Below are 72089 nucleotides of genomic sequence, written 5' to 3'. Positions count from 1 at the left end.
TTTTTGTTTGTTTTTGACAGATGCCAAATTTAAAATTTAAATAATGTTTCAAGAATGAAAATGACAGCTTGCAGTAATTCTGCAGGTGTCCAAGCAGATGTACTTCCAAAAATAAGTAGACAAAATATGTACAGATTGCAGGAAATATGAAAAAATTGACATCAAATTTTCATGAGTAGACTGTATATGTTTGGGCATTTTAGCTACTTTAAAACTATTAGTTATTAAGAAACTTTCATACACTTACAGAACAATGAATGTACGTGAAACGTAAACCATTTTAAGCCAAAAAGGCCAGTCTCATCTTTAAACATGGAGTGGGGGGGGCGGGGGGGGGGAAGTTGAAGTGTCTTAAACTAGCATAGTCTTAAGGAATTTTCTTGAGGACTTTTTTCAACCAGGCAAGTAATAAAGAGGGGTATGTAGGAAATAGTCCAAAACGTGGATTCTACCCTCAAACTATTATTTAGCACAGTGATTTCACTGACTTTGCTAGGTGTATTCATGATTTATACTAGAGGTAGTGAAAACAGAAAGGGAAATGGAGCATGTGTATTTGTTTCCAGTCAGCTGTATGCATTTCACTGAGTGCAGAGGTAAAGATGGGAGTGAAAGCTGGTTTTTGAAGTTTTTCTTGCTTGAAATGGGGATTCTGCATGTCTTCACTCTCCCCCAAGAAAATGTGTTCCAGGAGTAACCTTAGATATTAAACATTCTGCCCCTCTTTTTGTCTAATGCTTCACTTCAGAGTCAGCACAACAAAAGCTGAATGCCACAGATGCTGGAAAACTGGCAAGTGACTTAGTAAAGGCAGAAAACAAAAATGCTAAAAATAGCACAAAATAAGACAGGTATCTTCCTAAATTCTCTTTCTTACCTCAGTGGTTAAATGGTTGTTGAATAAAACAAACAAGCAATCCTAAATATAAGGATTGGAAATTAGGACTCTCGTTCATCACTGGAATATAACCACTTGTTTTAATCTGTTTGAATTTAAAATCTTGTTCTTTCCATTATGTGTCTATGGCCCAAATAATCTCAGTTTATTTTCCCAGTACAGTGATGCAGCTTTAACAAAAGATGTTGCTGATGTCTCGTTATCAAGCAGTCTATGGCATAATGTATGTCACTTGGGAAATAGAAGATGTGATCCTGAATATGCTAAAGCAGAAGAAGGAATTGAACCTGGATTTCCAATTTGCTGGGAAAGATCTTTAATCACCAAGCTATCATATCAAGTAGTAGGCAGACCCTCTTCCTACAGTAGTTATCTAAAAAGAAAGTTGTGCTCCCACCCTTTCTCTCCTTATGGAGCGTATAAAGAATTTTAACAACTAATCAAGGAACACAAGAGTATATAAAAAAACCAGCCCACACCATGGATTCCTCTCCTCTCCTCTCCTCTCCTCTCCTCTCCTCTCCTCTCCTCTCCTCTCCTCTCCTCTCCTCTCCTCTCCTCACCTCTCCCCTCCTCTCCTCTCCTCTCCTCTCCTCTCCTCTCCTCTGCTCTCCTCTCCTCTCTCCTCTCCTCTCCTCCCCTCCTCCCCTCTCCTCTCCTCTCCTCTCCTCACCTCTCCTCCTCCTCTCCTCTCCTCTCCTCTCCTCTCCTCTCCTCCCTCTCCTCTCCTCTCCTCTCCTCTCCTCTCCTCTCCTCTCCTCTCCTCTCCTCTCCTCTCCTCTCCTCTCCTCTCCTCTCCTCTCCTCTCCTCTCCTCTCCTCTCCTCTCCTCTCCCACACCACCAGTTGTTTAAAAGCAAAACCATTCTGGAGAGAGTTCTGCTATATTTGAAGTGAATAAAGACATGCCCGTGCAGTAGGGTATAGGGGATAAGATTTGTTCTTCAGATTTTTCCCTTAGGACTGAATCCCACTCAGCCGAACTAAATGAGAAGTTTGCTGTTGTCCATGGAGGTCACTGGAGCACACGCAGTACAGTAACAGGGTAGGAGGAGGAAAGACGTGATGATCGCAGCATTGCTGGAGGATACTGCTGGCCATTCAAGTGAGAGAAGGAAGGGAGAGCACTGTTTATTCTCCTTTATCTTTCTTTTCCTTCCTTACTTGGATTAGTAGTAGTAAACATTTGTTAGTCATTTTGGCCATCCTCCAGCCCATTTCCTACAGCAGTTCCCTCAGATTTTTTTTCAAGTCTCTGTTATCTTAAGCTATGGGACATCTGACATACTGCTTGGCGAAGGATTCCACAGTTTAATCAGCACCAGCTTCAGCACTGTGTTTTGGTGTTGGGTTTGGGAGGGTTTTTTTGGCATTTTACTTATTTGAGTCTCAAAACCAGAAACAACTTCTCTTCCTGCATTTGGTACTAATAGGATGTGAATTCCTTGTTAATCTTCCAGGCATCTTTTTAATAAGTTTCTTCACAAATGCACCTCTAATTTGTTTGCCTTCAACCTGATAACAAAACTGTGTGTAAAACTGCCGCTATGGCAGTATTTATATCCTTACTTCTTCCTACCTCTCAGTGGAGCAAACTGCCATCCAGCTTGTTCTGTGGAGGAAGTTTCCTGTTTCCTCATTGTTTAAATATACAAAATTAAATAGTATAGAAAACTTTAAATGTAAAACTTCACATTCTCTTCCATCACAGTGTATTTGTTTGTGTAAGAGTCTTGGCTTGAGTATTTTAGTTTTCACTTTCTGGTCTTTTTATCTCTTTCCATATGCATTACGATTCCTTTTTCTCCAGTCTATTCGTTTTCAAGGAAACCCTTTAATGTGACATGTTTATATGTGTTTCCATTGTATCTTCTATTTTATTTAAACATTTTAGATCAAATGCTTTAATTAACTTAAAAAAGAATGATAATGTAACTATACTAATGCAGACTGCACATTGCAAAAACAATATTTGTGCTTCCTTTTTCATTGTGTCCTGTGATGGGATGGATCCTTTTTTACCACCATAAAAAAAGCTATGGGAAAGATTTCAAACAGTGGAAAAGCCAAACAAAGATTTGGGGGCATTTGGGCATGTCCTTCCTCCCTCTCCAGTTCCTAGAGATATGTCTGTGATGCTTTTGAAACTCTAAAGATGTGAAACAAATCTTATGGCAGATGCTATCATTCCTAGTTGAGCTGAGTCATTTTCAGCCCACTGACTTAAACGGTTTTTGGATTAGGCCCTAAAGAAAAGGATGTCATCTCTGAGATGTGAAATGGTTCTTCACAACATCCAAGGATAAGTATTGCAAACAGAATTGATTTCATACAGAATCTTTCTTTTCTCATTACAATGGATTTAGCTAAACTGTCAGAAAATGTCAGATCTTCTATTTGTGCCTCACAGGACTTTTTTTTTGCAGTATGTTATTCCTTTTTTTACAATTTCTCCTTGCTGCAACACCTAGCGTTTCACTAAAATTTTAGGTACTTTCACTAATATCTTTGACCTCTGCAAACACCAGCTACCTTCTCATTATTTCCAAATAATACACTACTTACAGGAAACTCATTTCTGTGTTCTGAAATAGACTTGCAAGTGCATGTTAAAGGGACAGTTTTACTGTAATGCTCAACAATTCTAACAGATGAAGTATTCCATCAATTTGATCTGGTATCCAGGTAAACAAAGTTTACAGATGCCAACTGTTCCTCGCTCATGTTAAAAGGAATGTGGTGCCACAAGAGGACTCTGAGCACTGCTGTTATTCCTTCAGCTGCAGACTTCTCTGCAAATAAAGGTAGGAACCTTTGTCACTGCTCCCTCTACGCTAGGCAGCTATTTATTCTTTCTTCCTTCTATCCTACACCTCTCTTGCCACAGTATACAGCATGTCCTTGTTGCAGAAGCCTAAATAATGAAATGTTTTTTTGAAACCTGTACTAAAATAGTGCTGATGGCGCAGTATCAACTTTGAAGTGGGTAAGCATGGCTTGAAAAAGCAAGAGACTTCAGTCAGTGGTGTGCATATATAATAGTGTTTTCTATGCAGAAGCAGCTGACAGCAGGATAATCCAGGAGGATAATGCAGGTGCAAAAATAGGAGAAAGAATCAGTCCAGACAGAATCTCTCTCTACTTCTCAATCTTATGAGAAATTATTTAGGTTTTCTGGGGCTTTGAAGACAAAAATGTTGCCTTGTTTGCTAAGGAGAGATGAGATTTTCCTGATGGCGATTAAAAGTTGGAGTGAAAGAATATGAAATGAATGGATACATGCAGAATGAATCAATAAGTTTTTCAGTTCTCTGTCAATGACTGGGAAAGAAGGAGTGAAACTACACTGTGAAATAATAATGCTTTAATTCAAATAGTAATTTGTGTTTTTCTTGAAATTACAAATTCTACCAGAAAATTGTGAAACTTACTTTTTACATTCACAGAAAAAGTAATCATTTGGTAAAATGGATGGGTTCCTTATAAAGCACCTCATCCACTGACTTTTTGATGTTTTTATTTTCTGTAGTAAGTTGGTGTTAAAAAATAGTACATAACAAAGAAATACTGGCAATTCTGTCTCCTGTTGGGTTCTGCTATTGTGGTGCAAGTTTTATTCTTTCACTTTTCCTACTTTTTCAGTTTGCTTAGTATAAGATCTGACTAGCTACCCCCAAGAGTTTTGCCACTGATTTCAGTGGGACAGGATTTAGTTCTTATTTCTGTTACTCATGAGTTCATGGGTCTCTGTCTTCTGCCTAATTTCCCTTATTTTGGTGGCAGGCCCACTGTGATCTAGAATCATTAAGCCTTTTTTCTTCCTGCTACATTTTGTAGATGATTGCTTGTATCTTGTTGGTGCTAAAGCTGAGGATTTACTGACATTGTCATTTTTACCCTTCCATTACTACTGTTCAGTATTTCATCCATGGGAAACTGGCTTGAACTGAAACATTCAATGTGTCAGCTGCTTCTTAATTAAAATAGGTTTTCAAAGCCATCAGGTAACATAAAATACCAGGTAAAGATATTTTAGTATATTGATATATGAAGATTGTTGGTTCAGCATTGAAAGAAAGAATGACAAGATTTCTCATCCTTATGGGACAGCTTCCAGATGGGAAACATTGCCCATAAGAAAAGAAACATAGCTATGCTAAGGAAATACTCATTAGTTGCATATCAGTCTGGCATTTAACTAGCTTGAGGCACCACTGTATGCAATGTAGAAAGGCTCTCTTCCCAGCACTGTGTTCAGTACAATTCTCAAGTTTTTAGAACTGTTAATCTTGTGCTTTGTGACAGTTGAAACTTGTAACCTGGAGAGAAACAAGCTCTGAGTCTGGCTTTTGAGTAGAAGCTCTTAGGATGAGGTATTGCCTCACCAGGATCTTGCCCCCAGCAACTCTTTTTTCTCATTTTCCTACCAAAAATTATTAAAATATTTTTTTGTGATGTACAACTGAGTAAATCTTTGTGAGACCCTAAAACACAGACACCATACAAAGGTACAGGAGTATAAAAGAGGAGAATTAGGGTGAACAGTGCAGTGTACATGGACTGTCAGTCTGATGGAGCTCAAAGATCTCATGAAACTATCGTGTTTGCTTGAACCGGCAATAGGCTTTACTCACCCTTAATGCCTTTGAATCAGAGGTAAACTCTGGAATGTGAAATATTTGTCAGTCAACTACATAACAAAACTTGATCACATTTTTCACTTTCTTTTTTATATTATTCATAACTCTTTACAAATTCTCTGACAAAAACCTGAATTAACTTAAATGTGAATGTTTTTGTTTATTATCTTCTGATTGTGTCTTCACGCCAAACTCCACCACTGCCTCGTGGCAAATGCTTCCTTCAGGGTGTTTAGAGATGCGTTCTCTTCTCAGGGTCTCTCGGAGGCAAGATTCACTCTTAACAAGGGTGAGCTCAGGCCTTGTGTGAGGGAAAGAGTATATTGAATTGAAACCCAGATAACTGTAGATTAGGCAAGTACAATAGTATATTTTCTTTGCATATCTAGGAAAAAAAAAAAGGGAAACAGATATATCAAAAGCCCAGACCCCAATATCTTTATCTTGTACAGATGTCATTATTCTTTTCCTGGTAAAGAAGCCATTGGAAGACTGCCATTTTAATTAGCTTTAGTATACAGAAAAAAAAAAAAAGGAAAAATAAAAGAACTGCAATCTGCCATTGAGACAGAGACATGCCAATATCATTAAAGAATGCTACGATAGTCAGCTTATACAAATTATGCAATGACAGAAATACATATAGAGATGTAAGGTACTTTGAATAAATAAAAATAAAGGCTATTAGTCTGGGTATAGAGGCCAAAAAAACCACGGGCAGTCAGAATTTTCACTTTTGTATTATTATATAGCTAGAAAAAATACTAAAGTCATAATCAATACAGGTAATCCCATGGAGAAGTGCAGCTGATGTAACTACAAAAATCAGATCTTCTTTACAAACTGTGGTGGGTTGATCTTGGCTGGCTGCCAGATGCCCACCCAGCCGCTCTCTCACTCCCTCTCCTCAATAGGACAGGGGAAAGCTCATGGGTCATGCTGGTGTGACGAGGGCTGCAGAGAAATACCTGCTCTACCACGGTCTCTCTATGGGCTGTCGGGGAGTCTCTGCTGCGGTGCCTGGAGCTCCTCCTCCTCCTCCTCCTCCTCTGACCTGGGTGCTCGCAGGGCTGTTTCTCACACTTTTTTCCTCACTCTCCTGTGCAGAGTTTTGCTCATTCTCAAATATATTTTCACAGAGGTGCCACCAGCTTTGCTGATGGGCTCAGCTGTGTGCTGTGGCAGGTGCATTGCAGAGCCAGCTGGAACCAGCTGGGACCGGCTGGGACCAGCCACGTCTGGCATGGGGCAGCCCTGACTTCTCCTCACAGAAACTCCTGCAGCCCCCACTGTCGACACCTGGACACAGAGATGCGATACACAAACCCTGACAAAAAAATAGCTTAATGAAAGCTTGAGAAAGCTCAAAGGTAATTCTAAAATTTATTTACGTATGTCTTAAAACTTCCAACTTTACTTTCATAAGTAGTTTGCTTCTTTTTTACAAATGAGTTAAGAGTGTCTCCTAAATTTCCCAGATGTCTGAAGGAGTTCAAGATAGCCTATTACTCTCATACTACATGGGGTCTGGCCTCCCCCAGAACTGTATAGGTTATGCTTTAAAATGTGCATTATATTGGTGTTAAAACACTTAGATCTCAAAAGCTATTTTGAAGGTATTGATTTTTTTCATTTCTATATATTGATTTCTAGAAATTGAGACTGCTTTAAATGGAAGGGAGTTTTCGACTCAGTTGTGGATCTTTACATGTAATCTCTGAATCTTAAAAATACCACTGCTCTCATTATTTTTAGGGGCTAAATGCAAAGAGATTTAGACATCTCAGTTTTGCTTAAATTCATCGTGTCAGTGCCACTTCCACCCTAAAGGTGCGGCTCACCATGGTGCGTAAGTTTCTGCTGGTAGCCATAACTCCCTGAGTCCTGACGGTGCTAGGTGGCTTATCCCTCGCTCCCAGGTGTTGCTGAGAGAGGATGCATTCCCTTGCCTGTTCTGCCCCTGGGGCTTGATTAATTAAAAGCGCATCGAACACAAAGTTCCTGGAGGACTGACTTGCTTACTTCCTCTCCTGTATCCTTGGAAAGATGTAGTAGCCTCGTCAGTGACATGCAGGACTTCAGGACACCCAGGTTCAAAACCCTGCTTTGCCTGAGCTGGACAAGTACTTTTATTAGTAACAACTTACCTGCAAGTCCTTTATATTTAGCTGTTGAGGATGCTCATTGTGAAGCTGCAGTCCTGAATTCAAGTACCTCCTTCAAGTGTGGCATGAAAGGGATTTTATTGTAGGTCTCCCAGGAAATGGTCTACCCATTACATTTCAGAGTATAAAGAGACAGTAGGTTTTTTTTCCTTTTGTTCCCTCCCCTCCTCCATATTTGTGAGAAGAAAAAACCCACATCTTAGCTGCAACCTGTATGTCACTCACGTATTCATTACTGCAAATGGTGAGTTGAGTCATCACTTCCTCATATGGAGTTAATGGTTTAATTCCTTGAGAAGGACCATACTCACTTTTCCATATCTGCTATCATCTCATTTAAGTGTCTTTGTGGGGTTTGTCACGCTCTTTCTAGCTTCTCTTGGATATTTTCTGGATGCTGAGTCCATTTTTAATGCTCAGTTGTCAAGTTACCAACAATATTTAGAGTTATGATGCCTAAATAATTTTTATGAATTGAATCCTTCCTGCATGCTTTTTGAGAAAAATAGCGCACAATTATTAGCTAGAGTGAAAGAATGATCACTAAAACCTCATCAGGTAGATGCTGAATATGAAATGAGTACATCCTGAATCCATTTTTCTGGGCCAAGGGTTGTGAATGTAAATCGAAAATTCTCTATATCATCTGACTCAGAATCTACTAGGTCAATAAAAACTGCAAATGCAGAGTAGCTCTAAATTTTCAAATATAGACAGAATTTCAGGTGATGTGCATTAAGTTTCTTAAGTTTATGTATCCGGTTCATACTACATTCTAACACACACTGTTATTAGTTGATATTGTGCATGAAAACAAATGTAAGACTATTACTGTTTTGTCATGAGTGTATATTCCAAGAGTTTTATATTTGAGAATTTGGTAAGTAAGCAAGCTGTCAGTTTTCACAAACAGTAGGTTCACACTGGTCTTTCAATATAGATCTATTTCAGATTAAAGAAAAATAGTGTTGGTTGCTTTGGAAAACATTCTTGTTCGGAATATTTATTGAATGTATGGGCCTTCCCAATTATGAGAGGATGTATAATATCTAACAATCAGGCTCAGAAACTAGCATTATGTATGGATTGCTGATTGTGCCTGGAATCCCATTATAGAGGGACAATTCAGACGTAATATTTTTAGAAAATATGTAAGTTTCATATCAGAGTAAGTTGCTATAAAATTGCAAATATGAAATTACCAGTTTTCCTGGAATTCCGTGAGATCCACACATAGACGTGGACTTCAGCTGTTAACATCAGCCATACCGAGCATGCAATCTTTCCTTAAGATCAATGCAGACAGTGCTGATCTCCAGACTCAAACCCCTCTATGGTTTTAAGTGACTGCTGCCATGATGCTGACAAAATGGAAACTCGAGTTAGCATCCTTCTATTGATATTCATTCTAAATCTCATATACAAAGAATGAAGGGGAAAACCAGAGATAAGCCAATCTTGAAAAAAATCTGTGATGTAAGTAGGCAGTTTCTCTGCTGGGCTGTCTGAAAGTAAGAAACTGAAATACTCAACCACCCAACTTATAGTTGAGTAAACCAGACCTTATTTTTGATGGTGCTAAAGTCTCCAGATAAATGTAGTATCACCTTTTTTCATTACCAAAAGGAAGACCTTGGCCAGTGAAATTAGTTATTTAATATATGCATATTTAGTGCCTAACTAGCAAAGAAAACTCCAGAATTAGCTTCTCAAAAACTTTTCTACACACTGAAAGATTAGAGATGGGGTAATGGTAGCAATTAGAAAGTTCAACTTTTGTACCTAAGTGTCACCTGGAACCACAGGTTAAATATTATCTTTAAGTCTGCAATTTCAACATAAAGAAATAGTTTCTCATGAAGAAGTAGAACAGCTATGATTCTATGGCACTTTGATCACTTCTTTGATAGCTTAGTGAACTGCTTTCCTGTAAGCAGATATTCAGTGTCCTTGCTTGGCATTATAAATAACATCAGTCTAGCATGTAGATGGTGGTATGGCGTATTAAAGGCTAATGATTAAGCATTTATTAAAGGATGAATCATATTCATTATGGTCTCTTTCTGTAGAACAACCCTGTCTGCTACAAACCCAAATAATCTCTATGATGAATAAACAGAAAATGTCTTACTGAAGTAATACCCTATTTGGTTATTTCCATAGGAGTTCATTTGCTTTATTGTTCTATGTTCTCCTCCCAGTCAGATCTCGTCTTGCAGTATTCTTGTTCCTGCAGTAACATCTCTTTAAGTGATGCTTCCACAGCCAAGACTTCCCTCGCTCTCCTCTTCTCAAAAGCTGTGTATAATCCTCTTCCATAATATTACTTTCTTAGTTGACTTCTATTCCTGAGCTATCATCTACCTATCAAATGTCACTTTCCTTAGCTTATTTTTGATACACCAAATGTCACAATTTATGAGAGATAACAGTGTAAAAGCATTCAAGTTATCTTGGTCTCTATATTCATTCCTGCTTTCAATTTCTAACTAAAACTTTTATTAGATAAGTTCAGTTTAAAAGTTATGACAGTACAGAAACGTTTACTGATAATACGCTGTTAGGAACCACAGAACACACCTGTAACAGTCCTCTTTGCAGAGGACTCCACAGAGCAGAACAGTTTTGAACTATAATCCTTGGAAACTTACTAAATGGCATGAAGAAATTTTTAATTTTTGTATTTGGCTTTTGTCTTGCAAAACCAAAACTATTGGTACTAGCTGAAAAATTCAGTTAGAAACGTATGTAAATCCAGTCCCCAAATGCTGCTTTCTCTCCCACTCCTTTTCTACTGTCAGTTTTGAAACAAATAAATTATTTATTAATTTGATTGATTGATTGACTGAGGCTTTGGCATGGTTGAAATATTTTATCTATCATAAATTCTTGCTTCCAAATAATAAATTCTTTGATGTGGAGCTTTTAATAGAAACTATAATAGAGCATTATAGATTGAAGGACTGCCTATTATTTCAAATGTTACCCTGTGACTAAAACTCTGTCTTTTATTTTTGACCACAGGGGATGACACAATAAACATTCTTATTGAGTCATAGATTTGAGGTTCCAAAATGAACAGTGAGGAGAAAGTGCATAAATCCTCAGCTAGCCTCTGTGCTTAATAGAAATGGGTCAGGAAACAAACCATTAGTAAAGCAGATGCCCTATGCAGCCAGGGCAATATGTACTGTCATTTAGAATAAGCCTCTTCCGCTGTAGATAAAATATCTGAAGGACCATCAGTAGATAACACCCATTACTCTCTCAGAGGTATTGTTTGCATTTAAGAAGTCTATCACAGCCTTTAGATTTCTTCTAGTATAGCAGACAATATACAGTTATAAAAATGGTGGTTGGAAGGAAAGTTCTTCCAAAGGGAGAAGATTGCTTGTTAAAGATTATTAGTTGGCCAGGGCAGAAAAAGAACTTCAGATTTTAATGTGTTCAGAGTATGAAATGGATTTAGTTGCTGAAAATAAATATCTAAGAGAAAAAAATGGAATAGAATGTTTTAAACTGGGAAAAAAATATTATTTAGCTTTTAATCAGAATTGTTTGGTTATAGAGTGGCTAAAAAATTAAAATTGGCTGTAGTTTCATGGGAAAAAAGTTCCCATATACACTGAAATATGCACGTCCTACAGTAGGAGGCAGAGAGAGACAAGAAGTGCCAAAAAATTTTCTGGTTTTGGCACTTCAAAAGGTATTGAAATTAAACGTGTATGTAGACTGTGGGCAGTGTGAAATAATTCACAAATTTCAGATGTCTCTTAGTTGTGTCTTAATTAAGCACCATTGTGTTCTTTTAAGCATTAATAAATGAAAAATAAGTATCACACATTATTTCCCATTGGTGGGTATCACAAACATGAGATGGGCCTGCATAGTGAAAGGAAGTGTATAACCTGCAGAGACCTACTGCTGAGAGCAATGACTGTAGGAGAAAGAGACCTCCTGTAGAGGTCAGAGAAAGGGTTGCAATAAATTCAGAGATACATTTTCATTTTTCCCAAATTCAACAGTGTTAAGATCTAGGATTCTACTTTGGGACCGACCCTAAGATAAAAGAGCTGTCAGTTTTGTAACACAAGACACACACACACACAAAGGCAAGAATCTGCTGCTTCATCGTTAACATTTAAAATACTTCATTTCCCAAGCTTCCTCTCTCCCATCCCTTCCATATCTCCTGTCCTTTGGAGCCCTGACTAAATGCATGTATTCACACCACCATCACAACAGCATCTGACTGCCTTGATGTCTTCCCTCCAGCCAAGACAGTGAACAAGTGTTTTCTTCATTTCACTGATGCGGTGCTTGGCAGGAGATGCTGCAGTTACAAGGTCTGCAGTTTGTAATAGGAATGAATGAGGAGATGAAATCAGTTGAGCAATCATCTGTCACACATCTAGTAGACTATCAGGTACTCTGTTTATTTTCCTGCCTATGAGAATGATAGGCAACTATACTTCATTTTACTAATATGACTAATTTTTTAAAGTACAGGGTACTTGAGGTGAGAGGAACACTCTCTCATGACAACACTAAAATTGGCAGCTGACAGTGGGCCTTGTTGTTGCTGTAAGATTTGCAGTTCTGCTCTGATGGGGACGGATTCTCTCTCTCCTCCCTCTGAAATGAATGCTGTAGCAATTTCATAGTTTTATACCTGTGCCAGTGTGCAGTTAGTGTTTCCATTTGCTTTGCTCTTCATTCTGTTCTTAATAATATTTTTCTGTTTCCTTTTCTTTCATTTTTATTACAGGCAGACCCGGTATCATTGTCTGTAGTTAAGATTGCCTAATAGTTTCTGTTATAGGATTTGGTTTTCAATTGCATGTACATTTGCTAACATTTAAGAGTTCAGGCACAAATGTTTCACAGAGGTCTCTGTCTCAGAGTGCTGGAGACTGAAAGCTGCAGCTGACACAATCTCAGCAGCAGTGTTAGGGGAAGAGGTTTTTTCAAGTGCTCCTAAGATTCAACGGGGAAGGTATGGTATCACCATACTTTGGAGAAAACATGCAAAAATATTACTACCTTTGTGTCAAGGAGCACTTTCTTCATCCCCACAATTAGTAGTCATTGAAACTAGGTTCTGAAAAAAATTTCAGTTCATACATGTTATGTAGAGAATTTTGAGGGATTTAGCTGTTAATTCACTAGAGATTTCCTCTAGATTGTGGGTGCTTGTCATCTTAAAGATCATCCATACAGACTGCACCTCAAATGTGCCATTCCCCCTGTTGAGAATGGACACAACCCAGGAATGAGGAGGATGAAGGCCATGCAAGTAACTCTGATAGTGGGTTTTTTTTTCTAATTTTAAGGGAGTTTTAAGGGAGTTCTAATTTTAAGTTTAATTTTTCAAGTTTCTTCACCTTTTAAAATGTTTTTGTATTTTGATACATAAAAGGAATAAGATAAACCAAGCTCTGAAGTTGAGTACTGAATTTGCGGACAGCGTTTTTCATTGCAAAATGTCTACAGAAAATCTTCTGTTCATGCACACATGCCCCCGTTCCCTGGCAAGCAAAATACGCATTCAGATTTTGCTCATAGCAGTATCTTTGATTCATCTTGGACTGAAAGAAACTGATTTCTTAAGGCTTTCAAAACTGGGCCAGGTGGGTTCTGGGATCTCGATTCATGTGGTGCTGTAGGTCCTGGCTCAGGTGTTGGGACTGTGCACTTTGTGTGTATGGCATAGATACCAATTGAGAAGGAGGACTTCAGCTGAAGACTCTTTGCTAATCAGACAGATGGGATCAAAATACTTGCTTTAAATGTCCTTTATAGAGATAATTTTGTGGAGCATTGTATTTGTTTGCTCCCAGTCATTGAACTTACTTTCCTCAGAGGAAGATGTGTGTGCTGAGAAAGACAAGATTTTGTTTTCCTTGGGTAGTTCCATTTCTCATTTTAAATGGTTTCACATGGGGAAATAAGCTGTTTCCTCAGTAGTGGCTGATCTTGGTTTTGCATATTCATTTTGCATCTTGAAGATGATGACCACATTTGTTTTCCTGTATTCTCTGGAACAGACAAGTAATTTATTTTTGTTATGAAAGATTTTACCTTTCTGCCTGCTCTGCTGAAGCAGGCTGAGGATGCCCCAAATCCTTTATCTAATTCTGAGGCAAAACTTCCTGTGACTTAAATAGCAAATGCACAGGGCACACGTTTACTTTTACATGATATATCACTCCAACGACTTTACTGAAGATTTGCATCAGATCCCTGCTCTGCCGTGTCTCCTACTGCAATTTTTATTACAGTACTGTAAAATATTTAGCTATGCATTGGGGTCTAATCGGAACCTACTCATGTCAGTGCAAAGAATCTCATTGACTTCAGTGGGCTTGGGAATCAGGCCGTGAAGAATAGGTGGTGTTTTTATGTTGCAGGAGTGTGCCACAGACTAAACACATTTTTCACTCTAGTGGGTCTTGAGAAAAATATTAAATATGGGTTGTGCTCTAGGAGGGACCGTGTTTGGACCTATAATAGGGCAGTCATTAACCACCTTCTTCATTTAAAAGATATCACTCTAACCTGTCTACCTTTTTCTTATGTCTAATTATAGCAAAAATAATTTACTGTGTATAGCCTTGTGCAAAAGCATGTCTTTGAAACATGCCTTTGGAATACTTAAAAGTATTTTAACTGCTAAAGTTGCCATATAGATTCCCTTTTTCGTGTTTTTATTGCACATATCATAAAAGATCTACTGTTGCTCATGTTTATGTAGAAGTGTGGCCACTAACCTTGGCCCACTTTCCTAGATTTGTTCATCTCATGAGACACTTTGCATGCTGTAAACTGAAAAAAGATACACAATTAAAACTTGTTAAAGATAATTAAACTGAAGTGGAGGGAAAAAAACCCTGCCTCACTGCTTTGTTCATAATAATAGTCTCTGAACTATAATTAAATTCTTCCTTCCAATAATTGTATACATACAAAGGAATTTTCCAGATAGCAAAACAATACAATGATTAAAAATGATTAAGAAGCTGATTCCAAAAGCAAAGATGAGCCAGGGAGGGTTGGAAAGATTTTAGGTGCCTCTAAATATACTGTACCAGCTGGGTACCAGATGGTGTTTGGCTACTTGCACCCACTAACTGAAAATATCAGAGGAGCAACTACACTACTGCCAGAATCAGTTCCCCTCCCTTAAATAAAAGTGGCACTCTTGGGAGTGACTTGGCAGTGCAGAAAAATTTCCTGACAGTGAGATCTATTAGATTGTGGAATAGTCTCCCAAAGGCAGAAGTAGATGCCAAATTGCTTGGCATGTTAGAGAGGCTGGACAAAAGCTAGAAAATATACCATAGAGATGTCCTACTCTGGTGAGGTGGTGACTTAGTCTGTTCTAAACATGGAATTAGGGGAATTAGATAAGAATGTCACTGCTTTCTTGAGAGTAACTTTAGAATATTTAACTGTAGCTTTCAAGTTATGCTTGTTTGTATGGGGCATCAAGGAAAGATTAGAGAATCAGTGTTGGCTGAAGATAATTTTTGTCTGTCTTGTCTCTAATCAAAAAATCAATCAGTCATTTCATGGATATAGTTTGCCTCATGATCTTGGTAGTTGTATGGTTTTTTAGAAGTTAGTTTGTACTAGGGTAATGTACATACTTTCCTTCCAAAATGTTGTCAAGGCATCTTGCAGAAACAATAAGCATCACCAATATGTTATACTAGACGTGCAGACATCATCAGCTTTTGTGGATAATGAAAAAACTCTTTTAATTTGTTCCTCTTATCTGTGATCAAAAGATAATTAGAAAGAAAGGAAAGATAATTAAAAAGAAATTAACTTAACTTCAAACTCCCATTTCTGTTGGCTGTTTGAGAGTCAAGCCAGAAATAGGAAGCACATCGCTGTATGTAGCAGTTTGCTAGCAAGAAATCATCTCCAAATTGTTAGAAGTGTGATTACATTAATTGTGTCCAAAATGAAAGGTTAAAGAAATCAGTAGAAGCACTGTATTATGGAATACAGAAAAGGGAATGATCTGATTAACTAATGAAGGTTCCAGCCTGTACGGATGTTGCTGGAACTTGTTTGCTATTTCAGACTAGCTGAATCATTATGTCCAAGGAAAGAGTAGCAGAAAAAAAGAAAATATTTTTCTTTTCTGTTTTGTTATTATTTATTTATTCATTTAAATGAATAAAAAGCCTTGGGGACCTAAAGCCTCCAGTGTAATTTGAAAGTAGCATTTTCGATCTGAGCTCCAGCTGCGGACTCTTTTGTCTTTGAACTAAATGCAGCTGGGGCTGAAAGCGCCCTTGGCAGAGAAAAAACAGTTGTTTTCAGAGGCTAGGCTTTGATTCCGCATATTTCCTCACTGCCACTACAGACTAATTTTTGCCTGTAAGTAGAATTTAAGTCTAGTGTTTAAAACCATAGATCTGCCTGTGCTGAGTGGCATCCTCGTAGGCTGCATAGAAAGGGTATAGCCTTCTCCACAGACTCTCCTACCTTTTGGAAACTTTGAAGTATCCCCACAGGAGCTCTTCTTAGTACAAGAAAATCTGGAGTTTTAAAAATTCAGTCAGCTTACAGTCCAGTGTTAGTTTGTAATGATGGACAGAAGTAAGTAGAAGTACAGTGGAGTCCTTTCCAACTGTGTTGCTACTCCTTCTCACTCAGAGCTTGCTCCTCAGTTTCATTTAGTTCAGAGGCAGCAGCTAAAGTCTATGTTTTGATATTCATTTCTTTCAGAAATCTAATTTTGTGGAAAGATTGCTTAAAACCCAGTAGCACACTGCTGCTTTGTTGTTGTTGGGTATTTGCCAATCAACACTTACTAGAAAAGCACTGCTCAGGACAGTTTGCACATGTTGTAAGGGTCTGCTGTGCTTCAGATGTTGCTATGCTCAGATTTAAGCTCTATGACCATGAGAGAGTGAATGGTGATGATCAAAAAAACCTGTTGATCCGGCATCCAAGTCTCATCGACTTTTCCCAAAGCCAGATTGTGGAGAGGCATCAGAAACTAATAATAGATCACTGAGTTTATTTTGAACTGGCAACTTAAAAAAAAAAAATTCCCATCCACAGTAGCAGCAAATGTTAACTAGATTCTGCTACTAGCATCCCACTGCTTTTACCTCACTGAAAATACTAAATGAAGTTTTGGTAAGAGATTGTGAAACCACAGCAATATAATAACATGAACTTTCAACCAGACTCATGTCCTGGTCCCTCATTAACCTTATGGAGCAATGCAGAGAACAAAAATGAAATGCAAACCCTGGCCAGCTGAGATTCTTTTTTTTGTCTGAGGAAGGTGCCAGTGTAATAAGGAACTGACACAAAGCTCACAGCCTACAAAATCCCTCCTCTTCAATCTCTGTTTGCAGGATGAGGTGTGGGGAAAAGCAGAGTGATAAAAATACAGCTCTTATTCTACAAGTCCTGGATTTGGAAAAGCCCTGAGGGTCCCAGTAAAACAAAGAACAGAATTTAGGGCATCCTTGAAGATATTCTGAACAAAGACAACAGCCCAAAATGCTTTTGCATTCCCATGATTGGCAAGTTCAGAAAATGGCACCCAAAATAATTTTCTAATTCACCATTTATCTATATTAGTATATATTTTCTATAAAATGCACATGAATACCTAAGTATGTACAGACAGACCGTGTAGTGTGAACCCAGAGGTGGATACCTCTAAATAATTTATGTGCAAACAATATGTGTACATTTAGACACACACGCATTTGAAAATGTGCCTGCCTTTGTTTACTTGTTCTTCAAAGTGGGACTGTCCTCTCATGTTACACAGGTCAGTAGGAAAAAAGATGTTTTGCTGTAACTCTGCTGACTTCTGTAAAGACTGAACTTGGCATTTGACTTTGGTCAAGTAACATCAGCGAAGAATGTGTCCTTTGCTATTCCACTTTGCAGACTTCTGAAAGATTTGTTATTTCAAAAGAGTATACTGAGTCCATGTGTCCCAGTTTGCTTCCTGAAGAACTGTAGTTAAACAGAACTTTTCTGAGTTTATTTTTTTATTTCTACTTGTCTTTCTACTTGAGATAATTAATTAGCTTTTTTACATGTAATATTGATCAGCATCTTAGAAATCAAGTAACAATGGAATATTTGCCATAAGACTGAAATAATCCTACTGTATGTTTCTAAAAAATGGATTTCAACTTTCTCTTTAACCTAACCTAGTGATCTGTAAACCGCTAAATGTCTAATAATTTCAATTCAGCAGCAATTCAATTAATTTCATTAATTCCCCCCCTCCCGCCCCCAGCAAGCACATGCAACATGCATGAATTAGTGGAGAAGATCTTGGGAGCTCATGAAAGAGAGCTGACCCATCTCAGTGAACAGCTTTTCTCTTTTGTGCTTGTGTGTACTGCACATCCTTTCGGAACACAGTCCCAAATCGTAATGATGTCCCAAATCACAGGATTAATGTGTCTATGAACAGACCTCTTATGCCTCTAGAATGAAGTACTCCTTGCTAATTTCTCTTCAAGACACCAGCTTAATTGCATTTTAAACAAATGGGCTGCTTTGCTGGCCAACTTTTAAATGAGATAACAGCAATGTTCACTCTCCAGCAGTGATGAGTGCCTTGCAGTAGATTCAAAACTCTGTTCAATAACAGGTTTAATCTCACACCAGCAGATTTACTGCAGAATAAACTGCCACTGAGCTCATAATTAGTAAAACAAAAAAACCCAACCTACTAAATATTATTTTCCAAAGCAGCAGGCTATGTTTTAGTGGAAATTTTTAGTCCTTTTCTTTGTGTGTTTTATTGATTTTATGTATGATATTGGGAATTCATGCTATGATTTAAGATAATGGTCTTTATCGATCACTTAAGCAGTTGTTTAGCTACATAGTAACAAAATGATGCTCCCATTCACGGAATATGTGATACTGACAGCGGGGAGACCACAGTGCTTCCCTTCTTAATGTTTATTTCTTTTTTCCAAAAGCATATTCACTGCTGGAAAACAGCAACTGCAAACATTTGTGCTTTAGAAACAATCTTCCCATAATTTTCTTTGTTGCAGCTATTAGTAGCCAATTGTGATTCGGTGATACCCAGTTCAACAAACAGATGTTCCAAAGTATATTCTCTGTAGCATGAAAACAAATATTAATGAGGTAATTGGAACTATTGAGGAAAAGAAAAAGGTGAGTATGTAGTTTCTAATGTTTGAAGTCATGCCCTTCAGTGTTTTCTTGTATTTAGTGACAAAGTGAAGTTTCAGTATCTAACTGTGTTTAAACACCAGAGGGCAAATTTTCCAAAAGGCTTCATCCTAGGTTCAGGTTTGTGTGTGCACACTAAATTTGTACTCAAGAAGGAGAAAGTTGGAGAGTTTAATTGAAAAATTTGGTCACTGATAATTTAAAAAACCCCTCCCAACTGCTCTACAGCAGTTGGGAGGAGAGGGAATGAAGTCTAGCCTACAGTATGCTTTCTTCTTTTCAACCACTTGTATATATGTTGACTGATTCTGTCTATGAAAAAGGTTTTTTTTTAATGAATCTCTGTATAATTAGTCCAACATCTAATCTACAGGCTAACAATTCCTGTTTCACATACATGTTGCACATGTACTATTGTATCAGATACAAGTAATTATCTGTTTAATTAAAGATTCTTAAAAAAATTACAGAAGGCACAGCACATCCTGTAAAACCTCCTTTTCACAGATCATTTTTCCCTGGTTAAGATATTACATACCAGCATATTAAAAGGCTAAATTTAGTACATTGCTTTAACACTAGAAATAATCTATTTCAATAGGATTGTGATATTGCAATCATTGTGATGCAATATGCAGTATTGCACAGCAATTGTATTAAGGAATAGAACCTGTTTGGCTGTGCTATAATAAGTATATAATGATTTCTTTGGCTGTTTCCACATTTTGAAGCAGGTGTGCTCCAGAGGAGTCAGTGCTGTCCTGGTGCTCTGATTGTCGATACCAGGGAGTCCAGGTTTCCTTCCAAAGGAAATGAGAGTGCACAAGGGTGTGAGGCACAAGGACATCTCATTACACATCCAGTTCGCTGTGCATCCGACGACCAGCACTCAAGTAACTTCACAGAATTGGTTTGTCCCAGTTTAGACACAGGCAGTGAAATTCATCTCACCCCATAGCCACCCAATGTATCATTTCTTTGCTTGCTTTTCAGATTTTATAAAAGTCTATTATGTCTTTTTTAAGTTAGGGTAGGTATTGTGCAAGGCTATGAAAAATCCTGCCACCTTATTCTATCCGAAATACTTTTCCTGTTTCTATAAGTGCAAGTTTTTATAACCAAATAGGAAGGTACCAGAGGTACCATAAACAAATTTGAAGGATTCTAGCAAAATCCTTCACAAAGATCTGATCTTTGTCTCCTTGTTTGTCAAACCCTGTAAAAACAACAATCAATGGCAGCAGAAGGTTGTCACAGCATCAGTGTTTCTTGATATAAAAAAATGTGGTTTTTTTCAAAAGGAATCTGTAGTTATATGAGATAGTGTGAATACCCCTCTTTGTCTGAACTGTCTCTCTGCAGCTGTAGATCTGCTAATGTACTGTAAGTGCATTCATTAATTCATTAATAACATGAGAACATTTGTCTAAAGAAGCATTTGTAGCGCAGAAACAAGAGTAGTGGAGGTGAAGTTAACTTTAGGGAAGGGGGTTACTAAAAAGAGTGGAGAATGTTTAGTGTCCTGCTTCCATTATGAACAGCACTCCAAATTTTCATAGTATACCAATTAGTATCAAGAATGGCTTTTTTTTATTTTAAAATCAAAATATAGCCAATAGATCATAATAGAAGAATGCCAATTAGAATACTTGGATGTAGAACACACCAGCTCAGTAGTTCATGAAAATATCGAAAGTCTACCAAAAATGTACAAGGTAAAATTTAACTTTTAACCTCATGAACAACCTGGGTTTTGGTCTTTTATATATGTACCTTTCAGTATACTGAAATCTTTAATTCAGATATATCTATACTGTTCTTTATTTGGTTCTGGTCTTCTGTGCTCTTCTGATGATAGCTGCTACAGTAGCAGCCTGATTTATACCAGTCTTACTTGTAATTTGGACAAGAGGCAAGGACTCAGGAATTCTGATTTTATTTCTTGGCTCCAGCATAGGCCTCCTTGGTGCCTATAATATTTTTATGCATCTGTAAAATGGAAGTTCCCCTACCTGTGGGTTATGACGATAGACTTTTTACTGATGGAGAGTCACAAAAGTTCTGTAAAAGTTGTGATCATGCTATCTCGATAGCCTTACTGATAATGGTCAATATTTTATTTTTTATAATATTTGTAAGTGCTGATCTTTTATATCAGATCTAGCATAATGGACCTGAATAATATTTGGACTCCTTCATTCTCCAACTGGGAAAATTACCTGTTTTAGAATTGATTGTTCATTGCTCTTGTCAATGGAATGTATTTTTCTGACCAACTTGATACTTTCAAGGTACAGTCCCAAATATAAAACTGCTTTTTAATGTCTGCTTTTTGTGCATTGTCAGCATTATTGCCATGCCTGGATGTTCTGAGCCTGCTGCAAAGAGCTTTAGAATCTGGAAAAAAATTACATAAAAGCTCAAGAGGAAATGAAAGAAATTGATTAGTGCTATTTAATATATTTATAGGACATTCCACAATTTTTAATGTTAAAAAGGCAAAATTATGGATGCTGTAAGAAAAGGCCTTTGAAAGATATAATATGTAAGACAAGACAGGTGGAAGAGTAGTGTTAAGAAACTTGGAGAAAGATAAGGGCAGTTTACCATGAAACAAGATGACTGACTAGAGGAGATTTGGGAAGTATGAGTGGGAAGGTGAATGACCTCTGCCAGTGGTTTTAAACAGAAGGTCTGAACAGAATCTAGAGTCATGGAAAGTGCTGATAAAAGCTAAATTGAACTGTTACATAAAACACCACAATCCATCATAATATGCTGTACAATATAAATATGAACAATACAAAGTGTGAACTTACAATTTGGAGTACATTATATGACAGAGTTACAATCTTTTGTGAGAAATTGCTGCATATGATATGTGTTAGCTTTAAAAGGACTACATATGTCTTCCACTAACATCTTCTGTTCAGACTTTTCTTCATGTATCAGGCCTCTAGCTGTAGCATGTTTGGAGTTCTGAAAAATAAAATTGATTAAGTTCTTCTCATTTGCATCTGAACAGTGATTTAATGTCCCTGCTAGTTATTAACTTGGCTTCAGTTCCATTTTGTCCTTACAGATCAGAAACCTTTACCTTCCCTCTGTACTGTGGGGCTGGGGTATCACAAATATTTTTTCCTTTCACTCCAAGAAAACCTCAAAGAAAACCTCTATCATCACTCACATATTTTCTCTGTACAGGTTACCGAGGGTCCCATTTCATTAGACATGGTGCTGTAAGCCTGTGCAAAAGCACATTTAGTAGAAGCTGACTGTTGAGCAAATTAATTGGTGGAAGAGATTAATATTTATTCTGTTTTCCCAGCACAGCAAAAATGTTAAATATATTGTGTAAAATCCATTAAGTATCAACAAATACTTTAAGCTACAATAAACTTACCCATTTTTAATATTGTCATTTATATATATTATTTTAAAAATTCAATTTTTTTTGTGTGTGTGTATTAAAAAATAAATATTTTTAATTCATCCTTAGAGGAAAAAATCAAACATAACAGTAGGGAAATATTTCTTTCTATGGTAGAAAAAATAGTTTTGCCCAGTAAAAGTTAATTTTGTTGCTAATTTTACAAGATCTCTCTTGTTCTGTCACACCAAAAAAGACAGAGAAAAAGCAATTGCAAAGCTTCACGCTGTCATCTGAAATCTTTTGATAGTTCTTTGATGAAGATATTTGCTAAGGATTACAATGAACGTTCTCCCTGTTCTGTTACATGTTTCTGTGGATTGAAGCCTTCTCAGAGCTGCATTTTACTTTGACCAAGAAATGTATCTTACATATGAAATTTTCAGTAGCTGAATTGGAAATAAGGAAAAAAAGCATCACAGATGGAATGTTAGGAGATAGGACTCAGCAGCAGGAGATATATTAATGGCTGGTGGATAATTAGCAACAACTTCATGTCTCAGTGTCACTTTTGCCATGGGATTGATGCAATGAGCCTGTTAATACTTGTTCACAGTTGGATTTTAGTAGGTATTTTGCTACAGCTGCAGCTGCAACTGCTACAGAGTGCGTGCGTGTGCAATACCATATATGCACTGTGTGTTTGGATTTGGCTGCAACGTTTTGGCTCTGCTTGAGTTTTATGTTGCTCTTATTATTTGTTTTTTGCCATCCTGGAGTTGGTATATTTCCACCTTTCCTGCTCATTCTCAGATTTGCTTGGAACAGCCCTGGCCGCTGGTATGAGAAGTTTCTAATTGTAGGGGAAAAGAGCCAGTTTCCCTGTAAAGAAAGCAGTGATTAGAGTGTCAGTGGATATGAATAAGCCTATTGATTCTTTGCTATTATGTTCCTCTTTCTCCAGTGTTTCTACTATTAGAAAAACATTCAGAAGATAAAGCGTGACTAATAAGACAAAAAAGAGGTTTTGATAAATATAAGGAAAAACTTTTGTAGATACACTAAGAATACTAAAACATTGCAAGGGATGGGTGAATTACTTAAGCTATATGTAATAACATAAAAAATCTTCACACCATAAGGTGTGAATATTGCCTGGTCCATTTACAGAATTGAGCTGAACTCTGGGGTACACTGAAGAAGCCTGTACTTCAATTTCTTGTGTAGCAGAATCTGAACAAGAGTAGTGTGTTTTGCCATTCAGGCACATTCTCTTTTTTGAAAAGAAAGAATAGGTTAAAAATAAAACCTAAAATATTCTTTTAGAGAAGCCAAACTCTTCTTCCCAAAAATAAAGCAGAAAGGAGCAGCAAACTCCCATAAAACTGAAAAAAGAAAGAAAATAAAATCATATCAAATGATGTAATAGATGCCATATTTAAGATGCTTAGGAAAGATATTGCAATAGAAATTTATCTGAGTGGAACTGTGAAGAGTACAGTTTTAGTCTGCAACGTATCAAATACCTTAAATTTGTCTATCCTGAATTCTTCCTGTAATTTTAAAGCCAATGATACATCAATAATTATTTTTATCATTTGTCTTAATTTTACATACACTAGAGAGGCAGACACTAACAGATTTAATTAAAGAATGGGTAAAAAAGCAAGAAAATGCAGTATTCTGAATATCCACTAGGCTCACTGCTGATAGGATCATCATCTGCTTATGTTGAATGTTGGTTATCATCAATTAATCAGGTTAGATTCAATCTGTCTGTTCTTAAAAGCTTTTGGCTTTTTAAGTTCTGCAGAAGGTTAGTATAAATGAAGGACAATCATGTAGCAGGTTCCATTGTACAGTAATATTAATGTTTTAGTGTCTACACGTAAATCCATTTTCACAAGAATTTCTAACTCAAAAAACAAATCTTTTGGGATTATATTTTCAGGGAATGTCAACATTCTAGATTCATTTGCCCCTCTTAATTCCAACCATTTAAAAATATATTAAGCTATTCTTTAAAGCTACCTGGAAGGTTTGGGAGAGTTGTCTTGGATTTCCTATTTTTTCTTACATTTATTAGGTACCAGACTTGTTTTCTATAATGAAAATTTCCTAAAACAAGATGGACTGAGTGTACATTTTAATATATTAATTATCTTTTTGGATAGTAAGGAAAAAACATTTCACATATGTACAAACACCTCTTTAGCCAAAATTTCATAAGGACTTCTAGTATGTAAAGTTATTGAGCCTGCAAGGCTCTGTGGATGAAGAGCTCCCCAGGCATACACTTATGGGGGGCTGGAGCTGTTTGTGTCAATGGTTTGCAAATAATGGGTCTCTGGGAGAATTTAAAATTGCAGTTTTCACTCCAGACTGTGGTGCCTTTTAGGATGAGCCGAGTTGCTGTGAGGTTTGGCACTCTTCAGTGCACCTTAGGCAGCAGTTCTTATACTTCCATTGAGATTGTAACAGCTGGCCATTACAGTCAATCAAGTGACATTTCAGGGATATTTTTTCTTAATATTAAGAAAAAAAAAGGAGAAATAAAAGATATTAAATTGTAACTTGTCCCAGAAAGAGGAAGGAATTTATAGATTTACCTTTGACTATAAAAAGCAGGCACTTGCAAGTAAATCACAAACTGATCAGGCATTTATTTATCTTTGGGACACTGCAGTATTTTCTATTAATCTATAAACACTCTCAATATCTGTGTAGTATTAATTCTATGTAGGTGTTGGTTATGTTGCTCTAGCCTTCTGCACATATGAGTGCAGAGCACTCAACTACAGGATGTGTCTAACCCTGTGGGGCTGATCAGAACTTCACTAGCCAAACCATTAAATATCATGTAGATTTTCCTTGCTTTAAAGCAAGCCTTCAAAGCAAAAATAAGGTATTGGAGAAGTTAGTGAAGAGATGGGGATTCTAAAGAGTAGATGAGACAGCCTTCAAAGGGGGTCAGAAAAAAGCCTTAGAAAAGTCTGGGACACTAATATCATCTAAGTTAAAGTTTTTGAATTCCTGAAATGGAGTAGGAAGCAAGAGAGGTTTGATTCACTCCTGTGTACGATTCAACCAGCAACACAGTTTGTGCATAAGTTATTTCTGCTTCTCCCAGAGTACCATTTAACGAGTTAAATTATTATTTTTGCATACCGTCTGTGTCAGTGCTTTAATGCTCTACATTGACTGGAGTAGCTAATCCTATATGAACATAATCATACGTTCATTATATGAACTTGTGATTATTCTATATGTAATTAAAGTTATTAATGAAGCATTCTTACTTGGTATTGGCAATTTGCTTATCAGCAACAAAGAAAACAAATCATGAATGCAGAGGTTATAATCAGAGCGCTTACTGCAAAGCAAATCCTTCCTGGGGACTACCTAGGTAACTATGTATTTAGCTATTTTGCTACTTAATGTCTTCAGGGACATTTAACAACTAAAGCATCTGTACCTAAAAGATCAGAACAGGGAAAATTAAAGGGAAGCTATACTATGATGCAACAACAGTGGTAGCAGCATACTTACACAGATAGATGGCAATTTTAGTCAGTTGGGTGCATATTCTACAAGATACCAAATTTCTTCTCTCTGTTTGTTCCTGAAGTAATGCAACTGACACTAATTTAAATAAGAGTTAAAGGAGCAGTAGGTTCAGAAAGTAATGCTAACCACTAACTTCCCACCATTAGCAACTGCCACTCTTCAGGGTCAGTGCTCGTTTCAGTGTATAAGAGTGTTGTTTCTCCGATAAACATAAACTGAGGGCCTCCTCTTAGGTTAAAAATGAGTGAAGATGGTCAGTCGAAGCAGAGTGGATCAAAGCACTTTAGGAGGTCTGCAGGGAGGGATCTCTTTCCTCCATCAGACAATTGCAGTTAGTGCTTTGGTAACACTGATATTTTTTTTTCTTCCACTATTAATGAGATGAATTCCATTCACCTCTTCCTTATTCTCTTTACAGGTCATCACAGATGATCTCCAGGGTAAACAATCTCATCAGAAATTAGGTGAGACTGTTATGCTGACTTTGATTGAAAGCAGTGAGAAAAACATTTTGGACATTTCATGACATGTGATTGAAGCAAAGAAACATGGACGGAGGAGTGTTGCATCCTGGATCAAATGAAGTCTGCAAGTTAACTCTCTTTTTTAGAGTTGTACAATTGAATGAAGCTGAGAAAGTTATCATCAGGTGTACTTTTAGTACCAGTTCTGTTGCCTGTGGAGCTTCATGCAGAGCCTTACATCTCTATTCCTCATAAGAAATATCCCACCGTAAGTGATTAAGAAGGTCTTACCAATAGTTCCAAATAAATCTCATCATCATAAATAATAAGTAAAGCACAAAATAACTTTTTTTGGCATATAGTAAATTGAAATATTTTCCCATGGCTTGAGAGTGAGCACTTATAAACTTAATTATCTACCAGTCTGCCTAGTAAATGCATGGATGTTACATATGGTCAGCTTCTATTTTTACACTGTATTGTAATAATTAACATACGTATAGTTGCAGGCTCATGGATATATCTTGCGTAGCATTATCTTTTGCTCCCCTGATTTTAGGAAAACTTCTAAGCAATGGCGAAAGCAAGAAAAAGTATTCTCTACCTTCTGCCTTAACAGAATAATAAGTGTGCAGGCCATCTCCTAAGTAGTATATATTTTTAAATTATTAATTGAAAAAGCACAATAATCTTGTCTACAAACTTTGTTTCAGCTGCCATCTCCAAACTATTGAGTCTTGGATCTAAACAAAGATGTCACCTCTGGACTTCTTTCTGTCTTTTCATAATAAAATCTTTGTTTGTGATTATCATCACCTCTAAATCAATGGAATTGAATGATCCAGCTGTACATGACTAAATGAGAGCCCTTTATCAGACATTTTTCCCCTGCCTGAGGCCGCCTTCTTAGCTTCCGTTTTCTGCCACCTTGCCTTTCATGGAGGCCCCGATCCATCATGATCACCTCAGACCTCTTCCTAGCTAAGTTTCATCTTATTCTTGTAGTTCCTTTTTGAGTAACATCTCTCAGATGACTGTTTGGATGGGTAGGAAAACATTTAAAACTGTTGTCCAGGCTCTTAACATCTTGTATCTCAGTTGCCATAACAGTCTCTTTTCTGGCCTTGACAAGTTCATCATGTCCAAGCAAATGCTGCGCAAAGCCTGTATCTCTATTGTATCACACACGAGTACATTATGGTCTTCTGTTGAGGTGTCAGCTCCTACCTTCCATTATACACTTGTTGCCCATTTGTTAGATTTTCAAACAAGCACTTTTGTGCTTTCTTCTGTGTTGACCAGGTACTTGAAACTTGCCATAAATATTTAAAAGATGATCTAATTAAATTCAAGTCCTTAAAACTCTCTCTTGTTATAATGCCTATGAAAGAAATGTCAGGCTGGGGATGTTTTGTGGATGCTGCATTTCTTACTTTCCTGGTTTCCTTGTGCACCTGTCTCTGCTTACATCTCTCTGTTCTCTCCAGTGTGAAGTTTTGTTTTGCAGTCCTTGGGAAGTGACTGTTGCAGTCCCATGGGAAGTGACTCTTGCTACCTAGCACAGCAGAGTCCCACTCCATGATTTGGGGTCTCACAATGTGGTTAAATAAAGAGCTGTTTTAATAAGTAATACAGTTAGGAACTAAGTTATGAATATTCAGCCAGACTGGTTAAAATTTTTATATGGTTAAGCTTATCAGTCTTGCACAAAATTGGCATATGTGATGGCATTTGACTTTTTGAATGAATCTTCATTATTTTTTTAAGTTGTTCTGCTTGTGTTGGAGATGCAAAGTTGGGCTTAAGAGGTCAGAAACAGGAAGAGCTTAGGTTATGAGATTCACCTGGCATAAAGTTACGTAATTTGTAAGGCCTCATCTGAAACATATCACAGTATTGTGTGAAGTTTTGTAGGTGTTCCCTTTAGCTGTCTCTTCCATGCCAGCCAAAGTGGATCCCTCCCTGAGGTGCCTCACTGTCACTACACCTTGCGTTGTACCCTTCAAGAATGGATTCTGCCCTGCAAGCCAAACCAAAAGGTGAATACTGTAACAATCTTATGCTGCTGCAAAAGCCAGATTTTGGGTTTAGCCTTCAACTTACTATACTTCTCTTCCAGTTCGTTTTTCAGAAGTTGCCTACTGGTTTCATAGAATCATAGAATCACTAAGGTTGGAAAAGACCTCTAGGATCATCTAGTCCAACCATCAAGCCAACACCTCCATGCCTACTAAACCATGTCCTCAAGTGTCACATCTACACATTTTTTAAACTCCTCCAGGGATGGTGACTCCACCACCTCTCTGGGCAGCCTGTTCCAATGCTTGACCACCCTTTCAGTAAAAAAATTTTTCCTAATATCCTACCTAAACCTCTCCTGACACAACTTGAGGCCATTTCCTCTTGTCCTATCGCTAGTTACTTGGGAAAAGAGACCAACACCCACCTCACTACAACCTCCTTTCAGGTAGTTGTAGAGAGCGATAAGGTCTCCCCTCAGACTCTGCTTCTCCAGACGAAACAACCCCAGTTCCTTCAGCCACTCCTCATAAGACTTGTTCTCCAGACCCTTCATGAGCTTCGTTGCACTTCTCTGGACACGCTCCAGCACCTCAATGTCTCTCTTGTAGTGAGGGGCCCAAAACTGAACACGGTATTCGAGGTGCGGCCTCACCAGTGCCGAGTACAGGGGCACGATCACTTCCCTACTCCTGCTGGCTACACTATTCCTGATACAAGCCAGAGTTCTCTTGGCTTTCTTGGCCACCTGGGCACACTGCCAGCTCATGTTCAGCCAGCTGTCAACCAGCACCCCCAGGTCCTTTTCCGCTGGGCAGCTTTCCAGCCACTCTTCCCCAAGCCTGTAGCGTTGCATGGGGTTGTTGTGAGCCAAGTGCAGGACCTGACACTTGGCCTTCTTAAACCTCATACAATTGACCTCAGCCCATCAGTCCAGCCTGTCCAGATCCCTCTGTAGAGCTTTCCTCCCCTCAAGCAGATCAGCACTCCTGGCCAATTTGGTGTCATCTACAAACTTATTGAGGGCACACTCAATCCCCTCACCGAGATCATTGATAAAGATATTAAACAAGACTGGCCCCAAAACTGAGCACTGAGGAACACTGCTTGTGACCGGCCACCAACTGGATTTCATTCCGTTCACCACAACTCTCTGGACTTGGCCATCCAGCCAGTTTTTTACCCAGCGACGAGTATGCCCATCTAAGCCATGAGCCGCCAGCTTCTCTAGGAGAATGCTGTGGGAGACGGTGTCAAAGGCTTTACTAAAGTCCAGGTAGATAACATCTACAGCCTTTCCCTCATCCACTAGGTGGGTCACCTGGTCATAGAAGGAGATCAGGCTGGTTAAGCAGGACCTGCCTTTCATGAACCCACGCTGGCTGGGCTTGATTCCCTGTTTGGCCTGCACATGCTTGTTGAGTGCACTCAAGATGAACCACTCCATAATTTTCCCCGATACTGAGGTCAGGCTGACAGGTTTGATTTGATTTGATTTTTATTTTTTTGTTTCCCCTAATCTGGAGAAAACTGTCTTCAGGAACATAAAACTTCCCAGATAGTTGGCAATAAAGTTGCCATTGTACAACACACAGGGGAGTTTTAAGCAGAAGTTCACACTATTTCTGCATATTCTCTATGCAGGAGTATTTGTTTTTTTCAGTAGTATGAAGACAAGGGTCTGGGGTGAGACCTAGAACTGATAAGGAATGAGTTGAATAGTATTCTGTCAAACCTATGGATGTCTAATGCATGTACATCCTTGAAATTTTTGCTAACAAAAATTGTATTGCACTTAGGTATTAAGCCTTTGTCTCTCCAGCCTGATCTACTGATTACTAGTCTTTTCATTTTGTCAGTAATATGCAAGCTTTCTCTTAACTCTGCTGTAATTTGCAAGGACACAAAGCATGCTTGAAATTACTTACCTGACTGCACTTTGTGTGAAGAACTCCATCCTCTCAGCTGTTTTAGATTAACAATGAATTACAGTTCACTTCAGTGCAATTAGACCTAATGAGGTGCACATGGAGACTATTGGGCCACCGTGTAACCACATTATATGGACTTGCTAGTTACCATTTTAATCAATTGGTTTGACCTTTGAATGCAAACTACCACAAAGCACAAAGAAGTTCATGGTCCAGATACCTATTTACCCGAATGCAGGGAGAGATGATAAAAATTAGCCTCTGATCAGGAAAAGCTGTTTCTCTGGGGAATCTCTAGAAGAGAAATCCTATTTGCAAAAGGATGGCTAAAATGATTGGTCATATCATAAGCACAGTTAAAATATTATCATAAATATTTTACTTTCTCTTCTGGTATGACTTGATTTGAAATTTATGTCTTGCATCATCGGCTACTTAGGAACCAAAGGTTAAATTTCATAAGAAAAATTTCATTTTGTCAGATTACATTGTGGTAATGAAAATCAAGCACAGCCTTATATAACCTTGTTGAAAGTAGGCAGACTTCCTACAAGACAGTTTTGTTTAACTGTATTCAATCACTTTTTTTTGCTGTGTATTGGAGGGAATTTTTTCACTCAGTCTGGGATACTTCAGGTATCTGGGATATCTTCAGGTCCTTATCAAGTGAAACTGCTATTAATGGCAAAGAAAGTACACCAGATTGTAATTTACAGAACTGAACTTTCATTATGAAGTGGCTATTCATGGGGAGAATTAAAGATGGGGTTAAAGCTATGAGAGGTGTGTGTTCTGTTTCCCAGAGAAACCTTCTGAGCATAGCAAAATGACAAGCAGTAGGACTATTTCTACAAGTTTTATATAGATGTAGATCTGTTGCTCCCTACATAATAATTGCTCTTTCTTTAGTTTGTTCCCTGTTTTGATTCTTGTGGTAGGCCCCCCAGAACAAATATTCACTTAATATAGAAGGGAAGAGAAAGGAAGATTTCCAGAGGACTATAAAGAGTAGCTAGAAAGTATAATTCAGACTTTTTTATGGATAAAACACCCATCCGAGGGTTTAGCCTGCCCCATGCTACTCTCCCTCTTGTATTGCTGTTAGACTTTTTTCCTTTCTATGTCTTTGCTGTATCTGTGTGCTAGAAGGCTATATGCTCTTTAGGGCAGAGTATCTTTTTCATTTCCAGGAGTTTCCAGCACATAGCACAGTGGAAGCCTGATTGCTGTGTAGGATTTCAAGCCCATTTCTCATTTTGAGTTCCACTGAGAAATAGTTTTTATATCAGACAGGTAGCCTGTGACACCAAAATTACTGCTTTACCTGCCTACTTGAAACAAGTAACAATGAATGAGGTGTGGGAAAAGGAAGAAGGGGTTCCCAAGCATGGATTTGACTGAAATGCCAGGACAACCTGTCCTGCACAAGGGCACATACATATAGAGGCAAGAAAGCATGACAAGAAGTGGTAGATGCAGTCTTCAGGGGATGGAAAGGAGACATGTCTGTGGAGCTCTATCTCTTATATGTCAAAAGTATTCACAGGCAGGCTGTAAAGGGAAAATCTCTCTAGTTCCCTTTATGCATTAGTTTGGTTTCTATTCTAGCTTCCAGAATAAGTTTTGTGTTTGCCTTAATGAAGAATATTAAAAAGAAAAAAAAAAAAGTAGTTTGGTCTTTCTTAGAAATTGAAAGTGATTTTTAAGTTAATTGAAATATATTAAATACATATATATATATAGGTTGCAGTGGCAGCTTGTCTTGTCTTTATGCCACATAATATGGATTGGCCCAAAATGTTTGGGAAGTGTACCTACCCAGTATTTCTATCATTAAAACTTTGGTAATTATGGCCTTCTGCCTTGGAGAGTAAATATTTCCAAGTAATGGCTGAAATAGTTCTCATTAGTCATTTCCAGGAGATTGAAATGGTTCATTTTTATGAGTCTCCTTGGTATGTTTGAAAATTATTGTCTTACAACTTTCAGAATAGCTTCTGCACCACACCTTGTGAGAGGACATGAGTCAGACGTGCAACCTAACAGGAATCTAGATATGAATTCCTGGTTATGAGTCACACTAAGGAACAATGTCTTGATCCTTGCTTGAAATCGGAAGCATGTAAACTTCCTTCTTCCTATTGTGCTTAGCTTCTAGATGAGAAAAGTCCTTTTGTACTTTTAATTAAAAGAAGCATGATAAGAAATCATGCTTTATTCTAACTGCGTGTAAGGTGACAAGGAAAGATAAGTTTTGTGGTAATTAAATGAAATGACAAGCACTTTATAGAAGGTGCCAAATTAGATAAAAGTGTCTTTATCTCTGTATTTATATATGTATATGTATAATTTTGTTAAACCCTGTTTCTGTTACTAACACATACTCATTTAAATGCATTCAAACCCATCTTGTGTTTCTAATATATGTTAGTGATTTTGCATTTTCAAAATAAATACCTGGATACATGGAAAACATGGAAATTCTGTCAGTTGATCACAGATGTAATTGTCAATGGACTGTATAACCTACTGATAATTGATTAATGCATGAAGCATGTTGGCTTGCTTGTAGACTTTTTATACTGGTACCTTCATGCCATACAATCTGCCCACTACTGTATATGGTTACTATAATATGAACAAATGTTATAGTTTAAACATTTTTCTGTACCTAATGAAGTCTGCCCAATGTTAAAATGAAAATGAGAGTATCCTGAGTTATATTAACTGGGTGATAAATACTGGTAGCCTACGGAATAAGCATCTTCAGGATCTATGCTAGCCACTATGCAATGAGTTGAAATGCTGTTCCTATAAGATATAACTTAGATTACAAATGTTTTCAATTACCTGTTCCATGGATTCTTTAACTGTACTGTGAAGTAACTGGTATGGATGGCCGCACCAAAATTGGTCTCCTCTAATGTAGACTTTTCTATACAGTTGAAGTACATTACTGTTTTGGTATAACTGGTGCTTGACCTTCTTCTGTTATTTTCCTACTGAGAATTAAAATGCAAGTGAATATAGAGTAGCTATTCCTTCTGGGTTGAGATGTAAGCTTGTAAAGGATTTACAAGGAATATCCCAACTGGGTTGAGATGTACGTTTGTAAAGGATTTATGTGTAAACAGGCAACCTGAAATGCACATTGACTTGACTTGTATTTGAACTCCCTTTTTCTTTCCAAAGGTTGGTTGATGTCAAAGGCCATCTGTTTCCTGTAGTGCAGAAACATGTAGACATTGAGAGAACAGAATTTTAATCAGTTCAGTAAACTACAATTTAAATGTTTGTTTCAAGAATCTGAATAGTTTCAACATTGGAATTTTGAGTGCAGTGATTTTCTGCTTGTTTGTATATTTAATGTCTGCGTGTTATGATATATCTCAAAGTAATGAAGCATGGCATAGTCTCACTATGCCTGTACTGGCACCATTTCAGACTTGTTGAGGATACCCAAATCTCAGATACCATTTGAGTGAAGGAGCTGGATCTGGTGTGAACCATGTTTCACTCAGCAGGAGGACTTTCTTAGTAGAAGGTAAGGAGTGTTCAACTGAAGCTCCGTATACTGTTTTGTTTCACAGATGTATATACAGCCTTGGTGTCATAGCTAGCTATCTTAGCCTAGAAGGCTGGACCATCTTGAGAATCCAAGTCATTAACTCTCAGTTTCTCACAGCAGCTGAGTGAGCATTGCCTTAGTCCTTCAGTCTGAAAGGAGCTGTTCCTGTATTTAAATATGATTTGTTAAATTTTGAACTTTCAAGAAACAAACTTTAGAGGAAATATTTGATATCGTATCAAGTACCAACTACAGCTATGAAATAAATAACTTTATGAATATGATGTTAAGTTGGATTAGTTTACTCTTGCTTGATTTAGTTGTGTAGAGTGGACTGGGGCACTAGAAAATAAAAAAAAGTTGATTTGAAACTAAATCAGTGGAGGAGAAATTTAATTATGAAAGTGGATCCATCAATTTGCACTGGTTATATTAAAACAAAGCTAAGGGCCAAATCTAGATTATGAAAGCTATGAAGGAATCCTGGGACACTCTGCTTCATTAAGATAAACAAGAACAGAGCCTCCTTTTTTTATCTCCAGAAAACCTATTGAACTATTAGGTATATCTAATGTGTGTGTCATTCTGACAAGCTATTGCTTTAGTAACTTTTACAACACAGAAGGTCAGAGACACTTTTTAAGTATGATAGTGTTACTCTAAAGATGGAGGATTGTTGTGGGTTTGTTTGGTGTGTTTTTTGTTTTTTTTGTTGGTTTGGGGTAGTTGCCATTACCTGTCTGAGTTTCATTTACATATATAGATGTACATAGAGTATATGATAAACGGTAACCAGACATGATTTTTAAAGGGAAAAGTTTTAACAAAGTTATAAAGTAATATAAAGTAATTGCTAGGTCATCTTTCTGTCTCAAAAGATTAAATCTCAAAGGTGAAAGAGTTTCTATTATTACAAAAATCTGTTACACAATACTTTTATTACTCATATTGTGGTTCTATTTAGAATATGCAGCAGCCTCATACTCTGTTACGTCAAAAAATCTAACCCTGAATGAATAACTCTACATTTATATGTGAATCGAATATAAATTTAGGTGCCATACAGAGAAAAAAATTAATTCAACTCTAGTCTGTATTGAAGAAGATTTAAGTATCCACAAAGGAAGTATCAGTTCTCAAGAAATTTCTATGGTTAAAGAAACAGTGCATTTAGGCTTCTCATATCTTGGCTGCTTTCACTGTTTTGATTAACATTAAATAAGAATATTTTAGTATTGCTGAAGTGCAAAGTAGTGGTATAAATTTGCTGATGATTATATATCCTTTATTGGCAGATATGATTTACTTTTTCATATTCCTTACCTAATTCTTGAGGCCAAGCTAAAATTTTCAAAATAACGTATTGTCCTCTTAGACACTCAGTTAAAGTAATTTTACTTCATTTGTATAAAATGTAACCTGTCACTATGCTTCACCATAAATATTAAAACTTCTTATTCATACACGACATAAAACTGTATAATTAAATAATATGTATAATGGATGGAAAATTTGCCAGAATTGCTATTGTTCTGGTGCTATTATTTGTTATGCTTGGTTTGTTTGTTTGGTTTTCTATGTGGAAATAATAATAACAGAATAATACTTCAGGAATATTTGCAAAACAACAGCATTTTGGCTTCAAACCCAATTAGAACAAAAAGCACAATAACACATTATAATATAAATCTGACATGTAGTTTTCCTTCAGGAGATATTCAGTTTTTAGTTTTAAACAAGTCCCTTAGAAGCTTTAGGGTTCTTAGGATGCCTAGAGTCAATTTTGAACAATTTTGCAACTTACTACAGGGAATCTTAATTCAAATTCAACAAAACACTGAAAGAGGTAGTGCTTTGGGGTACTTAACTTCCTCAAAGGACCATCAGTGTGAAAACTCAGATGGGGAGAAGCAACATGTAAACAAAATATGTCAACCTAAAACCATGGTAAATAGCAAGAATAGCTCTTTCTTCTTAGGGAAGAAAAATTGTATTTCACATTATCGGGACATACAACTATTCACTATGATAGAAAGCAAAATTACTAAAATGCATTGTTTCACTGTTAGAGAGTGCGATAAAATTCTTCTGCATTACAAGAGGTTGAATTAGTTGCAAATACAGGATCTAATTCCCAATTCTTATTTGAGAGAGATGCTGCTGAACTTGGCCTTCAAGTCTTTGTTCCCCAAGGAAGTACTTCCTTTAGTACTTCCAAAGAAAGTACTTAATGATATGGGTGAATAATTTTCGTTTTGTGGGTTTTTAGCATTGGATGCTAATGATGACATGTGACTCATTGCTTAAGTTACATTGTGGTGTTTCTGATATGTGACAAACTGTATGACAGCTTGTAAGCTAGAAAACCACAAATGATGTATTGAGTGCTCTCATGATTAATTTAGGCAGAAAAACCCCAAAATTAAAAATAAATTCCTGTCACTTGCAGACTCTGTTGGTAGTACTGAGTGTTTGGCTGTATGCTCATGATTAACAAATTATTTCACACTGAAATTAACAGTAGAACCACCTCAGTATATGTATCTAGAAAACTGAGCACCATATTTTTATTAATATTCAACAGTTCTGCTCTTCTGTGAATGCTGCTCTTTCAATATCATTCTCCAAAAGATATGTTAATGTCACACACTCTTCTTCTTCCATTAGCAGATTCAGGTTTCTGAACTTATCACATTAATTATGGTGATCTAGTCACATAATAGAATAACATTTTATATAGGAAGAGTTTTGAAAATAACATATTTCATCAGAAGGTACAAGAAAACAACTATTCTGTCCCAAAATTCCTAAAATACTTTTTTTTTTTTTTAAAGATTGTCTATGCCATGGTACAATTGTGACACTAAGACACTTACGCCATACATACAAGTAAGTATTTAGAACAGCTTAGTGTTGTTATTTTTTTAACTGTGTACTCCAATTACTATGATGTGTATTATAATATCTTTGTATGTTAATCCTAGTTAAAAAGCTTTTAGACACTTAGTGAGATTCATAAAATCCCCTTTCTTATTGTTGACGGTATTGATATGCCTAGACATTAACAAAGGCATTACAATATAAACTAAAAATGTGATCTTAATTCTGTTCAGAACATTTTCACTGCAAGAGTCTGAAGGAGCCTGTAGTCACATACCTCCTGGATTTAATTAATGCCTTATAGATCTAATACAACTTTTCTTTCTTGTTCATTTAATTTGCTGAACTGGAAATTGCGATGAAGATAGATATGATAGATATATGATAGATAAGTAGATTATAGATAGATATGATAGATATATGACAGATAGGTAGATTTAGACTAGATGTAAAGAAGAAATTTTTTATGATGAGGGTGGTGAAACACTGGAACAGGTTGCCCAGAGAGGTGATAGATGCCCATCCCCGGAAATATTCATGGTCAGGTTGGACAGGGCTCTGAGCAACCTGATCTAGTTGAAGATGTCCCTGTTCATTGCTGGGTGGGTTGGACTAGATGACCTTTAAAGGTCCCTTCCAACCCAAACTATTCAATGATTGTATATGCAGGATTTTTACTTCCTCTATTCTGGAAGAATAGGAAAAAAAATGGCCTGGGTGGGGCAGGGGGGCGGCGCGCAAGAAGGGGAAAGAAGCCTCTGTATTAGTCACATACACTATTTCACTAACTTTGTATTTCACTGTACAGCAGGCCTGTATCATTACAAATGATACAAGAACAAGGAGAATCACTTAAAAAATATGAACCTTCTATCTGACCCTTGAAGACATGTACTATCAGATAGTTCGGAGTTGCGTATTGTTAAGGAAACTGTGTTGTGATTTTCATTTGCGAACAATGCACTGGAGTTATTTTTTCCTTGGCAATTATTATATCTCAAGGTCCTTTCAGAATGACTTTTGACTATCTAAAAAAAAAATTCTTTAAGTTTACATATCCTTTATCTGATCTGAGAAAGTTATTTCTATTGATTAAATGATTTGTACATTCTGAATGGAATAGACAGAATTTTTAGAATCAAACTGTTAATATTAATGAATTCCTCTGCCAATGTATAACAGAACATGTACATAAACAAGACCAGTCATAAGTACAGCAGAAGGTATTGCTCCTGGCAAGCGTTAGCGGTGAAAATGATAACACTTGTAGTATCTCATCACCACAGCACAGCGCTGTAAGGTCAAAACATTTGTCCCATGTTGCTTTCCCTATTTTCTTCAGTTTGACACGCTGCACTAAAAAGATACAGACCTGCTGTCACAATCCCAGTAGATCAAGTTGTTGATGTCAAATATTTTCAGCCCCTTCAGGGCAAAAGCACTATGCTGGCAGCCTCGCCAGTGAGCCAGATAAGCCCTCAGTACATCGTATAGTCACTTTATTACCTCTGTCTAGTGCTGACTGAATAATGTCAAGAGTAGAAAAGATGGTTGTGCGTACTCCCTACACTTTTTTCCTTCCCTACGCCAGTATGGCACAGTGGATAGGGTTGTGTACTGAGAGTAGTCACTGTGCTGGTTTGCCGATTGTTCTCCGTATTGCTTTTTATCCTTTGCCTTCACACATCTTTCTGTAAATACCCAGGAAAATGGTAATGCCCCCACCATTTTCAAGATTCATTGATAAATAATACCACATACTAAATAATATGAACGAAAATAATAAGTCTTCTTGGGTATTTGTCACAGCTGCAGTTTAATGCTAGCATTTCTTACAGTGATAATGGATGCCAGGTAGTCTGAACACTCTTATCTTCATCTCTTGCCTACTTTCTCGGGAATGATCTTGCGTCTTTCTTTCTATGCAAGGGGTTAGTAAGGATATCTGTCACTTTTCTTCTAATGGGCTGGAGGTCACCATTTGGGAGGTTTTTCTACCTCTCTGTCCTTTGATATTGTAGGATCTCAGATATCAAATTGCCTTTCATTCCAATTATAATCTAGCTTTAACTGGTCTGGAAATACACTGATGCTTCCTGATCTTGATTAACAGTGTGCTGCAACATCTCTTGGAATGAGAAAAATATTGCTGTAACGTAGAAGAAAAAATTGACCAACACAATACATGACTACCATAAAACAGGTTAGATAGAACTTTGGTATTTTACTTAAGAAAAAGAAATTTTTAAAAAATCAATGGCAAGGATTAACCTGAAAAACACAATTCTGGCTCATACTCACCAAGGGACTAAGCTTCATTTTTTATTTTGACCTTTATTCACTTTAAGGTTAACATAGATCTCTAAAGCAACATAATCTTTCAAAATCTAATTTAATAGTAACAATCTTTAAAAATTTAAAAACATAACAAAAAACAATACTGAACCAAAACTCAGAAGTCTCTTCAGTCATTTGCTGGATAGTACATATAGTTTGTAAAGGATGGCATCACAGTGAGAAGTTTATGGAGACAAGATACTCTTGGAAGTATTAACTTTTCTTAAGTACAAAAGCTTCTAATGACCATATGGTTGTAGTAATTTGTAGTAAAATGATCAAATTTGACCAAAATGCATGCTTACAATTTGATGCACTGGAAGTGGTTCCTTAAGAGTGGTGATGAGGGCCTTAATGCATACTTTTTTCCAACAGTTAAGTAAGTAGGTGTTTAAAAAAACAAACAAGCAAAAACCACAACAAAAAAACCCAACTGATCCTTTTGCCCGCTTGACAATACAAATATAAACTAGATGTGAACTGGCTAGAAACTAGCAGAGGTGTCTTTGTACTGCATTACTGGAAAAGTAAGTGCTAGGGAGAATGGTGTAGAGGCGCTAAAGCTGGTTATAAGATATCCAATCCCATCCAGAAGGTGTTAATTAGATACCTGTAGTACTTTTTTTTTTTCCTTCTTTTCCTCCTACCATTTTATGTATCTCAACCATTCATTATTCTAGATAATGGAATTGGTGGGATTTACTTCAGAGAGACAATTTTATAAAAACATGCAAATGTGCATCTTTCAAAGACAAAGAGAAAACAGCCTTCCTGAAACAAGTCAACACCTCATCCCGGTATCAGAACTGGGGCAAGGTGTGGCAAGGGAGCTTTGTTTTTTGTTTGGTTTAAAAGGGAAGTAATACCATTTATAATCGTAATAACAAATAATACCTAAATAAAAAACCCAAACCAGTTGTCTTGTTTTAACAACTCTTCTATTATGCTCATGACAGATAATGATGGCTTAGTTTAAGAGAAAGAAATTCAGGTTTTGTTGATACATGTTTTCTTATTTGAACTGGTTTTCTTTTAATTTCATTGAACTCTTTACTTGGAACTTTGGTATCCAAGAAAATCTCTTGATAACAAATGAAGCTAGGGGGTGGAAACCTAAGTACTTCTAAATATAAGACTTATGCTTCCACTGAAGGTGGTTTTACATTATTTTGAGTTCACTGAAATAATGAACTGATTTTGTTGGAGTAATCCAAAGCCAAACCAAGAGTTTTAGAGTAGTGATCATTTATTCATTATTTGTAAATTTTGCTTATTATTTTGCTTTACTATCAAGGCTTTAGTTCTTTATAATACTATTCTTTATAAAGAACCTGTTAACTGCTTGAGGCATTAGGCTGCAGGATCAGATTGCCTGACATGCTCTCTTTATTTCTGGATCCTCATTCTACTGGAGAGATGGGGTATGCTGATCTCTTGGAGTAGCTCAGCATTCAGAGGGTTTGTGAACTCTCTTGGGGAAACAAAGGATTTCTATTTGAGCCCCTTACATTTCATGAAGGAACTGCATCCATCAATTTGGTGGGAGTTAGGCTGCTAACTACGTTGGTAACAAGATCATCATACAAAAGATGATCACCACATTAAAAATATGTATATATAGCTGACAGTTTTTGAAGGGCAGGTATAGATCTGAAGTAGACAGATACCTTTCTGGAGGCCACAATGTAGAAAAGGATGGAATTTGAGATGGAGGTATCTGGATTCTACTTTAGGAATCAGGTATCTGAAAGATATATGCTAACTTCTAGATGCCTAAATTCCTTACAGGGTCAAATTTTCAGATGTTGCACATGAATATTTAAGACTTATGATAATGTTTCCGATCCCTCAAAGGCAGATGGAAAAGACAAGGGTGTACATAAGAGATTATGGGATGGCTGGCCATATAAAGATCTTCGGTTTTTAAACTTAATCCTAGTAGACTAATATTTAGATTAATATTGACAAGACCTTTGCTTTATGTGAATGCACTGGAAAACAAAATCCTGTACTCTTTATTGAAAAGAATAAATAGGGACATGATCACCATGAAACAAAGAATGATGGACAGAAGCCTAGTGAGCTTAGCTTTAAAGAAACAGGGAGCATGAAATACCATGGCCAAGATAAGTATGAAGGACAAATGCCTTATTCTTTACATCCCATTGAGTTCTGGTTTACAACAAATCTTGATATTGATCCTGCATCCCGCAAAAAAACACAGGGCAAGGCAGTATGGTTTTATGCACTGTCCACCTAGTTCCCATCACATTCAACCTTCAAGAAAGCTTAATAGCTGCAGTGCAGTAAATAGCTGCAAAAAACCCTGACAATCTTGAGCACAATTAGAGTGGTACAAACTAGCTAGAATAAAAATGCTTTTAATATAATAACCTCATTTTTGTTGCAAGTGGCCATAGAAGTTTCTTAATGTCCTCTGTAAGGATGTTCCCATCTCTGGTACAGTATCCACCCTGGCAGAGTTGTTGAATAAGTCAGTGTAGCTTAATCAAATGCAGAAGTGGATAAGAAAACAATGAAAGCTACAATGTTGGATTCATGCAAATATATATATATAAAAATCTTTGAGGGACCAGCCTGTATGGAATAAGTATGGCCAAGTTAAAGTCACAGAAGGTATTATAGAAAAATGAGGTGGGTTTTTTTTCTGTGAAAAGCAACTGTTCTGTACAGACATATGATATAACTTAAAAGAAAAATAACAACATTACCTCTGCAGTTTCATTTGGTCTGAAAGCAACACAGTATGTGGAACACTTAATTTGTCAAGACATTCTGGCAGCTCTCATCAAAAGTCCAGTATAAGCTTTACTAGTTTGGCTCATTAAATTGAAAATGGGCTTGGAAAAGGTCATGGGGAATTAGAGGTTACAGAACCAATAATCAAAGCAATTAGCTATAACTTGAGTCTTCTGAGCTGCCTAAAAGAGAAAGCAGATCTGTCCTTGTCAAAGAGAGAAGGATATTAAAATTGCATACCAAGAAGTAATCCAGAAAGGTTATTACAACTATGTAGAGCATTGCAGAAGTTTGGGTTCTTTTGTTGTTGTTTTGGTTTGTTTTTTGTTTGCTTTTTTTAAAAAAAGAACAAAAACACTAAACCCTCCCAAACTCCAAATCAAAGATTAACATTATGGTGTTCCTGTACTAAGCTCCCTGTTTTAAATGTTTCCGATTCACAGTGAGGATTCCTATGCTTATTTATATTGTGATGGTAGATATATTAAAGTCTTAGGGTCTGATCCTTTTCAGTTATTATATTGTAAATCAGAAATAACTCCATTGAACTTAATTGAGTTATGTCAGTGTAAAAGTGATGTGAGAGGAGAAACAGGCCATTAACGTCCAGGTGAATTTTGATTAAAATAATCCATTCTGTGAAACGTGAAAACGTATACCAAGTTGTTAAATGCTTTTTCTCTTAATGTATGCTCACATAAAATTCTTCTTTGTTCTTGTAGCAGTTAGCTGTTTCTCTGGATTTTATAACATATTATATGGCAATACAAAATTGTCTTGGAGAAACATGCAAGCTAGAATTAGGAGTTTGGAAGCTATCCATGTTGCATCCATTTTATTTTTTTTTTGTCCTGAGGAAAAAGGCTATTAAGAAGTTCCAAAAAGAATTTGGATTTATTAGTTGTTTTTAAGTTGCATTTTTTTAAGTTGCATTTTTTTTAAGTTTTAATATCAGATAAAAGTCTGGTCAAGATCTGAAATAGAATCAGACTAACAAAAAGAGTATAGGTTGTATTTCTTCTTTAATTCATTAAAGGATTGTCAGAGGAGCATTTCGTTCACATAAGCACCCTGAAGATTATTGCTGGAGCTCCCAAGTTAGCCCACTTGACACAGTATCAACCGTCCCCAACTTCTCTGCTTCTCACATTGGCCGATATTTTCTGAGCTTTTCTACAGCTCCTTCACTAACTTTAAAAATGCATTTCAGGACCACTGTGTTAATCACAGTGACTACAATTTACATCTTTACATGTGGGCATGCTTTAAATCATGCTTTGCATTACTTCTTAGTAATTTTAGTAATTTACTTCTTTAGTAATTTTCATTACTTTAGTCTGAGCAAGATGGGTACCAAAAATTTAAACTAAACTGTCAGCTGAGATTATTAGGCTCCATTGGCCTCAGAAAAGAAGCTACCTAATTAATACCAGCTCAGGATTTGGCCCCGTTGCCTTAAAGTTGTTGGGAAACTACAATGTAGTGTGTGAAAGTGTTCACTGCTGAGAAAGGGATTCTGCTGGACTAGAACACAAAGAAGGCTCAAGTTTGGAAGCTTTCCTGAAGATCCAAGAACTGGTATGTTTCACTTAAAAGAAAATCACAGATAAACTATTTAAGAAATGTAATACCTTTATCAGCACAAAAGTGGAGGAATAGCAGAAACTAGCAACCGGAATGACTGTAAAGCTTTTTAAATTAAATGCAAAGCAGAAGACACAGATGGAAACTTTAGTTTGAAAATGGCCATCACATTGTGAGTTGATAAACTAAGTAGGAAAATGGAAGGCAAATGCTGCACTGCACATGTACAGAACTTGTTTAGAATTAGACTCTATTGAACAGAGCTGCTCAGAAGGCTGGAAAGAAAACTGAATAATGGCATGCAAAGGCAAAAGGTTTACCATAAGGGAACATTTGTGATAAGTGCTTTCAAAGTGCTAAACTATCTTTTTGGATGTCATAGGAGAGAGCAGTTGCTGAGTTGAAGGTGACAAGGGGTCACTTCTGCAGGGCCAGAAATGACTTCAAAAATACAGACTTTTCAGAATCAGCAATCTACCAAAGTTGTAACACAACAGTCTTGTTGTATGTTGAGCAGTCTTGAAAAAAACCAGACCACTGGACTATGTTTAATAGGTATGATACACTTATAAACTTCCTCCAGCCTACTAAAATAACATTTCAGGACCTATTCAGCTCGTGATCTTACCATGCTACTCATGTTAGAGATAAAAGAAGATTTCAGTGGTTTGCATAGCTGAGTTTCTCTCACAGTCCAAATACATTCTATGTTTTTTGGGAATATGAATGCAATGACTGAATTATATTAAGCAGGAAATTTTTTTATTACGGTGATTTCTGTGATTTCATCAGATAAAACTGTGATTTCATCATACTGAGTAATGTAGCTGGACCTGTGGGGAGATCCTTTCTTGATCTTTTTCCCTCAGTTTTAAAATGAAGGTAAAGAGACGGTTTCAAATAATTTTATTATGGTCTATGTTGTTTTCCAAAAATAAACCATACTTTCTATATAATTGTTTTTCATTACACCTTCTTCCAGATGTGGAATATTTGGTTGGCTTTCTAGTCATTCAGGAATTTATTTTTGAGTTTTCTCTTTTGATAAGTGTGAAAGAAAAACTGTGGCAGTGATAATTTTACATCAGATAATAAGGGCTCCTATTTATTCTAGGTTAGTTTGTTTTAGAAAAACACGTGGATTGTCTAAGTGTGATCATTTGACTGCAATTTGAGCCATTCTTAATAAAAGATTTGCCCTCTATTTGACATATTACAATAATACCTTTCTCTGGAGGTTAGATGTTTTTTATTTCCAAGTCCTTTTTTTTTCTGTGTAGTTATGGTAAAACATTGCAGAATAGAATATTCCCCATGATTAACTAGCTAGCAATGCATATAAACTTATGAAGTAGGAACAAATTACTTTAGGCCACAGTAGCTGAGCTAGAAACAAAATGTCATTTTGTATACCTTTTACATACTGTCAGAATTTTTAAAAAATCTAGTATGATAGATGGAAATTAGTGGAATTTGTGCCCTTATGCCAACTTTTCCCTGTGGACTATATGGACTATATAGCCCCTATCTTAAAGCTTTTACTGCTCTCTAAAAGCTATATCAAAGTCTTAATCTTTGTCCTCTGAGTTGTTTTGGATTTAGGGTTTAGAAATGATTTTCATCTTTTGTCCTTTTTCTCATTAAAGCTCTGAACTTACACCATATGTCTAAATGCACTGCTCTGAATTGTAGGCAAAAGTTGTGTCATATATGACCATCACCGAATCTAGAGTCAAAACCAAATAAAGGACAAAATATTGCCAAAGGTTTAGTCCTGAAATGTAACAAGGAACAGTTTCCTAATTTATATATTATCATTTTCTATACTTTTTTGAGCAAACTGTGGGCAGGTGTCTTAGCAGAAGGCAAATGTTCTAGGGAGAGCTTTGTAGTGAAAGAAGAGGTATTTAGGAAAAATTTTTATAGAATGAGATCAAGCTAAAGGGGAGAATGAAAGGTGTGAATGAAAATAAGAGACAAGGCTTTTAACATGTACCATAAGTACACTAATATTTGGTGGAGGGCTTTATATAGGCAAGATTTCCAGGAAAGAACCACAGTTATGGCCTATACTAAGAGCTGAAATATGAGGAATGATGAATTTTGAGGGAAAATTTTGGGTGGCTTAGAAATCTGTAGAAGACATATGAAAGAGGGTAGTGCACCAGCTATGCCCACTGCCAGACTTTCTTCATGGGTAGCATTTATTTAAACAGATAAAGAAATAATATCTTTAAATCATCATTCTCATCAGGGAAAAATCTTGGGAGACTCTCTGTGCTCTTTTTTAGGTTCAGCTACATGTCTACAAAGGGCTAGAGACAAGACCAGGCTAAATGTCTTGCCTCAGGTCAGACTGAGTTCATTAATAGAATCTGAGTGGAACCCAAATTCTTGACTTGCAGTACCTTTCCTGAATGCAAAGCTTTATTTTTTAACAAGGAATAATATAGTTTATCTAGTAAAGAAAAAAAATCTCATGAAATATTTCTCATGAACCAGCTGGTCATGTGATGCTTCAGATAAAGCACAGGCTAGTTTTGCTATAATATTTGCTGAAAGCCCTGCTGATAGAACAGCTATCATCTCTCAGATTAAGGGAAATGGCAGAATCTCATCAAAGCTGTGTAGAAAGGGTTGGCTTCCCCTTACAGGTTCTGCAAATGTCCTTTGTTATCAGCTGTGCAGAAAATGAGGCTTCTGGATTTCCCCAGTTTTTAGGATATCTGGAGGAATTGTATTTCCTATTTACTGATATTGGTCTAGAAATGAACTCATATCCAAGGTGGTGTAATAGATCATAAAGTTTTATTTAGAAAGCTGGTAAAAAAAATTCAAAGATTAAGAGATTTTTCTGTGGTGTTGTCATCTTCCCCCCCCCAAAAAAAAAAAAAAAAAAAAGAAAAGAAAAAAAAGGATGTGGAGAAGAATCCTTCGCTCTCTATAAAATGCCAGTGTAGTTGTAAAGTACCTGGCACTGTTGATTACAGTAATAGTAGAAAATTAAACTTCCAAGTAAAAAAACCCCTGGCAATTCTTAGAAGACCAGACTATATAACATTTAAGTAAAAAGGAGAGTAAAGAAACCTCAAGATTTAAGATAGTATATATGAATCTTTTCCTTTTCAATGATGAAGTTCTATCCAGTGCAACAAAATTCTCAACATTGAGAGGAGGAGTTATCAAGGAGTCTCAGCCATTTCTATAGTCATGGATTGCATGAAAATATGCAAGTTGTCTATCTTCCTTTAATAGTGCTTGCCAGCCCACTGACTTTGACATTTTAATCACCTTCATGTTCTGGATGTATGTAACCCGTTGTTATGATAATAATCTGAATATTCCCCAAGACTTTTCTGGGTCAGAGGTGACAGAGTATTGTGATTAAAAAAAAAAATATTCTTTTTTTAAAAAATGTGTTTGTTTTCAGAGGATTGGTGAAGGTTATAAAATATGAAATAAAATCTCAGTTTGTTATTTTATTGACTAATAGTACACAACATTGTTCTAGCAGTTATCTAAAAAAATTAATATTTTTAAGTAACACTGCATCTTATCAACAAGTCTGTAAAGTGCTAGCCATATTATCTTGTTCTGAATTGGCACCTAGTCAGTGTTTTGGATCAGCATTAAGTCCTACCCAAAAGGCTGAAAAATCACTGAACAGCTTCTAGGCCTAAACTTAGATCTTGACAATTTAAATAGAACTAAAATGTGAAACAATTGCATAATCTTCCCAGCTGAAGCAAAAAAAAAAAAAAACAGGATGGAAACTTGGTCAGGAAATTGTTCAATGGGCGAAGTAGGTACTGGCATGCTTAAGTAGGTGAAGGGAACGTAGAGTTACACACCTGCCATGGGCCATTGTGTGACATTGCTTGTAAAATGTCATTATGAATCAGCTTCATTCTGAACTTCCATGAGGGAAAGAAGTGTTAAAACCATTCAGTGAAATAAGAGGTATACTAGTAATTTCTTATTATCAAAATTATATATAGTTGCAAAATATTTAGCTGAAAATTATTTACTCTTGAGGAAGTGGCAAATGCAGCCAGTGAGGAGTCAGATTTTAATAAAGGCAAAATGAAGTTCAAAGTATAAATGTGATGCAGTATAGTATGCTTGCGTTTGATAGCTACAAAGATGAAATTCAAGACAGGTGAAGAGAAAATACAGATAATAAACAGAAGGCCAAATCTTCAGACCTGACAAAACATAAAGCATTTATTTGGAATAGAATGGTCTTGTTACAGTAAATATAATATCTAACATGTTCAGTTTCATAGAGGGCATTGTTGCAGAGAGGGATTTGGTGAGAAATGCTGGTCAAGTTGCAAGCACATGCACTGGAATGCAAACTAGGTATTTACATCCCTTATGAGAAATGTCGTACTATGACTTTATCTCTAACCTCTGAATAACTTTATGTAATTAGAAAATAATTATCTGGTAACTATATTTGCTGCTGAAGCTTGGATTAGGATATCAAAATTCAAGAGAGGGAAGGTAAACTTAAAGGAGCCATCTTGCAAAAAATGCATCTTGCTGAAAATGGAAAGCTACTAAGCTCATGCTCAGTTTTACACTAATGTAACTTCATCATTAGAAAGGTAAATCCATTTTGAAAGTGGGGTAACTTGTTAGGAAATTAAACCAATTCACACTTTATGGGATTGCAAAATTATAATTGGTTGTATATGACACACTGCCCTGAAATCATTCTAGCAAAAGGTCAAAAAAAGTTAAAAACAAAGTTCCAAGTCACATTCTGAACTAGCCTGGTTACTTTGTATTTAACGGATTCCACAAGCCTGGAGGAAAAAAAGAAGATGAAATATTGTCCAACTCTACCCAATAATGGATTGTGACAGGTGGGATTTATGAATCTCATGGCTTGCTCTTTATTGATCAGAAGCTGATCATAGCAATTGAATTAATAAAAGTACAGTTAAAGCCATTTACAAATGATGCTTGGACATAACTGAGAGTAGGCTTTATTGATTTCTAGTGTCAACTGTGCTTGAGAGAGATATACCATATGTTCAACACATGAAAATAGCAGAAACAAAAATCAAAAGAAATCTCTCCTACGCTATCAGCCAATAAAGTTTTAAATGTGTGTTGTAAAGAATTGAATGCACTCAGTGCAGCACATCCATGTGTGTTTCATAATATCCCGTCATTTAAATGAACAGCACAAATAATCAGTTAAAAATCTATTAAGTAAGTTTTTGCTGAAGAACTTATTTTAAACACAGTTTTACCATTTTACCAATATTTTTCTGGCTACTGAGTTAGTTTAAGTATGTTTTCAATAGGAAAAGCAATGAAAATTCTTTTTCTATCTATGCCTCTCCTATGCAAAGTACCTGCCATGGACACATAACATTCCAGTGGAAAAATAATCACAACCAGATTTGGTATGCCTTCATCTTCAAAAGTATTTTCTAAGCATTTTATGTGGCTCTTACAAGTCTTCTGCATCGTATCATGTCAGGTTCTGGTCATAGGGCAAAGAAACTTTGGTTTCTTACACTACAAGGTAGTATGCCAAAAACGCATCTCTCAGAAATCAAAGAAATAATGCAGTGTAGATATACAGTGTGGAAAGTAAGACTTGATGTTGTTATACAGGATTTTAATGTGGGACCTGCAGTCATTAGGATTGTGTTATATGAAAAAGATGTTTATGTTTATTTAATACCTAATCCTTTGGAGCTGGAAGAATATGGATATCGTTTCATTGATTACAGGGTCAAGAGTAGTTGTCTCCTATAGTACTTGTTCATGTTAACTCATACCCCACTTCCAGTAGGTGAAATGGCTTCTGCCATTTAGCTTTTGCCAAAATGGCTTTTGCTCAGATGTGGAAGCTCACAGTTCTCATATTTAGACCTTTTGCCTAGGATATTCATATGTACGTTGATTATAATTGCTCCACTGGTCAATTCAATATAAGCTTTGACAAACTGTAAATAGTTTTTTTAAAGTGATTGAGAATTTTCTGAATCACAAAAATGTTTAATCTTCATGGGAGTGATACAACCTAATGTAAGGAAGAGGGTAAACTAGAAAATACATTACCTAAAACTTACCACTTCCATTACTAGCTGTTTCTTTAAAAACTCTTCCACTGGAACTTATCCCTGTGCTAGCCTGTGTACCTTCAGTATGCTACTTCTTTTTTAGAGAATGACTTTTACATAATTGAGATGATCTGTCCCCGTTTGTTCCTAGTCAGTTATGTAGCTTTGGAGAGAAGCAAAAGAACTGGACTTCTCAGCATGGAGATTGCTTATTAAACTTTTACCTCCTCAGCCAAAATTTTTTTTAGATTGAACTTTTTCTTATTTTCCATGAAGAGATTGGAGTTAATCTAGACCTTTATTCGGTAACTGCCTTGCATAATTTGACCACTGACATAAATTAATACAGATCAGCATTCCTGATTTTCTAATTGTGGTGGGTTAGCCTTGGCTAGCAGCCAAATGCCCACCCAGTTGCACACTCACTCCCCTCTCCCATGGGAGTGGGACAAAACAGAAGGAAGATATGAAGACTCGTGGAGCAAGATAGTGACAGTTTAATAGGGAAAGCAAAAGATGTGCATATAAGCAAAAGAAGAAGAGGAATGCATTTACTACTACCCATAGGCAGGCAGACGTTCAGCCACTGGAAATCAGGGCCTAAACATACATAATGGTTGCTTGGGAAGACAAAGGCCATAACCATGAACATTCCTCCTTCCTCCTTCTTTCCCTGAGCTTTTATTGCTGAGCACAATGTCATATGGTATGGAATATCCCTTTGGTCAGCTATCCCAGCTATGTCCCCTCCAACCTCTTGCCCACCCCCAGCTTACTCATTGGGGTTGTGGAGAAAGACAGGAAGTGCTGGTACTGTGCAAGCACTGTTCAGCAATGGCTGAACACTGGTGCGTTATCAGCACTTTTTTAGCCACAAATCTAAAGCACAGCATCATAGCACTGGTATGAAGTTAAATCCCTCCCAGCCAGACCCAGTACACTAATATTGAACAAATATTATCCGCAAGGATGAAAAAACCTGTGCATTGTAAAGTACTTCTAATGATGAACCCTTTTACGGCAGCTCCTGCCAGGTTAGGCCTCTTGCATCAGAGAAAAAGCTTAGCGTGCCAGAGCAAGGGGAAAGTAAGAATTGTGCTTATCAATATATCTTAAACATTTTCTTTTCCCTCCTTGTTAATGAGATTCATGTGTCACATGGCCAATTAAAAAGAAGGATACATTTGAGAATACCATTTATTTAGTAAATAATATATTTAGTTGCTAACAAACATGACAGTCTTGAGAAGCGAAAAAAAAAGAGATAGGATAGGCTTTATGCACTGGCTTTTAATAACAACTTTCCCATTCATCCTGGAAATGCTAAAGGTTTTTGTAGTGAGAAATGTGCATTTATTGTGATATTGTTATTCTAGGTTAAATATGTTAGATTTGAAGGATGACAATTGCATATTTAATAATTTTTATTTTTTACAACACAACTACTATATCCTCTTCATAGTTTAGAAAGCAACTATGTCAGTGCATAGTATCAGATGCATGCGATGAGGGAAGTAGTGAAGAGCCTCTCAAGAGATGCATACTCAGAATGCTCCATACTTAAAAATATAGAGTTTGTAATATCCGTGCAAATCTAAGACAGAGTGTGTCTGCACGTGTTGATCTAAAGATTACATCTAAGAGACCTTTCAGTAGTATACACCATAAAATACAGCTGATTCATCTAATGAAGTTGTTGAGCTGCAACTGCACAATCAAGATTTGAAACTGGGGCCTTGTGGAACGCAGATGTTCCTCTTGTGGTGAGTTAGTGGTTCAAACCACTAATCCAAGGACTTCAGCAAATATCACATTAAGTGACTGAGAAGCCAGTCTGCTCTGCCCATCTGGATAGTCTTGTTCCACATTGTGTGGGCATGCCCTACTTTTCAGGAAATGCTGTGCCAGTCTAGTTAAGCTAATATTCTTCAGAAACAGTGATGTGACATGTTTCCAATTTTAGAGCATTCAGACAAGTAACGGGTGCTTGGCAAGTGTTTGTAAATTGGGCCAAATGTGTATTTTTGCTATTTCCATTAATGGAATAAACTTTTTCAGATACAGAGGTCTTGATTTCTAGATACTACACAAAATAATGAATTTGTCCCAAAAGGCACTAATAAAACCTTTCAAACAATTTACCAATTTGTGAAACAAACGAAAAAACAAACAAATAAACAAAAAAAATCTTTGCAACAGGACTCTATCACCAAAACTGAAAAATGTAATTGCTTGAAATTTTCAAAATCTGAGTTCATTAGAGACTAAAATTTTCAGTGGAAATCAGCTAACATGAAACATACTGTAGTTGTCAACTTAAATGAAAACAATGTCATCATAAATTCCAAGCAGGCTGTAGAAAAGCATATGGTTCAGTAAATACAATAAACCTTCACTGCAGAAACCGTACACATAAACCAGATCTCCATCTGAGGTAGTAACAAAGATTATAAAGGCATCTCTTGAATAGGCATCCTCCACTTTAATGAAACAAGTTTCAGTTGAAAACTAAAAGATTAAAGAACCACAACAAAAAAGTTTCCCGAAGTCATATCATTTATAACTACAACTAGTTTCCAGATGCAAAAGTGCTCAGCTGTTTCTACTATGGGCTCACAATTCAAACCATGTCTTTCACAGAACCCCTACAGAACCCCTTCGGTTTGAATTTTGTTTATAGTCCTGCCTAAGTATTAGTAAAGTCCAGTCACCTTCATTGGGACTGCTCATATGTAGAGGAAGCCAATATACAACAATTTACAGCATCAAGACCTTATCTTTCTTCTCAAATTTATATCTTTCAAATCTGTGCTCATCTTTTGTATTTGATATGCATGAAGATTGACAAAATACAGTAAACATTCGTTTTATAATAGTAAAATAAAATATTTGACATGCATTTGAAATTTTACCAGGAAAAGCAAGCAAACAAAAAAACCCTAGCTGTACTGAGACCTTCATATTATTTGTTTTGAATTCAAAGGGAACTTGATGCTGACTGCAACAACTGTGTCATAATTATTCTTAATATCCAGAAAAAAGGGAAAAAATAGAACATATGATTGGTTGGGTAGAATAAGTAAACTCATCTTTTCTGGGCAAACAGGAGTTCCCAAGTTGAGGAATAGCCCTGCCAAACATTCTGTTCTCTCGTGGTTTGAACTTCAGAATATTTGATCACTCACTGCCCTCTAACTAGTAACAGTCAACAACAACAGAAGTGATTGTATAGTTTAGTAAGACCTTATGCTCCTTGGATTAGGAAATGCAAAGGAAAGGGGTACAGGAGAAGGGAGTGAGAAGAAGAAACCAGGAAAAGGAAAAAAAGCTCTAAGTTACAATTACAACGCTCTAAGAGTGTTGATAGGCATGCGTTAAGATAAGGTCAAGTATAAATTTAGTTTGAAAATTACAGGAACCATTAAAGTAGTGAAGTTCTGAGACAACCTTCTAAAAAGCCTACTAACATCTAAAATATCTGGAAAGATTTTATGATACAGTAACTGCAGTGATTAGGCACTGGACTCAAACATCCAAACAGCCTGTTTAATCTTCTGTTCTGCTGTGATAGTATATGGCATAAAGAGTGCCATTCTTCAAGGTCAGGCATAATGTAAGAAAATATCTAGTTTATGTCCTGTAGTTTCATGTTACTAAAGGTATAAGGTACAACATACCAAACAGGAGCTAATAAAGGCTGAAGAATGCATATTTAACTTAAAATTATTAGTTGTTGCCGCTTAATGGCAGACAGCACTACTTAGAATGTATGTGTGCACGTGTGTCTCTGAATATCTATACGTGCTTCAGTGTTTCACTGAATAGTTGCTGTTTACTTTGGTAAAGATGGCTATCTGCTGACATTGTATTTGGTTTACATCTACTTCATTTCCATAAAGCATTATCCAATAGATTACTGCTAGTCTCCAAAATCTTAGCGTCTCTACCGGGAATTTTACTGTCTCCTTGCCAACCTCCCAAAATAAAGAATAGAATTCATATAGTAATTCGATAGTAATGTTAACACAGTTTGACAAATCTTCATGTCAGCCTCAACTGTGACTGGCCAAAGGCCAAGTGTTTGTCAGATGGATTTTGGCAGTGGATTAAAAATGAAATCTATTTCTGTTACTTTTTTTTTAATATCAAGCATACATTTTTCACTACTTTTTGACACAGATTTAAACTACTAAGTGGCATTTTACAAGGACTGCAGAATCCCATGAAAGATATCTCCTTAAAAATGTTTTTGGCAATGTCCTGGTTTTGGCTGGGAGAGAGTTCATTTTCTTTCCAGTAGCTGATATAGTGCTGTGTTTTGGATTTAGTATGAGAATAATGTTGCTAACACACTGATGTTTTCGTTATTGCTGAGCAGCGCTTACACAGAGTCAAGGCCTTTTCTGCTTCTCACCCCACCCCACCAGCGAGCAGGCTGGGGGGGCACAAGAAGCTGGGAGGGGACACGGCTGGGACAGCTGAGCCCAACTGACCAAAGGGCTGTTCCATACCATAGGACATCACGCTCAGCAATAAAAGCTGGGGGAAGAAGAAGGAAGGGGGGGACGTTCGCAGTGATGGCGTTTGCCTTCCCAAGTAACCGTTAGGCGTGATGGAGCCCTGCTTTCCTGGAGATGGCTGAACACCTGCCTGCCCATGGGAAGCAGTGAATGAATTCCTTGTTTTGCTTTGCTTGTGTGCACGGCTTTTGCTTTACCTATTAAACCGTCTTTATCTCAACCCATGACTTTTCTCACTTTTGCTCTTCCGATTCTCTCCCCCATCCCACTGGAGGGGAAGTGAGTGAACGGCTGTGTGGTGCTTAGTTGCTGGCTGGGGTTAAACCACAACAGCCACCATAAAAAAGTTGAGTTTCTACTTTTCACTTTGTTGTCATGTTAGTAAGTGGTCCTTTTGTGTTTGAATTTTAGGCACTCCCAAATGATGCTGTGGGTTTGTAAAAGATGCATGGGTTTTAAAATTTTATTTTACTTTATTTTGTGGGATTAAAATAAGGAAAAAATACTTGCTTCATTTTCAGGATACCCTTTCTTATTTTGCTGTAATCTTGATGATTCAAAGAGGAAATATGCTGCCCAGTCACAGGAGATTGTTCTTTTTTGCATCAGTTCCATGTTGCAGATGATGGAGGAAATGTTTTATAAAGTTTCACAAATACATAATTTACTACTCGATGACAGGGAAGGAAAATGAGTTTGACTGTCAGGAACATTATCTTCTCTAAAGAAAATAGCCAACTAATAACTGCCTAAAAATTGGTCAATTGAAGTTGAATGGCCAATGAACAGTTATGGTGAAATATCTCTCATTTTAGGACAAAGTATAAGCATACAGGAACACTGTCAGCTGAGAGATTTATTTACTATTGTAGCAGAGATAACTGGAAATTAAATCTGTCACTGAAGTTGCTAAGCCATACAATACAAAAGCTGTTCTCACCTAATAAATTGTACAAAATTGAACTAGAATGAGGTTTGAATCTCAAAAGGGTTATTTCCTTTAGCAAAATAGTATGATACTTGTGCTATAGCTAGTTGGCCAATATCCACTCAAAGTGTGAAGGCCAAGAGCTACCATTATTAAAAGCTGTCCTTACTTCCGGTTTTATCTATTCAAGTCCATACTCTTAGCAATGAAGCAAAGCATATGATTTACACTGGGCACTCTAAGCTCTCATTGCTTAAAGTGTTATGAACACAACTAGAGACATTAATTTTTTTTGTAAAATTGGGGAAAATACAAATGAAGACACAACATCTTTGAGAGGGTTATATGACTTATTTTAAAAATTGTAATAATTACTTTCCTAAGTTTGCATAATTTCAATTGCTTTATGAAATTATTAGTGCTAATGATAAAACAGGATTACTTTCATATTTCAAATATTAAGAATTGTGAAAAGCCACTCATTTTAGAGCTTTTCTAGTTTCTTCTGAAAGTTTAGACAGGTGAATTCTATTCCCCTAATGTGTTTTGGTTGTAATAAATAACATTTTCTAATGGAGATGTGTTTAATTATATATTTTCTTTCCAGGTCTACATATTATTTCATGCATGATGATTGATTCAGCAGTAGGGGACAGAAGAATCACATTAAACTTTTTAGTCAATTTTTAAGTTTGGGGTTTTTTTTCTTGGTTTGTTCAAAGGTCCATTGAAGTCAGCTGGGAATCTCTCCCATTTAGTTTTGGATCAGATTCCTAATTTTCCCTCCATCAGTGAAAATTCTTTCTGTATGGTAGTTTAAAAAAGGTAATTGAAGGTGATGAAGATGTACCAGAAAATTTATGAGATAATTCTCTGCCATATGATTTCTAGACTTTTCTTTTAAAAACCCTAGGATTTAGACATTCATGTGAGTTGCCAGACTGGGTAACCTGGATACCACTTTGGATATAACAGTATGTCTGGAATGTTTTCAGTCTATAGGGAAGAAAAAGGAGCTTCTGTTACTTAAGGTATGTGAACTAAGTGGTACTTTAAAATTTTACTTGAACTCAAAGTATTAATACAGTAGCTTGAATCTGGGTTTCCCTTCCGTCATATGGCATCTGCAACCTGAAGACTCATATTAATGCTGCCGAAAGAGGCCTGCTTATTCTTGACTTAGACTTTTGGAGCGAAGGTTGTTCAATGGAAGGAAACTAGATGAGAAAGCCCCTTGCTGCTAAGTTCGGTCTTAAAAACACAAACATTTAATTCAGAGCACTGTGATTCCTTAGACCTGTCATTTTAAAAATGCTCTTATTTCTGCAGTTTCTAGGTGGCTCTGGAGAGGGAGCTTCTCAGAGAACCACCAAAGTAGAAGCAGCCAAGCAAACAAATTTTGAAATGACAGGTCTGTCTAGAATGTCTGTGGTCTAATGAAATCTGTATGTCGAGATACTCTGCTTCATCAGGTCTTCTCCAATAAAATATCCACAAATCAGCTTTCAGTTAATGTATGTGCCTCTCAAGGGAGCTCATAAATGGGAACATCAGCTGGATTCAGCAGTAGAGTACAAACAGGCATTTGTAAACAAAGTGTAGTATTAAATAGTACCTTTAACCAACCTCCTTTTAGGCAGGAATTGTTAAAAGGATTTAGAGGATTTGTTAAAAAATATTAATTTAAGAAGACAGTAAAAGAGCTGGCTTGCCAAATGGGATTTTACTGACTCTCGTAGCTCTAACCATTACTATACCACAAATAATATTTAACATGCTGAAAGTACATCACTGTGCCCAGTGGATATTTGTTCACATCACACAGTTTGGCTGGGTTCAACACGCCTGGCAGTCTCTAGTCAAGAAAGGCCAAGAACTGGAATAGCATAAGGGTTGCAGGTCAAGACTGTCGCACACTGGCAAAGTTGTGTGGGGAAGTGTGAGCAGTGCCTGTCTGCATTATGCTTGGCTCTAAATAGTGTTGTCAGTCCTTTATTTTCATGAGCACAAAACTCATCCCAAATGTAAAATATATATTATGTGTGAATGTCTATATTATATTTGATAGACATTTTTTAGTAGAGTGCCAGGTACTGAAATTCTTATATAGCCCCAGAGAGGGGATCACTTACAATGCAAGGTGCCAGTTATTACAGCTGTTTTTCATGGCATTTCATGGGATTTTTTGTTGTTGTTGATGATGTAGCTCAAGTAGCTCATGTAGTCTTTTACTAGTCTAGCTGGAGCTATGGAAATTTGTATTAGAATTAGGTACAATTCAATACATAAGCGCAACATAGATTTCTACTTTGCAGATATCTGATGTACCTGAAAGAAATTGTTTTCTCTTACTGCTTAAAAAAGAATGCTTTAGAAAGAGCTTCACTAAAAGGATATATCTAAAATTACCTCATTTTTATAGGAAGATTTTCTGCAAAACTAATTTTGTAAGGTTATTTTACTAGGCTATTAGGGTGACTGACCAGATACATGTGCCATCAGCTATAATGATATCTGTATCCTGATATCATGATTACTCTAGCTTGAAGAAATAACTGTTTTTGCCAAATATACAAAAATAAGTAGTCAATGCACCGGAAGAAGCTGATTAGTCCTTGTTGTTTTAAGTAATTATCCTATGTCTGTCTGAAAATAGAATTGGGGTTTTTGTGTGTTTATCAGTAAGAGATAATATTTGTGTTGACACTGACTGACAATATTTCTATTTAGAGTAAAATGTCCTATTGAGCTTTCCTGAAATGCATTGTGGTATTTATTAGCACCTAATTAGCACCTCTTGGGATTAATACATCATTTTATCAAACTAATGCAGCCTTAGTATAAAAAGATGTAAATTCAATATGATAACAACATGTACCTGGATATTTTAATTAATCTGCCTAAACTGAACATGCCACTCCAAATTTGTAATGATCAAGCTTTAAACTCCCTCTGGAATTCTCAGAATATTAATTGGCTATTTTGCTAGTGGATGCTCTCCTTGTTGTTCAGGGTAGTTGCTAGAAACCCTGTTGACCCTGATGGCAGGTAATGTAAAGGAAAAATCTGTATTTTAACACACCTATGGAGTAAATAATACACCAGAGTTAAGTATAAATAATATACTAAGTATAACTAATGATTTAACTGAACTGGAGTAAGTTGAAACAAGAGTGAATAAATGCTTGTGATATATTTCATCAATTGCTTGTTTATTTAAGGTTATTTACTCTAGAACTTTTTATGTAGGTGAGAAAACTGCAAAGAACATTGTTAACAGTTGTGTTACAAAAATTTAGAATTTTCAGAACTATTGAAGAGTATTCAAGTATGCCTCCAAAGAGCTTTTCAGACTTACCCTATTGTACCTTTATATCTTATACAAAGTACTCTATATAAGAGATTCTTCTCACTATCCAGTCCATTATTGCCCAGTCCTTTTTCCTTGTATCTATTGCTTCTTATTCAGATTACATCAATAGATTAAATAACTATGTAGATACTACTCTTTCTTCTTCACAAATATGTTATTTCTATGCATGTTTTCCTTTTTCTATTTCTTATCTATTTTCAAATAGCTAAAATCCCTGTCCTACTATAAGCCTAGATGTTCCTCATATACATCTTGTCTATTTTTATAACAGCTTTTTGTCAATCATGTGATTTGCATAGGCTATAATTCACAACATCCTCATATTCCATGAGCTTTATCAAACATAGGTTTTATAGGTAAAATAGTTTTATGAGCAAAGGTCTGAGTTCCATTGTAGATGATAACAATTCTGTTCGAATCAAACCAAGACGTTGACTCCTGTGTCCCCTGGGTCAACTGGTGCTGTGTTCCCTTTCATCACAGGTTATGTCTACATTAACAAATAGTGCAGCACAATGGTTGCAGATCCTACAGCTTTGGAAGGTTAAGATAACTCTTATTGTTTCAATCTTCCTTTGCTGAATGTCCATTCAAGTCTATGAACTTGATTCAATGAACTCTGTCAGGATTAGGTTGATCTCCTTCAGTTTTGTCATTAGCAAAATAAATCACTGTATTTCATGTTCATTCTGATAGCTGACTGGTTGTTCCAGCACTGACTGTCATGGTATTTTACTAATAATTTCCCTTTGTTTTAAACTGGTAATTTTTAAGATGTATGATACCCTTTGTAGTCCTTTGTCCATAGTCATAATGGTGTCACAGAATCACAGAATTGTTGAAGTTGGCAGGGACCTCTGGAGATCATTTTGACCAACCCCCCTGCTCAAAGCAGGCTCAACTACAGCAGATTGCTCAGGGTCATGTCCAGTCGAGTTTTGAATATCTCCAATGATGGAGACTCCACAATGTCTCTGGGCAACTTGTTGAAAAAAAAAGTTTTTTTCTTATGTTTAAATAGATTTTTTTGTATTTTAGTCTGTGTTCATTACCTCTTGTTCTTTCACTGGGCACCACTGGGACGAGTCTGGCTCAATCTTCTTTACTCCCTCCTATTAGGTACATATTGATATGATCCCTCCTGAGTCTATCATCTTCTCAGGGATCAAGGTGAATGTATTGGGTTTGCGTGACAAGCTTTTGGTAGTGGGGGGGCTACAGGGGTGGCTTCTGTGAGAAGCTGCTAGAAGCTCCCCCTATGTCCAATAGAGACAATGCCAGCTGGCTCCAAGATGGACCCGCCGCTGGCCAAGGCCAAGTCCATCAGCCACAGTGGTAGAGCCTCTGTGATAGTATATTTAAGAAGGGGAAAAAAAAAACCTGCAGAAACAACAGCGGAGAGAGGAGTGAGAATATGTGAGAGAAACAACTCTGCAGACACCAAGGTCAGTGAAGAAGGAGGGGGAAGAGGTGCTACAGGCACTGGAGCAGAGATTCCCCTGCAGCTCATGGTGAAGACCATGGTGAGGCAAGCTGTCCCCTGCAGCCCATGGAAGTTGACGGTGGAGCAGATATCCACCTGCAGCCTGTGGAGGACCCCACACTGGAGCAGGCGGATGCCCAAAGGAGGCTGTGACCCTATGGGAAGCCCGTGCTGGAGCAGGCTCCTGGCAGGACCTATGGACCCGTGGAGAGAGGAGCCCATGCTGGAGCAGGTTTGCTGGCAGGACTTGTGACCCCATGGGGGACCCATGCTGGAGCAGTCTGTTCCTGAAGGACTGCACCCTGTGGAAGGGACCCACACTGGAGCAGTTCGTGAAGAACTGCAGCCCCTGGGAAGGACTCACGTTGGAGAATTTCATGGAGGACTGTCTCCCGTGGGAGAAACCCCACACTGGAGCAGGGGAGGAGTGTGAGGAGTCCTCCCCTGAGGAGGAAGGAGCGGCAGAGGCAACGTGTGATGAACTGACCGCAGCCCCCATTCCCCATCCCCCTGCACCGCAGCAGGGGAGGAGGTAGAGAAAATCGGGAGTGAAGTTAAGCCTGGGAAGAAGGGAGGGGTGGAGAAAGGTGTTTTAAGATTTGTTTTTATTTTCTTATTACCCTACTGAGATTTGATTGATAATAAATTAATTTTCCCCAAGTTGAGTCTGTTTTGCCCATGATGGTAATTGGTGAGTCATGTCTCCCTGTCCTTATCTCGACCCACGAGCCTTTCGTTATACTTTCTCTCCCCTGTCCAGCTGAGGAGGGGAGTGATAGAGCGGCTTTGGTGGGAGCCTGGCATCCAGCCAGGGTCAACCCACCACAGTGAAGCTGACTGGACTGTTGTCCTTGGTTCCTCCTTCCTGCCATCCTGAAAATAGAAGTGACATTTGCTTCCTTCCAGTCCTCAGGAACCTACCCTGATTGGTATGACCTATGAAAGATTATTGAGAGTCACCTCACAGTGACATTGGCCAGCTCCCTCGGCACTTGTTGGTGCATTGCGTCAGGTCCCAAGGACTTGTGTATGTCCAATTTCTTTAAGTGTTCCTGTTAAACTGCCCCAGTTGCTATACTTCCTTTTGCTGCTGATACACCTGTAAAGCCCTTCTTGTTGCCCTTCAGTCCTTCACTAGCTTCAACTCCAGGTGGGCTTTGGCTTTCCTAACCAATCCCTGTATGCTCAGTGTCTCTATATTGTTTCTGGGTGACCTCACCCTGCTTTCAGCTCTTGCATGCTTCCTTTTTATGTCTAAGTTTTGTCAGGACCATCTCGTTTATCCATGCAGGCTTCCTTTGCTTGATTTTCTGTATTCATGGGGATGGAAAATTCTTGAGCTTAGAAGAGGTGATCCTTGAAAATCAACCAGCTCTCCTGGGCCCCTCTTCTCTCCAGGACCATCTCTAAGGGATTTTCCCAGCAGATCCCTGAAAAGACCAAAGTCTGCTCCTGATGTCCACGGTTGTGATCCTGCAGTTTGTCTTGTTCCCTCCTCTCAGGATCCTGAGCTCCACCATCTCATGGTCACTGCAGGCAAAGCTGCTCCCAACCTTCATATGCCTGCCCAGTTCTTTCTTGTTTTTAAATACGAGGTCCAGCAGAGCACCTCCTCTCATCGGCTCATCACCTGTGTCAGGAAGTTGACATCAATGCACTTCAGAAATTGCCTGCTTGCTTGTACCCTGCTGTGTTGCCCTTCTAGCAGCTATTGAGGCAGTTAAAGTCCCAAAGGAGGACGTTGGCCTGTGAAAATGAAGCTTCTTCCTGTTGTCTGAAGAAAGCCTCATCGATGACTTCTTCCTGACCAGGCATCCTCTAACAGACACCCACCACAACATCATCCACATTGGTCTGCTTTCTAATCTTTACCCATAAGCTTTCAGTTGGCTCATCGCCCATCCCCAGGCAGAGCTCCATGGATTCCCACTGCTTTTTCATACCAAGGGCAACTCTCCCTCCTCACTTTTCTGTCTTGTCTTTCCTGAAGAGCATCTACTGCAGCACTCCAGTCATGTGAGCTATCCCACCACATCTTTGTGATCCCAATGAGATCTGCACATGGGCCTCTAATTCCTCCTGTTTGTTCCCCAAGGTGTGTGCATTAGTGTACAGGCATTTCAGAGAGGCACCTAGTTGTACTGATTTTCCAGAAAAGGTATGAGACCTTTCCCCATGATACTGTCCTGTAGGCACTTCCTTATTTTTGTAACTTTGCTTGAGGTGGTTTCCCTTCAGCCCTGTTTTGCTGGTTATGAGGTCTTTAATTATGAATGTCTGTTAATTTTATACTGTAAGTAAAATAGTGTTGATCTAGCTTTGGGTACCAAAATTACTCTAGTTCCGACAGCACAGAGCTTTTCTAATTTTGAATTAGTTTATTTGGTCTTAGAATCAGTAATGATATGGCCTAAAGAGAATTGAATGTATAAATTTTATCCCTCACTAGAAAGGTCAGTGTGGATTTCTAGAAAGAGTCAACAGGAAAAATAGAACACTCCATTAAAATTTTAAAAAATCAATCATCAAAATCATCAAAATTGATGTACAATAAAACACAAATTGAATTTTCAATATTTGAAGCTGATATCTCGAAAATACAATTAAGAATGCCTGAAATGGAAAAGAAGCTTATTTCAAAGGTACTTCTTCAGTGCAGTGGAGCAAGGAGGAGAAAGATTTAAGAAAAGCGGGCTTTTTCATATAAAACAATGAAATGCTTTCCTTTTTTGGCATCTTTAGTTCCTGTAAGAAAAGGCATTACCATTTGTAAGGGATGGTTTCTTGGAGGATGAGACGTCCAGAGTTTAGGCATATTTAGGAGGACAGTGACCTATCATATAAGATATTCTGTGGGCTGCTTTACTTTGAGCTCCTGTGCTTGATAAGGTAGAGCTGAAAATAATGTGGCATTTGAGAAGTATCAGGCTGCACAAGGGATATATCATAATGCGCATTGAAAAGCAAACGTGTCCCTTCAGCAGTATTTCAGTGCCTGACCAGTACTATAACTTATTTAATTTTCCTACTGTTTTTCAGATGAGAGCAACTGCTTTGTTAATATATTCTAGGGTCCTCAATATAATATCTTACTAATATGTCCTGAATGCACCTGAAATATCTTTATTAATCTGCAATATCCTAGCATTTTCAACATATGAGAGCAACAAAAAGAGAGACACATTTTACCGTGTTTTCTAGACAGCTATTTGTTGGTGGAGTGTATCAACTCTCATTAGCAAAGGATGTCTCTCTCATTCCAGTTTGAAAGTTCAACCCTTAATCTTTCTTCAAACGTCTTGTAATGAGAACAGACCTCTTGTTCCTTATTTATACTCTATCACTTGGTGTTAGTGTATGAGGTTTGAATGCTATGAAATGTAATTTTTCTAATTGCTCAGTCTGTGAAAAAACATCTTTAACACTCTTCAGCTGTAATTTTAACCACCTTTCTATAATTTAAACAGATTTTATTTAATTTATGTTTTCTGGAGTGCATATAAAACAGAGATGTGTAGTTAGGAAAAGTATGTCATGAAGTCCATTCAGTTAGCCTATTTATTTTCGAATATCAGATGATAGTAAAAGATCTATGGCAAAAAACCCCAACATTTCTTCTGGACTTGGTTTTAATTCTGTTTGATGGAAAGCAGTAACAATAGCTAAATATGGAACAAATGCTGATAGAAATGAGCAGGAAGGGACCAAATTTTGGTTTCAGTGTTACTGTAAATTCATTTTAAAGTTTTTCTGTTCAATAGACTTGCTCTGAATTTGCAATGATGTAACTGAAATCAGAATTTATCCCCGGAAATCTGTCTATTTTCTGATGCTTTAAGTTGTGGTCTAGAGATGCTTGTCTTTTAACTGAAACACAAGAAGCACAATTTAATTGCAATTTTATGCACAAAGAACAATAATTTTCTTCCTGACTGACAGGTTCTAAATGGTTGTCACTTGTAAAGTACGTAACTATCACTTTCAGGTAGTTTTGAGTTATGTGAGCATTGCAGTTTCTGGTGAAAGTTCCACAAAAATGTTATTTGCCTTAAAAAAGAAACAATGTAGCTCTGTTATGGTGGGGAAAGGAACATCAGTGTCACACTGCTAAGTTCAATTTACTAAGTGAACCAAGTGAGGGGTAGGTGATGCCAAGGAAAGCTTTTCCCATTACATACACACATGCATACACACACCTACCGTCACCTGAGGTTCACCCCAATTATTGGTCCCAAGAGTCAGGACAGTCAAGCCCTGGAGAAGATGATGCTCCCTCCAATGAGTTTCAGAGCCAGGCTCTGGGGTGGTGGCTTGGTTTCACCTTAAGCAGCGTGCTCTGCTGCTATGCAGAGTTGGACATCAGTGTTACAATGATGCCCACACTCTGCTTCTCTAATGCCAATAGTCTTCATAGCCAAATGATTGCACAGGACACTATCCCATCTGTGATGATATCACTGTATACCTTCCTAGCCATTTCAGGTGGTGTTCTCCTTTCCATTGCTCATCCATGGTCTGTATGAAGGCCCATTACAGTCAGTTCTAGTTGCATTGTTATGTGGGTAATGGCTTAACACATTCAGCACTTTTTTGTGTGGTATCCAGCTCTTGGCCAAGGCAAGACCATGCTACTCCCCTGTCAAAACTCAAATATTGTATCAGTGAATTAAGACATCGTAGGACTAAGCATTGCAAAAGTAAATATGAATCAAGGCCAACTCATGAGAATTGGACAAAGTCATCTTATATGTGCTTTCTTTCACATCAAAGATGTTAAGTTGACAATCACAACTTGCCACACATTGGCAAGTATAGATAATAATGATGTGGATGACAAGGAGGAATTACAGACATCTTATTGTACACTTCCTTGACAAATAGCTAAAAATTTATTTATAGCTGGATTTCTTGGTCTGTGGTGCAAAACTTCAGCATGCTTCAAGGTCATGTCTGCATTTGTCATGAGACACCACAATTGGTTCTGCCATAAAACAACTATCTTACAGTAAATTAAATAACTGAATTAAAACATGCCATTACAACACAAATTCACCTTTTATAACTTATGTTAGAATAAATTCCTCTGTTTCTCGTGGACAACCATAAAAGTAATGCCTAACTTGCCTAATAAAACTGCAAGAGGAATAGAAAAGATGGTGATATCTTCATTGACTTCACGACAATAAGTTTTATTCCTGAAAATGGCTATGAAAAAGTGATGTCACCCAGTAAACTATACAACAAATTTGACATTGTGATAGAACGACCTTTCCCTTGGAGTTATTGTATAATATCTGGAGACACTGACATATTCTGGTATTTTTCTGAGCAATGTGTTGTTCTCTGGGTGCTACTTAGGTGTGAAGTATAAAAACCCAGGTATATCAATCAAATTTTTCTGGACCCAATAGTCCTAGCTGTCAGCAGAAAACTTTCTTAGTCTTAATGGGAGAGCAGCCAAACATGTTAGCCAAATATAGCCAACACATAGTAATAATAGAAAGTATGTAAAGAAAATTAATTTCCAGTACTGTTTGATCGGTAAAACCTTGTTCGGTACTTTCAAATGTAAGAGCACAAGATATTTTAGAATATTGAGAATAGAGGAGGATCACGTAATTTTATCATTTTTTCCCTCCTTTTCCTTTATTTCTTCAAGTTTCTGGTAGTATTTCTGTCAACTACAACTGTGTTTGCATAAAAAAAGGAGACGAGAAAGAAGGTCACTACAGTAAATATTCAGTATGTTGGATAAGTGGTTCAGGCAAAATTCAAAGAAGTTCCTTCATGTTTTCCAAATGCTACTGATACCAATTAATTTATTCTTATTCTTTGGAAATAATAATTAATGTAAGAAAGCTAAGGAAGCTAGGATCCTGACATTATTTGGCCATATTCTCCAATAAGTAAATGATCATATATTCAATGACAAAATTTCAAATTAATTCTTTTTCTGCCTTCAAATTGCAACCAAAACCACATTGTACCAGCACATTTTATTGAAGCCTGTATACCCCAACACCAATCAGATACATTGGTTAATATACAGCCTTGAATATGCTGTAATTCTGCAAAACAGAAGTATAGCAAAACTTTATTGTGAGCTGGTTATTTTAAAGAATTAAAGTTCATGTTGATATTGTGTGAAGAATTATAATTAGACCCTTCAACTCCTTTCTAGGGTTGCTAGCTGAAAAAATAAGAAGGAATGTAGGAAATTTCTTGCTGCTTTCTACCTTCAAATTTTAATATGGACGATATTTTTCTTTTTTTTTTTTTTTTCTTCTTTGAAATCTCTGAAAGAAATTTAAAATGAGAGACAAAGTACTAGTCATATAGTAATTATGGGGAAATTAAAAGTAGTGGAAGATGACTTGTAAGATTTTTGTGCCCATTCTGTTGTTCTTTGTTCAGGTTATATGAACACAGTTGTGAAATGGCAGGGTAAATTAAAGTCCTGGCATGGTGGATTAAAACCTGTGCAAGTAATTCTCCTAGTGTGAACAATTGCTTTGACTTTATTCAGTCAAATAATAAGCCTATTTTAAAATTCACTGAAGGAAATGGGAATCTTAGGGTTTCCAGCATTAGGCTAAAAATAATTGTTGGTGTGAAAAGGAAAGTCAAGAAAAATTGCTTTTCTGTATTACAAACATAAGACTTTTTTGGAAGTAAGAGTTTGTAGTACATTTCTTGTACTTCATAGTGTGCAGTGTCCTGAAAGTTTCAGTTCTCTGAGATTATATGTCGACCAGGATGGGATCTTGTTATTATTACTTATTTTATCATGTAGATCATCTGCAGATGATGCAGAGAGTAGAAGCTCACTTACAGGTATTGTAGATATATGTGACACAGCCACTGTTTTGAAAAGGTCATTAACAGCATAAGACAGACAAAAGATGGTGTTATCTCCATTTGGTACGCGAAGAACAGGGGCACAGAAAAGGTGAGTTGAAGGCAAAATTTCCAGCCATGATGCCAAACTGATATATTTTCTAATTTCCTGGTATTAAGTGCTGTGGGTAAAAATATTTATAATAAGGTGAGTGGCTCTCTTAAACCTGTTTTTCACTTGCAATTACATGTCTTCTCTCAGGGAACATACCATTTTCCAAAGGTAATTTTATAACGTGCATTCAGGAAAATCTCTTTGAATTCTTTGTAAAGCAGAGGTCAGATTCAGCAGTCAAATGTACCATCAATGTTCAGGTTATTTTGCACATAGATATAACACTATTTTTTTAATTGTCATCCAGATCTGTCTTAAATGAAAAAAATACGTACATCTTTATTGTGTTCTGTGTTTCCAGAGATTAAAATCCTTTCCTGAATGCTTAACTTTCCAGAGTTGCTAATTTGAATGGATCTGTCATTCCCAAATCCATAGATTTTGGGGATATTGACTTTATGTTGAATTTTTAAGGGAAATTAATATTGTTTCTTGTCCTCTGAGATGAATATCTACACAGCTGGCCTCCCTGTTACATCTAGCATGGGTGGTCACAGTACCAGAGTTCAAGTTTATCAGAATTTCTGAATCTGTGAGGAAAGAGATTCCATCTGTCTACGAAACAGTTCGTTCTTAGGAGTGAAGCTCTCTAGCTAGTCTATTTTGTTCAAAATGATTGGGATAAAACCCTCCCTTCCTTTATGTTAAGAAACTTGAACTGAATTTCCCAAAATGACTCAAGTTTTCTCAAGCCTAAGAAAAGAAGTGTGTTGTGCAGCTGAGCTTGAAAACGCTGCTGTGGTGAGAAAAAAGCCTACGTTTTGTTTTTAAATATTCTAGCTGGTAAGTTTTTCATTTTCTTCTGGACATGCATCTCCCATTGCCTGTGCATTTTGTTCAGTTCAGACATTGGTCGCTCGTAACCATGTAAGAAGAAATGCCTCCAACCCTAAAGGTTTAGGGAGTAGTTTTGGGGGGGGGGGGGGGGTTGTTTTTTTTTTTTAAAATTAATGAATGAGCCTGTCACTGCCCTGAAGTTTGAAGAAAGAAGAATGGACTAACAGAATCTAAGTAGTGTCATGGTAGTGACTCTTTGTTCTTGCCTACTGTGACAATTTTAACCCTTGAATTGTTTATCCTAGGACCCTGGTTATGAGAATTATTGTATTAATTATTGTGTATTTGGTTTTGATGGAGTTCTGGAACAGGCTACGTAATATAGTGTGCAGTCAGTATACTTTTGTGTGGTGGGTTGGTTGTTGTTGTTTTTTTTAATATTAAGAAGAGATTAATAATATCCACAGCCAAAGTTAAACTGTTACATGTTTGACATAGTATGATATGATGAGTCAGTGTCAAGTTAAAGAATAACAGACGCAGAATAAATATTACAATTCCATTTTTGTTTCCCTAGGTATTTTAGTGTACTCCTGATATCTGTGCTAAGATGGATGTAATTAGATTTCTTTTTCTTTCTATTTTCAACTCAAATTTAGAAGAAAGGTAAGATAAATACGATGGGGACAAGAAGTTTGTATCTTTAACTATACCTGCTGAACACGCTTGAGGCAATGAAGGTTAATGACAAAATTTTAAGAACTGCTTGTCTTCTGACCAATATAGCAATGGGAAACATAATGTAAGAATATGTACCAAATATGGCCATAATGACACAGTGAAATAAAAAGGTAGACAGAATATAATGGAAGCTTTCATATTCATCACAATAACTATTGGTCATTTCAGCATTAAACATGTTAATAACATTAACATGCCTCACCACTTATCAGACTGCTTTTAGAAGATGTTTGGTTATTTTTGGCCTTATGTCTTTTTAATAAGTGTGTAATAAAATATGTATGTACATTTCTCTTGCAGACTGTGAGTTGGCATTTTTGATGTAACGTGTATGTTAAACACATAATCTGGTTTGCTTGCATCAAAAGATAAATGGCCTTGAAGCTGTTCACCAGTTTGAATTAGAATCTTGGAGAATATTGGCTTTGTAATTTTAAGTGTTAAATTTTAAAATGGTTCATGTTAGCAGTCACTGAAAGAACTCAAAGATCCTGGGACAGTCTTAGACAACACATTTGGGTCTCTCTTCCTCAGTAGAAGTACATGCTTTAAAACCTACTGGCTGTGGATTTGCTCCTTCCTCCTGGTGGTCCAATGAAGGTTATAACGATAAGAGAGTTATAATCCCATGGTGAATTACTGTATAAAAGTACCCCAAAGGGTTGTTTATCTGTTAGTCCTCAAACACAAAGCATGCAAAATTTACTCCACCTCTGCAAGGATAATATAGTCCTCTTGCTTTTAAGATTCTTGCAGACAAAGTTAGTGCCTTTGTGGCATCCTGTTTGAGAAGGTGGCATCAAAAGAAAAAGAAGCAATTATTACAATACACAGCACAACCTGGCATCAAAACCTGTAGCCATTAAGTATGTGAATTGTCTTCTCATAAGGATACAGTGATGCCACTGACATTACAGCTAAGTATAGAAAAGCTAGGATATAAAGAAACTTAAATGGCTTCCTTAAAAAATGAACCTGGAACTGTTTCTTCTTCTAAACTGTATCTCCTGCTGAGAAAAGGGAACTTATTTCATATGTCAGCCCAGTAGACAATAATTTTTCTATTCACAGGAGTTTTCAAAGCCCTGTTTTTTTCTTGATTGTAAGGAAACTGCTTGTGAGTTGGTATTTTATATTTTGCTTTTACATCTAATAAAGAACATATTCTGACTTAGATAAGCAGACTAAACTGGAGTTATCCCTCAGCTTTGAAGGCTTCATATTAACTGACCAAACTTAGATTACAGAAATTTCATCACCATATTTTTCCCATCGTCAGTGGTCTTCTGATAAAATGAAAACAAGTAAGTCTTGCAGTGCCACATAGACGGAAACAGTATTTCCCCAAAATAAATGTAAATGTTGTTGTAACTGTTGTTTGCTGGTTTGATAGTATGTCATCAGAATGACAGCATGATATTTACCTAACAGACACATAAGTCAGTATTCAGCAACAGCATATTATGGAACAGCTTTGCAGATCCCTTAGCTGCTTTATATGGAAAGTTCTTGCCCTTTTGTATTGTTTGTTTTGGATAGAGTTCTTTGCTTTCACCCAAGGATGGGACAAATCTTCTGCTTTTGTTCATTGTGAATAAGAGATGCTCATGCTCATGCAAGACATAATTAATGATTTAGGTTTGTGTGAAGTATAAGCAGGAAGGGGCACTTGGAAAAGAACTTTCCCTTCCCCTGCAGCATTCCAGGATGACATCAGGTAAAGCAGCAATATAGCTGTACCACATTCCCTTAGTAGGACTTAAAGCCTCTGCCCTCCACTTTCTTGTCTAGTGCCCCTTTGAGCTCAAAACAAGCAAACAAAGCCCCCTAGGCAGTTAACAGGAATAGCCTCCGAGTCAGTAGGCCTGCTAAGCTTCTACATTACTGCAGCTTTGAAACAGAAAAAGACAAGAAGGTGCTCCATGAAAGACTGTATTCTTTCAGCCACTCTAGTCAGAGAATAAAAGAAACCTGCTTTTAGTCTAATACAGACTGAAGGAAAGAGACAATGTCACTGTTAGAATTCTCTCACTAATTGCCCAGAAAGTAAGAAAAAACCCAAGACGGTCACAGTTAAGAAAAAAAAATCTCAGGAAGCTAATGAGGAGATAGAGAAATATTTTATAATCATGCTCACTGAAGAAATCTGGCCCTCTGACATCTCCCAGTGTCTCCTGCATTATAAGGGAGAGTCAAGGGACAGCTTCATAGAACGAAAACTGTTCTGAATTGTATTTATTGAAAAAATAAATATATTCCTGCACAGCAGAGGATGTTAGACAGGACGACATTTATCATGCCATGATACTTTGTCTTTTCTACTGTAATTTTAGTTCCCTCCTTATATTTGGAGGGGAAAATTCCACCAATATTACAATATATTACAACTTCCACCATTCTTGCAATGGCACTCGCAGAATGCATTGGAAGAGAATTTCTGAATAAATGAGAACTCCTAAACGAGTTATATCAACATTTTGCTTTGGGGAAACGAATATAATAAGAGCAATAAAATAACCTCAGATACACTTTGGGAGGCCTGTATCAGCTGTAGTCAGTTTTTATACAGCAGTGGAAAACAATCTTCTGTCCAACAACTTCCCCTATTGTCAGCCTGCAGTGATGACAGCTACTGCCAGCTGAAATCCTTTCTCTTCTTCTTGGTGTCCCCATCTGGCTGTAGTTCCACTCCAGTCAGTTTACATAGGCTGCTGGATTTATGTAAAGAAAAAGAAGAAGAAAGAAAAACAGACAAGAATTTCATCAATCTCAATCTCAAGATTCCCCTTGAAGATAATGGAGGTCATGCAAATTATCAGGCAAGGACTAGAAGGGGCAGGTTTTACATAGCTAGCATGAGCAAAGAGCTCTCCAGGCTTGCATCACGAAGGACCGTATCATTACCTAATCAAGGAGTCAATATTTGTTTATTTAAAATATCAAACACTTCTAAGGTTTAATCAAAATTCTTGCTTATGTTACAGCCCTTTGATCTTCCTTCTCTAGGGAAATACTGTCTTCCACATTCAACATTTCAAATAATTGCACATAGTCTTTTTACTTTAACACCAATAAACATGTCTTCAAAACTACAAACTGATTTCTCAGCAGTTGCATAACAGATTACCACACTAATGCAGAGAAAACTTTGTTATGTAAGTGGATATAAAAATCTACAGGTTAGCCCGGTAACTTCAGTCAGTACTTTGTGGTATCCCTAAAATACAGTCTGTACAGAGATGGGAAAAAGAGCGGAAAATTGATTGGTAGGCCAGAAAAGATCATTTGTCATTGCTTGCCTTTCTTTAATTCCAGCATAGTATAAATGGGAGAATTTTATTTTCTTATAAAATTCCTGTTTCTGCTATAGTGGTTATTTAGGTTTAATATCTGAGCCTTACTGTTTGATGAAGCCAAAGTGAACAAATTTACTGCTGTTTCTTCTGAATGCCTTGAAACTTTTTAAACAATTTTTAATGAGAGACATGAAGTCTGATCTATGCAATTTATCACTGATTTCGGTTATCACAGCATTGGACCACAGTGCATGTGACCATAGTCATTACACATATACAAGCACATATGTGGTGGTGATAAATGTGATGAAATAGAGAGCTATGTGATAAATTGTGCAACCATGTGATACGCTAATTTATTACGCACCTTTGACTGCTTCACCTGCCCTCTGCCCATTAATCCTTCTCTCCCAGGGCTTCCTCTGACACTTCAAACCTTGGAGCAGATTCACACAGCTGTCATTACAATAAAAAAATTAAACGTCT

General features: G+C 37.0%; 1 long non-coding RNA gene across 1 annotated transcript; it reads left to right on the top strand.

Moving 5' to 3' along the window:
• The first annotated feature begins 26269 nt into the window (after window positions 1–26269).
• On the top strand, window positions 26270–55876 carry LOC140654766 (uncharacterized). Its single transcript, XR_012043519.1, has 4 exons — window positions 26270–26576; window positions 33703–33802; window positions 36661–36715; window positions 55835–55876. It is a non-coding gene; the product is annotated as an uncharacterized lncRNA (long non-coding RNA).
• Window positions 55877–72089: the final 16213 nt, after the last annotated feature.

This window comes from Ciconia boyciana, chromosome 7, assembly GCF_034638445.1.
Source record: "Ciconia boyciana chromosome 7, ASM3463844v1, whole genome shotgun sequence".
Taxonomy (NCBI): domain Eukaryota; kingdom Metazoa; phylum Chordata; class Aves; order Ciconiiformes; family Ciconiidae; genus Ciconia; species Ciconia boyciana.
The sequence above is the reverse complement of the archived record's forward strand: the minus strand, read 5'-3'. Positions and strand labels throughout refer to the sequence as shown.